General features: G+C 42.8%; 2 protein-coding genes across 4 annotated transcripts in view; both read right to left on the bottom strand.

Annotated features, from left to right (window-relative positions):
* Window positions 1-25610: 25610 nt before the first annotated feature.
* On the bottom strand, window positions 25611-48504 carry TXLNA (taxilin alpha). Of its 2 annotated transcripts, none has more exons than XM_073615383.1 (11): window positions 48373-48504; window positions 47801-47959; window positions 41289-41582; window positions 40400-40491; window positions 40132-40302; window positions 38788-38982; window positions 34980-35099; window positions 30621-30695; window positions 30332-30424; window positions 30139-30234; window positions 25611-28534 (listed from the first exon to the last, which is right to left on the bottom strand). In XM_073615383.1, the coding sequence occupies exons 2-11, from the start codon at window positions 47940-47942 to the stop codon at window positions 28253-28255; spliced, it is 1560 nt and encodes a 519-aa protein (XP_073471484.1). In that variant the 5' UTR covers window positions 47943-47959; window positions 48373-48504; the 3' UTR covers window positions 25611-28252. The 2 variants fall into 2 exon arrangements, with proteins under 2 accessions (XP_073471484.1, XP_073471483.1); XM_073615382.1 differs by having other exon boundaries at window positions 48264-48390.
* A 20955-nt stretch (window positions 48505-69459) lies between these two features.
* KPNA6 (karyopherin subunit alpha 6) overlaps window positions 69460-72089 on the bottom strand; it is a 91939-nt gene continuing 89309 nt past the window's right edge. Inside the window, exon 15 of one of the 2 annotated variants that reach the window (XR_012241662.1) lies at window positions 69460-71371. The gene's annotated coding sequence lies outside the window, so the exon portion shown is untranslated. The other variant, XM_073615381.1, reaches the window with a different exon arrangement.

The raw sequence follows: 72089 nt of genomic DNA, 5'->3' as shown, positions 1-72089 counted from the left end.
TTTCCCTTCCTTCGGTATAACCGAGATGTGTGCTAGTAGGGCTTCTGGGGAGTTAAAGTATTTGCACATAGGACTGGCGAGTATCTGGATGAATTTTTTATAATATGCTTTAGACCCCTTTCACACCAAGGCGCTTCAAAAACGCCCTAAAAATGCCATAGCGTTATTACCGCGTTTTTACAGCGTTAGCGGTAAAATTAACGCAAGGCTGCAGGCATTTTAACAGCGTTTTTCAAGCGTTATTGAAGCATCGGCGTCAAAGAACTCCACCTCCCTACATCACTTCCTGTGTACTTCCTGGTATCTCGTTGAGGTGAAAGAGGGTAAATAAAGAAAATGGAGTTCATGCAGCTGTTTTTGTTATTTGTGCTACTCTATTGGGAGCATATCCACCAACAGAGGCAGCACCGTCGCTATTGGGTTCATCCCATCCTCCAAGCGCACACCTCAACTGGACAATTTGCATTGCTATACGAGGACTTGAGAGTGCACCCAGACAAGTTAAAAAATGATACATTGCAACGTAAGTATCTATATCCTAATCCCACTCCCACATCCCTAACCCTAACCCCGCTCCCACTAGTCCCAAATCCCTAACCCTAACCCTGCTCCCATTAGTCCCAAATCCCTAACCCTAATCCCGCTCCCACTAGTCCCAAATCCCTAACCCTAATCCCGCTCCCACTAGTCCCAAATCCCTAACCCTAACCCCGCTCCCACTAGTCCCAAATCCCTAATCCTAATCCCGCTCCCACTAGTCCCAAATCCCTAACCCTAATCCCAACCCTAATCCCGCTCCCACTAGTCCCAAATCCCTAACCCTAATCCCACTCCCACTAGTCCCAAATCCCTAACCCTAATCCCAACCCTAATCCCGCTCCCACTAGTCCCAAATCCCTAACCCTAATCCCGCTCCCACTAGTCCCAAATCCCTAACCCTAAGCCCAACCCTAATCCCGCTCCCACTAGTCCCAAATCCCTAACCCTAATCCTGCTCCCACTAGTCCCAAATCCCTAACCCTAATCCCAACCCTAATCCCGCTCCCACTAGTCCCAAATCCCTAACCCTAATCCCAACCCTAATCCCGCTCCCACTAGTCCCAAATCCCTAACCCTAATCCTGATCCCACTAGTCCCATATCCCTAACCCTAACCCTAATCCCACTTCCACTAGTTCCAAAACCAGGACCCTAATGCCGCTCCCACTAGTCCCAAATCCCATTGATGGTCTGTTTAATCATTCTGACCTTCCCACAATTTCAGTCCTGTTGTTGTAGATGCTCTCATTTCTGCTTGCAATGTTTACCTTTTTGTGAGATCATGTGACTTTTCTACAGCTCAGGGCGGATTATAGGCATTTTTCGGGCGTTTTTACAGCGTTTTCAATTCATTTCAATGGAGAGGAGCGTTTTTGAAGCGCTTTTTTCAACGCCCAAAAGCTGCTCCAAAGATGCTGCTTGCAGGACTTTTCTCAACGCCCCGCCAGCGCAACGCCTAAGTGTGAAAGGGTCCATTGAGATGCATGGGGAGCATATTATGAGCGTTTTATGAGCGTTATTTTTAGCGTTAAACGCTGCAAAAACGCCTTGGTGTGAAAGGGGTCTTAGTGTACCCGTCTGGGCCTGGACTTTTTCCATTGGGCAGTGATTTAATGGTGGTTTTTTATCTCTTCTACTGTAATTAGAGTCTAAGTCAGTTTGTTGTTCTTCAGTCAGCGGCAGCAATCCATTTGTGGTCAGGTATTCGCAGATTCTAAGCAGTTTGTCTGTCTTGTCCTCTGGGGTCATAGTAGCATCAAGGTTGTAGAGGGCAGCATAGTAGTCACGGAATCCCGAGGCTATCTGGGAGGACTTAAACATCTGTTCCCCCGAGGAGGAATGAAATCTGTGCATTTGCGTCTGGGCCCTTTTTTTACGTAATGCTTTCACCAGCATACGGCCATACTTATTATCATGTTCGTAATACCTATGTGATAGGTATCTCAATTGGTTCTGCGCTTGTCTTTCTTGCAAGCGCAAGAACAATTCTCTAAGCTTGATCAACTCCTTGAAAATAAGTATTTTTAGTTCCAAGCAAATGTGTGAAATTGAGAGTTTATACTTAGGTACATTTCCGCAACAGCCAAATTATTACTTTTACATGCTATGCAGTATTACAGTGTCTTGAAAAAGTATTCATACCCCTTGAAATTTTCCACATTTTGTCATGTTACAGCCAAAATGTAAATGTATTTTATTTGGGATTTTATGTGATAGACCAACATAAAGTGGCACATAATTGTGAAGTGAAAGGAAATTGCTAAATGGATTTACATTTTTTTTACAATTAAATATGTGAAAGTGTGGCGTGCATTTGTATTCAGCCCCCCTTACTCTGATACCCCTAACTAAAATTTAGTGGAACCAATTGCCTTCAGAAGTCACCTAATTAGTAAATAGAGTCCACCTGTGTGTAATTTAATCTCAGTATAAATACAGCTGTTCTGTGAAGCCCTCAGAGGTTTGTTAGAGAACCTTAGTGTACAAACAGCATCATGAAGGCCAAGGAACACACCAGACAGGACAGGGATAAAGTTGTGGAGAAGTTTAAAGCAGGGTTAGGTTATAAAAAAATATCCCAAGCTTTCATCATCTCACGGAGCACTGTGCAATCCATCATCCGAAAATGGAAAGCGTATGGCACAACTGCAAGCCTACCAAGACATGGCCGTCCACCTAAACCAACAAGCCAGGCATGGAGGGCATTAATCACAGAAGCAGCCAAGAGCCCCATGGTAACTCTGAAGGAGCTGCAGAGATCTGCAGCTCAGGTGGGAGAAACTGTCCACAGCACAACTATTAGTCGTGCACTCCACAAATCTGGCCTTTATGGAAGAGTGGCAAGAAGAAAGCCATTGCTGAAAGAAAGCCATAAGATGTCCCAGTTGCAGTTTAGCCATGTGGGGGAAGTCCCAGTTGCAGAGAAGCCATGTGGGGAACACAGCAAACATGTGGAAGAAGGTGCTCTGGTCAGATGAGACCAAAAAGCCAAACGGCCTAAAAGCAAAACGCTATGTGTGGCGGAAAACTAACCCTGCACATCACCCTGAACACACCATCCCCACCGTGAAACATGGTGGTGGCAGCATCATGTTGTGGGGATGCTTTTCTTCAGCAGGGATAGGGAAGCTGGTCAGAGTTGATGGGAAGGTGGATGGAGCCAAATACAGGACAATCTTAGAAGAAAACCTATTAGAGTCTGCAAAATACTTGAGACTGGGATGGAGGTTCACCTTCCAGCAGGACAATGACCCTAAACATACAGCCAGAGCTACAATGAAATGGTTTAGGTCAAAGCATATTCATGTATTAGAATGACCCAGTCAATGTCCAGACCTAAATCCAATTGAGAATCTGTGGCAAGACTTGAAAATTGCTGTTCACAGATGCTCTCTATCCAATCTGACAGAGCTTGAGCTATTTTGCAAAGAAGTATGGGGAAAAATGTCACCCTAGATGTGCAAAGCTGGTAGAAACATCCCCAAAAGACTCTGTAATTGCAGTGAAAGGTGGTTCTACAAAGTATTGACTCAGGGGGGCTGAATACAAATGCACGCCACACTTTTCACATACTTATTTGTAAAGATTTTAAAAAACATTTATCATTATCCTTCCACTTTACAATGTGCCACTTTGTGTTGGTCAATCACATAAAATCCCAATAAAATACATTTACGTTTTTGGTTGTAACATATCAAAATGTGGAAAATTTCAAGGGGTATGAATACTTTTTCAAGGCAAGGCTAAGAGATTTTTGATAAATGCATAAACATTATAGTGATGCCTTTCTTGTCATCTTTAGGTAGGTTTGGTATCACAAAGCTTAGTATAAGTATTTATAAATCAGTCAAAGGGACATTTTAATTGCATCCATCATTCTGTTTCGTGGTCTGACAGGTTTGGAAACAATCCACAGTTTTTTTACGCAGAGAAGATGAAGAAAGACCTTACACAAATAAAAAAAAAACTGCTGAAGTAACAGTATGATAATCACATTATATATTGTGCACAATGATACCAGTGGAGGATAGTAATTAGTGGAATGTACCTGGGTTCATTTCAGGGAAGGTTTGGCAAACACTACTAAAGTTCAGATGCTGAATCCGAACCCCATTGAAGTCAATGGCATGCGGGGCTGTGCACTTCCCTGGGAAACATCAACCAAAAAAATTAAAGAACTTCCATTTGACAGGGAGCAGAGATTTCAGTAATACTTAAGGTGATTCTAAAGGCTGAAGATCTTTTACCTTCATGCATTCTATGTATGAAGGTAAAAAACCTTCTGTGTGCAGCAGCACCCCCCATATATACCTTAGCTCCCTCTCAATCCAGCGATGTGCACGAGAGCATCAGCTCTCCGGGGACTCTCCCTCTTCAATGGCTCCCGCTGCTGTCAATCACAGCCAGTAAGCCAATGTGGAGAGAGAGAGGGAGGGGCCGAACTGCAACTCCGTATCTGAATGGACACGCAGAGCAGTGGCTCGGATACACGCCTGCTTGGGTGGCTCCATTGTAAGCTTCTTGCTCTGGGGCAATCGGCAAGAGGGAGGCGCCAGAAGCACCGTCAGGGGACCCGAGAAGAGGAGGATCGGGGCTGCTCTGTGCAAAACCAATGCACAGGGCAGGTAAGTATGACAGGTTTGTTTTTTTTTTTTTTAAATATTTTTGTCTCTAATATCACTTGAAAGTGAAACATTATAAGTGTGAAATTTGGTTAAATAACATGTCTGAGGAATGCCCTGACCCTGCTTGTGAAGTAGCACATGTGTGTGATGTATACATCCTACTACAACTTAACCGACATTTATATAGAATAATAATAGTGTGTTTAAATTGCCCACAAAATGGCAGCTCATGGCCACATTCCTTCCTTATCCTAGATGAGGGCCTGAGACAGCTTAATTGGAGACTCCCATGCAAAAATAAAAAGACAGTGTAAGGTTTCCCACAAAATCGATACCTGACATTATTCCCTGCCAGGCTGCAAGCTGGGATAGGTCTGACATGGATTTTAACCGATTGCCGACCGCCCGCCATTGACGGCGGCACAATGGCACTCCTGTGTGAATCACCCTAGCTGTACGGCGGGCACTTTAAGAAGTATAGGGCGTGCGCGCCTGCGGCGTGACGTAGGAGCTTGTGCGCGTCACAGGTGGCCACCGGCTACTCACGATTGCTCCTGAGAAGGAGAGAACGGAGATCTGCCAATGTAAACAGACAGATCTCAATTCTGTCAGGGGTGAGGAGAATGATCTGTTGTTCCTAATGATTAGGAACAAGGATTGGTCTCCTTACCCAGGCAGTCCCATCCCCCCCACAGTTAGAATCACTCCTTAGGTAACACAATTAACCCCTTGATCACCCCATCGCCCCCTAGTGTTAACCCCTTCCCTGCCAATGACATTTATACAATAATCAGTGGGTATTTATAGCACTGATCACTGTATAAATGTCAGTGGTCCCAAAATAGTGTCAAAAGTGTCCAATCTGTCCTCCATAGTGTTGTAGTCCTGATAAAAATCACAGATTGCCGCCATTACTAGTAAAAAAAATAAATAAAAATGCCAGAAATCTATCCCCTATTTTGTAGACGCTATAACTTTTGCGCAAACCAATCAATATACGCTTATTTCGATTTTTTTTTTACCAAAAATATGTAGAAGAATACATATCGGCCTAAACTGAGGAAGAAATTTGTTTTTTTATATAATTTTTGGGGATATTTTTTTATAGCAAAAAAGTTAAAAATATTGCTTCTTTTTCAAAATAGTCCATCTCAAAAAATAAAAACCCAAGAGGTGATAAAATACCACCAAAAGAAAGCTCTATTTGTGGAAAAAAAAGGACGTCAACCGCTCACCCACTTGACCGCTCAATTACCAGTTAAAGTGATGCAGCACCATATCGCAAAAAATGGCCTGGTCATTAAGGCGGTAAATTCTTCCGGGGATGAAGTGGTTAATGGGGAACTCTAGTTAAAATGAAGAAAATGTGTGAGGTTCCCCTCAAAAATCCACACCAGACCATTAACCGAGCATGCAGCCAAGCAGGCCAGGAAATGCCTTCTCTAAACTGACAAACTGGTTCAAGACTGCATTGTACACTGTCAACTCTTTCCTGTAAAGATAGGAAGTTTAGGGAAGCAACACTGAGAGAACAGGAGCCAGCAGTTTTTTTCTATCCAACAAATATAAAGCTGGCCATACATGGATCGAATGTCAGTATCACCTGAAATTTAATTGTAGAAATTGACTTTTTTCTAAAGAGCCAGGTGGAAAATTCTTGGGCAAACAGCATCTACATCCGGTCAGATGCAGTCACTATTCAGGCATTATAACAGCCACAGTTGCTAATGCTTTAAAGTGGTATTGAACTCACATTTGGAAAAACTGCTGAGAGGCAGGGTTTCTATAACAGAAAAGAACCTAGCATGTGCGGGAGTGACGTCATCGGTTGACTTGGTCATTCAAACAGGCAAAGAGTCAGAATCTGGAAGGAAGATGGGGCGAAGATGGAAATGCCTGGGACCAGTGGGAGCGGTGACAGCAGTGTGCTGGAAGGCTTCATTTGAGAGGTAAGACTGTGGTGCATACTAGCACATTATGGCATAGAACTGCAGGGGGCCATTTTAATTTTTTTGGCAGAATTTAATATTGCTTTAAACAACTGATTCCAACTTAAACGACAGTAAAATCAGTCTGTATATGCAGTAAAGCATGCTTGTTATACTAACTGTGGATCCTAAGGGGTTAATCCTGTGCATTGCGTAAAAAGCCTGTTTGGTCCTGTCTTCACTGATCCTCCCTTTCTTCCACAGTCCCCAATCCATCTCCTGATAGTACAGAGCCTTGGGGGTACTCTGCACATGCTTAGTTTAGAGTGTATTGCTAGAGAGTTTTTTTTTTTCTTGGGAGGGCGCATGTGATTGGCACAGGTCCAATCAGCACTGTTCAGACAGAGAGTCAGGGGTCCTGAAGCCTCATAGGACAGTCGGAGGAGAATGAAAACAACTCCTACAAGCTTTAACCAGACACTGATAGAAGTCATGGCAACTTGTGGCCTCTGTGATCAAAGTCAGTAAATAACTGGGTTGAGTTGGGCCATAAAGTCTTGCATGACTGTGGTAGGGACTTCAGAAAATAAAGGCAGAAGAGGCAGACACACCCGATGGAGCTTAAGAAAAATTTGGGGATGGGACAGTATCCAAGAGCAGATGGCAACATGCAGGGCTTTTTTTTTCTCAGAAAATAGGTGCAGGAACTCAACCATGACCCCCCCCCTCACACACACACACACACACACACACACACACACAAACACCTCCTCCCCCCTGAAAACTGCATTACATAGTGGTAGTGCAGAGTGTAGGGGTGTGCTGCATGCAGAGTTCAGGGTGTTCTACACACAAAGTGCAGAGTTCAGGAGTGCTCTACACAGAGTGTAGAGTTTAAGGCTGTGCTGCATACAGAGTGCAGAGTTCAGGGATGGGGCTTCTTGAAGCTCTGACCTCTGCATGCAACCCCCCTCCACTGCCCCCATCTCCACCCCCCTCCTTAAAAGATCCACCATCCTCCACATGTCTTACTTTTGTTGCTGTATTAAGCTGAAGCTTCCAGCTGGCTCTAGTACCTCGCCACAAACTGTAGCTGGCTCCTCTTTCACTTGCAGGGAGATCCTTCAATGGGGGTGTCGGCAACCACACTCCACCCTGTGCACCTGTATCTTCCTTGTCTCCATCCTGAACTCAGTGGGAGACACTAAGGAGATTAGACCTGTGGGAACCATTGGGAGATAAGCTGTCACTTGTAAACACAGAAGCCAGACTTCTGTGTTTACAAGTGATAGTGGTAAGCGGGGACAGAGTGCCTGAGCCAGAGGTGGTGGAACTGAGTTCCACCAAGTTCCATTTGAAAAAAAAGCCTCGGCAACATGACTATAGGCTGCAAACATCAGCACCATCAATTGGTGTAATGCAATAAGCCCTGGAGTCATCAGTGGAAAGTGAGCAGCAGGAAAGGCCTCAGGTACTCACAAAACCCAGAGAACTGATAGCAGGTGAGGGTCAGATGGCTGAAGGTGACCAAAATCACTGTAGGTGGGCAGCAGCAATGGATTGAAGATCAGAGTTCTCTGTGGCTCTTTGCAAGCTGGAACATAAGAAATGTAGAGACTTTTGGGTTATACTACCACCTAAAGGAGGATTTTGAAAAAAAAAATAAAATAAATTGACCAGCGTGGTATATATTTCCTCTTACTCCCAGCATGCCTCAGTTTAGTAAAAAAACAAGAACATAATCATAGGCACAGAGGTTTGGGACCCGTGTCCCTCAATGAACTCAAAGAAACTGATTTTATGGTAAGTACAAACATTTATAATTCTTTCTTATCAGTAAGGGACACAGGAATTCGGAAACCATTGGGATGTCCAAAGGCAGTCCAAGGGGTGGGCAAAAGCAACAAAACACTAACAGACCCATAGAAAACATCAGACCTGGGGACTGCCTGCAGCTCAAAAAGCCACCTAAAGACCTTACATGTAAAGCTGGCATCACATGTAAAGCTGGCATCAGAAAAGGCATAAACATCCATCTGGTAAATTTTATAAAACATGTAAACAGAAGACCAGGTTTCAGCTTTGCGAAACAGTAGCCTGATGTAAAAACCCAGATCTAACAGAATGTGCCTTAACAGAAAAGGGTGGAACTCCATAAGATCATAAGCTTGGATAATGATCTGTCTAAGCCACCAAGAAATGTTTGAAGTATAAGCAGGCTGGAAACAGTGGGGTTGATTTATTATATTCAAATAGACTGTGCACTTTGCTATTGCAGTGGCTCCAGAGCTTAGTAAATGAGTGGGTGGTCTGCTGACTTCCATCATCCAATCATGTCCAAGCAAAAATGCTGTTTTCTTATTTTATCTCAAAGTCTGGGAACCTTGGATTTCCTATGAGTTTCCCTCACTCCAACTGGCTTGTTTGGGCCTCCTCTGAGTTCTTTTTCCTTCCTTTTTCTCCTTCCTTCTTTAGACTCTGTTCTTTCTTACTTCCCTATACCTTCTTTCTGGTCCTTCTTTTTCCTTGTTCTTACAGACTCTTACAGACTCCATCCTTTGGGGTTGGTCTCAGGAATGACACCACCCCTAGGAGGACTGTGAGTAGGTTGTGGTGTATGGCCTTTTCCCTTCCCATTTCACCTTAATTATCCTTCAATATCATCCCAAGAAGGTCTAAATATGGTTGTTATGTTCATATCCCTCTTGGATTCTTCTGTAATATCTGATCATTCCTTAGCCCCTGCGAGGGCGACATATATGCTTGCTTTTGATTTCTTACTTAGTGGCTTAAAACCAAAAAATACATTGAAACAGAAAGCAGAGCGCTAAGCCCACCCGGTTGTGTGACAATAACAAATTAATATTTGCTATTGTCTTCCAGGAGAAGAAATGGCCTGGCTCTTCCTTAAGGTCAGTCTCCCACCGCCACCGCGTTCATCTAATGCCTCAGTTCATCAATCCTTCTCAGTTGATGGATAAAAAGGTTGCAATGCTAGGAGTGAGACCTCTTTTTCACAATTTTAATCTTGAAGGATAGTCCTATTAAGAATTTTCAGTGCCACCACTCACCAGCTGTAATGACCTGAAGCAGTAATTGAGGTCAAAGTACGCAAGTAATGTATACATATGTTGTGCTCCATGATGTCCTGCAGAATAAAACGCGCTTGGCAGAGCTCTGTGGTACTGACGTCACATGTTGTCCGCTCTTTCTTATATTCACATCAAGCAAAGAAGGATTTCCAGGTACAATAGTACATTTTTCAGGAAGTGGCTTTTCTGGCTTTAACAATGTGGAAATTACAGAATCAGAGACACCCCTTTCCCTCAAGACCTGAGTTTCAACAGCCATGCTGTTAAAGCCAGTGATTGAGAAGCTGGATGGACAAGTGGCCCTGAGATAGACAGTTTAGCCTGTTTAGATAAGGCTAAGGATCGTCTCCTGAAAGCTTGAGTATGTTTGTGTACCAGGTTCTCCTGGGCCAGTTTGGTGCAATGAGACCACTTTCTCCTCTTGCTCTATTTTGCAGAGCAGTGGAGGTAGAATGTGCACTGGAAAAAAATGGGGTCCATGGAATTATCAGAGTATCTGATGCCAGTGTTCGAGGATCCTAGGTCCTGGCTACAAACAGAAGTGACTTGCTTTTGTACCTAGAGGCAGATGTCGGGATGAAGGGTCCAGGCAGCGATAGCCTAGGTAATTCGTTTCCCAGTTGTTCACATGTGAACAGCCAAGAGGGTAGGATAGTGTTTCTGTGCCCAGCCACTAAGTAATGAGCAAATTTACTTCCATTAAGGCTGTCTGACTCCTGGTACTCCCTTGGTGATTGATATATGCCACAGCCGTGGCATTGTCTGATTGTACCATAATCGGGTGACCCTGACAAAGGGGGGGTCCAGTGATTCAGATATTTTTCACTCTGAGTCTTCAGCATGTTGATAGGGAGTTTGGCCTCCTTGGGTGACCATATTCCCTGAATTGTGAGAGATTGGAGGACTCTCCTTCAGCCTATGAGGCTGGCATCTGTTATCACCCTTCATGGATGTGGTAGAAATAACTTCCCCATTGTCAAGGCTGGCTTTGAAATCCACCAAGCCAAGGAGTTCTTTGCTTGGCTGGAGAGGCGCAGAGGGAAGCCAAGAGATGGACTGTGCTTTTTCCAGACCTGCAAGATGTGTTGAAGAGAATGAGTGATTAGAAATGAGCGAAAGGTATGACCCCTAATGAGGTTACCATGAGGCCCAGAACCCTCATAGAGAATGTCACTGTGTGATGTCACTTTGATTTAAAAGGCTAATTTCACCTTATAAATCCTTATAAAAAAATAATAAATGCACATGATTTTTCAGGCAAAAAAATGTGCATTTTTTTTTACAGGAGCCTGAAAATAATTGCACCTGCAAGTGCAATGTTAGTCTTCTGCACAGTCTTCCTCTAGCTTTGTGCTCGTATCTTCATGCGGTTTACTGGTACAAAGTTGGAGGAAGAGTGAATAAACTACGAGAGTGCTGATCAGTCTATCTGCCGCAGTGGCAGATCTCTGTGAATGAAATATGCGGCTGTGTAGGTGGAGCCCCGCACAGCCGTGCTGTTTTTTAAATTGTCACCGTGGGTGCGAGTAAAAGGACCCGCACGCACTGTCACAGGGAGGGGGGATCAAGGGGCAGGAGCTGGAACGTGTTACATGTTCCAACCTTAACACGGATGGAACATGTAACATGTTCTAAAAGTGAACTTATTCTTTAAGATTCCAGCATGAGAGAGAGAATGTTAATTTCTGTAGAAAATACTTTAGCCTGAGTTATGTCTAGACCTAGGTATTCTAGGTGAAGAGAAGGTTGGAGGGTGAAGCACCTGAATAGCCCTTTGGACAGTATAGGCATATTTTGGCAGATAGTTAATGAGAAGATGAGAAAATGGTTGTCTGGGTACGCTGTTACCTGAATGCCATGAGTTCTAAAGAGTGCAAGTAGTTTGTGAATACTCTGGGTGCAGAGGGTAGGACAAATGGCTGTGTGACAAATTGGAAGTGTTTGTCTCCCACTCATAGGAATCGTTGATGAGGTGGGTAACAGTGTTAATTTTGGCTGCAAATTTCAATTTAGTTTTAGTCTTATGCCCCGCACACACGGTCGGATTTTCCGACGGAAAATGTGTGATAGGACCTTGTTGTCGGAAATTCCGACCGTGTGTAGGCTCCATCACACATTTTCCATCGGATTTTCCGACACACAAAGTTTGAGAGCAGGATATAAAATTTTCCGACAACAAAATCCGTTGTCGGAATTTCCGATCGTGTGTACACAAATCCGACGCACAAAGTGCCACGCATGCTCAGAATAAATACAGAGATGAAAGCTATTGGCTACTGCCCTGTTTATAGTCCCGACGTACGTGTTTTACGTCACCGCGGTCAGAATGATCGGATTTTCCGCCGACTTTGTGTGACCGTGTGTATGCAAGACAAGTTTGAGCCAACATCCGTCGGAAAAAATCCTAGGATTTTGTTGTCGGAATGTCCGATCAATGTCCGACCGTGTGTACTTAGGACTAAAGTCTTAGGACTAAAATGGCATTTTAGTCCCATTTTAGTCTTCTGCAATTGTTTTAGTTTTAGTCTTATTTAGTCGACTAAATCTCCAGTACATTTTAGTCGACTAAAAATGTCCTACGTTTTAGTCAACTAAAATCTCCAGTACATTTTAGTCGACTAAAACTCATTTTAGTCGTCTAAAATATAATGGGTGTAATTAAATTGTAATACATTAGTTAACATTTCTCATTATATACCGCTGGAGTGAAACATCTCATAAGTTATTATTTATGGTATTGAGGTATGAACATGCACTACAGACCATTGTTAATTTTGAAGTCAAATTTCAATTTAGTTTTAGTCTTAGTCTTTTGACTAAAATGCCATTTTAGTTTTAGTCGTATTTTAGACTTTTGACTAAAATGCCATTTTAGTTTTAGTTGTATTTTAGTCAACTAAAATAGTATTCATTTAATCGACTAAAATGTTTTAGTCGTTTTACTCTGGTGGGTAAATATGAATTTGTATATAAGCATTTTGGAAGTCTACTGATGCCAAGTATTCCTCTTGTATCAGAGAGACAATAACTGACCTTGTGGCTTTAATGTGAAACTTTGAAACATGAAGGTACTTTTTTGGAATTTGGGGTCTTGGATAAGACAAATACTTTCCTTGGGTTTTGGCACCATGAACAGGTTTGAATAAAATCCTATAAACCCATTCTCCAGAGGAAATGTATCCACCAATCTCTGGGACAAGAGATGATTCAGTGTGGTCTGCAAACCTGAATCTTGGGAAGTTTTTGGTTTGTGTGAAAGAAAAAAAAACAATAAGGGGGTAGAACTTTGAACTCGTTTTTTAACCCCTTTATTATAATGGCAGAAAGGCCTCCAAATAACTGACTAAAGGGTAAAGAGTTGGGGGTACCATCATCCAAATAGCAATAATCAGTGGTGCAAGGAAACTATTCCCCACGAAAAATCTCCAAAGCAAAAAAAAGGGGCAAAAAAGAATAATGGACTATCTCGGTACCCTGGACAAATTACACATCAGATGAAGTCCTTGAATGCTGAACAGTTTCTGCGTATGCGGATGAACTGTCCACATACGCAGAAACTGTTCAGCATGGTCTATATAGTCCTTGAACTGTTCAGCATTCAAGGACTATATAGAGCAGACTGATGTGCTTATCCAACGGTTTCTGGACAAAGGTTATGCCCATGATAAACTATTGGATGTGAGAGAATCAATAGGTCGAATAGATAGAGAGGCCCTCCTGGCAACAAAAGAAAAACAAGAAGCCACAGGAGACATCACTTTTATCACAGGTTTTAATAAACAGTATAAATACCTTGAGAAAATTTTTAAAAAGTATTGGCCTATTTTAAAAAAAGACCCCGATTTGAGAGAAATTTTACCAAATAGACCCAAGTTCATCTATTGCAGAACCCCTGGACTTAGAACTAAACTAGTTAAAAATATACCTGATCCCCCCAATCGACCCAAAACCACCATGTTTGATTATAAAGGTTTTTACAGGTGCGGGAGGTGCCTACCTTGTAGGAACACACTGACTGCACTCAGGAAACGCACACATTTCAAATCCAATCAGACCCACAAGGAATACCCCATAAAAAGTTTCATCACTTGTAATACCAGGCATGTTATCTACGTGCTGGAATGCAAGTGTGGGTTTCAATATGTGGGTCGTACCTCCCGGACTCTAGCTATACGCGTTGGAGAACATATTGCAAATATACGCAATGGTTTCCCGAAACATAGGGTATCGAACCATTTTCGGGAAACCATGGTCGGGACCCCTCATCCCTGTCTTTCTACGCTATTTATCACATGAACAGGCATTGGAGAGGTTCAAATATGATAAAACGCATTTCCCAGAATGAATCCAGGTGGATTTTTGAGCTCCAGACTCTTACCCTGCAGGGGTTAAACATTGAGCTGGACCTCAATTGTTTTATTACTAACTATTAGACCCTAGTGGCTAAATTGGAGGTTTGCCCCTTTTTTCCTCGGTATTTCTAGTCTTTGGAAGTAAATCATTTTTCATTTTTACATATTTTTTATATATTTTTTATCGTCATGATCCCTGACTAAAATATTTTGGTGAGTTACCATCCATGGCCAGTAGGGGGCCACTCAGTGGGCTGTAATATAGGAATGACTGTTTCACATCCTTGCCTTCTATTGGAATAATGTGCACAGATCATTGGTCTAGATCAGTGTTTCTCAACTCCAGTCCTCAAGGCGCACCAACAGGTCATGTTTTCAGGATTTCCCTCAGATGAAATGGCTGTGGTAATTACTAAGGCAAAGAAACTGATCAAATCACCTGTGCAAAATAGTGGAAATCCTGAAAACATGACCTGTTGGTGCGCCTTGAGGACTGGAGTTGAGAAACACTGGTCTAGATGTTCACCACTAGATGTGGCCACACTTATCCCATGGTTGAATATGTACTGTCTATATGGGGGTTTTTGCCATTACATTTAAACTTTTTAATTTTGAATTTTTAAACGTTTTTATGATTGCACATTATTAAAATCCATTTTAATTATACTAACAATGCTAAAAGGGCATTTTTAGTCAGATTGTGAGCAGTCCCAAGTTAATAGCAGGGAAAGTAACGCTATTGGCCATGTCAAATCACATGATTCATGCTGAGGGTATTTATGCTCTCAGTTTAAATGGTGGAATTGTAACTTCCTGAGGATGGCCAATCTGATAGGCCGAAATGCATAGAGGTTGAGTCACGTTATTGTGACACACTTCCGCCCACACATTCAACCCGGAAATCAAGCCTTCACCGAGCCAGCGGCTGTATGAACTAATCAGGCGGATTTCACGGATTTACTTATACCTGCTGTTCACTCCGGATGCCAGGACATTAGGCACTCATACATGTGAGTTGAATACCTTTATATTTTTTGGAATAAAAAGCTCTTTATCAATGGTACTGCGCAATGAGGCTTTTTCTATTATATCTGTTTATATGAGGAACATTCACCGCAGCTAATCATCGGACCAGAGGACATCCACAGGGGTCGCCCCACACGTGCATTTGACCTAACTAGCGATAGTTGGTCCACTCCCAGAGGTGAGTGCACATCCAACAGGTGGGGGCACCCTATTTCAGTGATGGGAGTAAGTCACACATGTGCAAGTCATAAGCAAGTCCCAAGTTACTGTGGCGAAAAGCAAGCAAGTCAAGTCGAGTCCCTGCTAGAAGTCAAGCAAGTCAAGTCAAGTCATTTATTTTGGTCAAGTCACAAATTAAGTCAAAATACTGATCTACCCCGAAGCCGGGACTCGGGGGGAGCTTTTTTTTGTGGGGGGGGGGGGCAGCTTTTGCCTAGGCCAAGACACAGAACGGGTGGTGCCAAGTCATTGCAAGTCATTGCAAGTCAAATAGCCCAAGTCAAAGTCAAGTCGCAAGTCATTAGTGACAAGTCAAAGTCAAGTCGAGTCATTTATTTAATTTTATCAAGCAAGTCGCAAGTCCTCAAACAGGTGACTCGAGTCTGACTCGAGTCAAGTCATATGACTCGAGTCCCCCACCTCTGCCCTATTTAAGCAGCACGGAATCATCCATCTATTATTCAAGTCACAGCACTGGGTACTGTTCCAGCAGCACAAGCACCTTTTTTTCACTGGGGACTGTTTTATTCATTTTATTAATTGTTACCAGTGTATCACTTATATCTATTACCTGTAATTTTTTAGCATTTAGCGCGGTATACTTTTTTTTAAAATTTATTAATTGTTCACACCAATTTCACACTGCAGCTGCTTTAATTATGTGGTAAAGCGATTCGTTTTTTTTATCCATATTAACACATACATGAGGTTTTTTCACTTACTTTCATCCTTTGGCGCTTTGGTTCATTTTCATATTTTTTCACATCATTTGAGCCCATGTTTGGGAGTCTCTGATCCAGAGAAAGGCTAACTATAACAGACATCCCCCTACTACTAGGAGTAAAAGTATCCCTTCATTGTGAGGAGGGTTTTGGAGTGGACTTTGTAGTGTTTATGTTCCATATCTTGTGCCGAAAGGAATAACTGAATTTTGGCTTTAAAGATGAAGCCTGAGAAGAGCAATGATGCACTCTTTTTGAGGCAGTAGAAACTCCCGAAAAAAGAAGGAGGTTTGAGAATCTTCTGTTGTAGAAGAAGTATGTTTTGTCCTGTGACATTCTTTATTCTTCACAGGGCATATGTGTGAGGCGACATTTGCAATCAGCTTCAGCTGTCCAGGCTTTTAGCTATATGATTGTGCTTATGCATAGAAATGAGAACCATTCTGGAGATCGGTGAGGATAACGTGTGACGATGCACACACTATGGCGTGTGTATGAAAGCATCTCTACGTCCAGCACAGGTACTGGCGCCTATTAAACCTGAGCTCTGCATGGGATTATTGCTGAATGGTATTTCAGTCTAAATTCTGTTTATTCCCAATCTTGAACCTTATGCTTGACCCTGTTATTGACCTGGCTTTTGTCTGACCTGCTTCTGGATTATCCTTGCCTGCCTATGTTTGCTACCCATGTCTGTTACCAACCTTGGCCTGAACCTCTGACCAAGATTTGCCTATTGACCTTGCTGTGTGCACATTCCCAACCTCTGCTTGTTCCGGACCTTGATCCTGCTTATGATTTAGTACCTTCCTGCTTGACTGTTACCTATCTCGACATCTGGGTGCCCTATCCACTATGCTTCTGCTTACTAATGCCGTGTACACACAGGCGGACTTTTTGGCATCAAAGGTCTGACGGTCTTTTGACGGACTTCCGACGGACTTTCGAACGAACGGACTTGCCTACACACGATCACACCAAAGTACAACGGATTCGTACGTGATGACATACGACCGGACTAAAATAAGGAAGTTCATAGCCAGTAGCCAATAGCTGCCCTAGCGTTGGTTTTCATCCGTCAGACTAGCATACAGACGAGCGGATTTTTCGACCAGACTCGAGTCCGTCGGAAAGATTTGAAACATGTTCCAAATCTAAAGTCCGTCTGATTTTCGACCGAAAAAGTCCGCTGCAGGTCCGATGAAGTCCACACAGGGTCGGATTGTCCGACGGATTCGTCCCGTCGGACCAGTCCGGTCAAAAAGTCCGCCCGTGTGTACACGGCATTAGTGTTAATAAACCCAGTAATATGAAATAGTTCATCTGCCCCCCCCCCCCACAGTGCCCACAGCTTATAAATCTTCTTTTTACATTAAAATACTGCCACTATATACCTTTTTGGCTGATCTGTATACCATGGCCACGTGATAAACTGCAGGGTCTGCCCGAGTGCTGAGTGTTCAGATTTGAGGAGATTTCCACTACAGCCTGCGTCCTTATGCTGTTATGGGAGACGGATCATCCATCAATTAAGATGCGACATCCCACCCACTGTGTTCTTTTTTAGTTATTAGGCATGGAGGAGAGGGGAGGGACTGGGCTGTCATTTAGGATCTGTATACACGCCCACATGTGTGATGTCAATATCATGTGACCTGGCTAGCTCTGATCAACAAGGAAATGATCTCTCCAGCAATAGAGACCAAACTGAGCATGTGCAGTAGTACTACCCTCACTGTGTCTTATCTGGCCTTGCCAAGAGAGACCCTGCAGGAGGGGGAGGATCTGTCCATACAGGATCAAACAGCCTTTTTACACAATACAGAGGATTAACATCTTAAGTTCCACAGTGAGTATAACAAGCATGCTTTTCTGCACATACAGATTTTACTGTTGTGGATTTAGTAATACTTTAATACAAACCCTCCCAAGTTACAGTCATCAAGCCCAGCTTCCTGCCACCTCCATTCACTCTTCCATTACCTTTTCAGACCCAGTTCAAACTTCCAGGGGTGCTCGGATGGGAATTGTGCGAGAGGTTTGTCACCTCGGACTCATCATACATGTGACAGCAGGACACTTATTAACCAAGGAATGGCAAGATGCAGGAGAATTGGGTATGATAATGCAGAGGCTTTTGCGCACAGCAGAAGTAAGCATATGTACGTTGGCAAGTATGCTGCATGAAGCCATAACATCAGCTATATGAGAGGCGGGGGGTGAGAAATCTTTCGTATGTCTGCATCGTCTAGAGCAGTGATTCTCAAACTGTGTGCCATGGCACACAGTTTGAAAGATTAGAAAAATATTTAAAATTGCTAGCATTTTGAAACCTTGAACATATCGAAAAATTAAATGGTAAATCAATGTTGCAAAAGTTAAAAAAGTAACATATATAAAAACACAATCTCTGTCAGTCTGTCATTCATTGGTTCTTTTCGTAACGCGAGACTTGTGCGAGATCTCGGAAGAACTCGATCACTCTAATTGTATTATAATAATAGAGACAGTTCCATTCCAACTTTGATGCTTTATAAATAAAGTTTGTTCATTGTCTAGCGATGGAGAAATACTTAAAGAGGGAGTCTCGCGGAAAATTTTTTTTTTTAAAAGTCAGCAGCTACAAATACTGCAGCTCCTGAACTTTTAAAACAACGACACTCACCTGTCCCCGTATCCAGCGGTGTCGGCACCCGAGGCCGAACCGTCCCTCTGTCCTCGGCAGCAGCCGCCGCCATTCTCTGTGAGGGAATCAGGAAGTGAAGCATTGTGGCTTCACTTCCCGATTCCCAACTGCGCATGCACGAGTCACCCTGCGCCTCCTAACTGGTCCCCGCTATCTCCTGGGACCCGTGTGTGTCCCAGCACACAGCGCGGAGAAACAGGAAGAGGCATAGACTCCCTTGGGAGTCTATGCCGGAAGTGGGTGCAAATACCTGTCTTAGACAGGTATCTGCACCCCCCTCCCCCCTGAAAGGTGCCAAATGTGACACTGGAGTGGGGGAGGGTTCCGAAAAGCAGAGGTTCAATTTTTGTGTAAACCTCCGCTCTAATCAAGTCTGGAACTCTGAAAGAGAAACTGTTAAATGAAAAGCAAGGACGCAAGCAAAAGTACAAAGATCGCGCTACAATCTAATTTGCTCTTGAAAGCAGGCACGTCCTTCACATTCAATTTAAAATTAAATATATATGTAAAAATAAATATGTTCTTCACCACAAAAATTGTTAAATCTTTTCAGGTGTGCCGTACAAATTTTTAGATCTTTTTGGTGCGCTGCAAGACAAGAACGTTTGAGAAACACTACTCTAGAGGAAGCCTTCTACTTTTTGACTCCGTTCACTTACCCAAGTCCTCTCTCAATCTAGCGTTTTGCAGGGCTACATCTCTTCTCTCTTCACTCCCTCCTCTCACAGGAGACTCATAGCAATGGGAGACATGGGCCCCTGCTGCTGTCCATCATCAAATCCTGTGAGGAGAGAGCGGAGCCAAGCTGTGTGTTGTTGTTGTTCTATGGATGGCTTGGGAACACGCCCACACGTGTGCCCCCACAGCACATGGCTTGCTATGGGGACACTAGCAGGAGAGGAGAAATAGAGCAAGGAACAGGGGACCCCAGATGGGGAGGTAGGGGACCGCTCTGTGCATTGCAGGTAAGTATAACATGTTTACTATTTACATTTTTTTAAAAATAGCATTTAGAACTACTTGAAAATAGGGTCCTGCTCCGATGCAAGGGATGGATGTGTCATCATTTTGAGCAGTTTATGTTTCGCAGGACTGCAGCAGACTGAATGTTCGCCTCAACTTTTGTCATGGTTCCTTTGTTCCTGATTTCGGCCATTGCTATTAGGTAAGGGTATTCAAAAAGTAGGGTGCGGAAATAGGGTAAGCATGTCTAGAAAGGAGTACACAGCAACCTGGGTTTAGATTGTCCTGTAGCAAAGGCCTTGTGGCAAAAGAATGATAGGAAGTACCTTATACAGAGCTCTAGGCAGAAGTGGTGGTAATAGGTGCTATATCATACCACAGTTCACACTGAGACTATGCTCCAACTGGTGGAATTTTACCACTAAGTTTAACGCTACAAAAGTGAATATATTTCTAACACAATTTCTGGTTTCCTTATAGTTCTAACATAGAACAAATACTATTTTAGAGACCTGTAATCAATGATGCAATAATATTGGTCCAGTACAGGGTAATCAGGGTCCAGGCTGCACCCGTCATGGTCATCATACTCCCAGAGGGCTCTTCAGCCCTGTATAGGACCTTCCAGCTAACTACACAGGTTGTACAAGATGAACATACAAGAAGGACCCAATAACTGAACCAACATTACAGGCTGTTCCCACAGTGTGGAGTCTACAGTTCCCAGGGTTATACCAAGGTTGTACCAATTTGGATGCACCGTTTCTATTGTTAAAGTAGAAGAAAGTGAGGAGTTGATTGAATAATCCAAAGTAACATAATAAACTAGTGAAGCAAATGATCTATTTGTAGGGCAGAGGGGTATGTGGGGGTGTAAAACCCTGGGCTTGTGAATATCCAGTCTGTGCCCTGTACTGTACAATTAAGATAACAAGTTTTAGAAAGGGCCTCCAACTGCTTGTCATGAGAGTCCTCAAAGACAGGTGTATCTTCCAGGGATTGTAAAGGCTTTGTCAAAACAGAAAACTGTTAAAAGCATGGGATGCCTATGCCGTGGATCTGGCAAAGTCCTCCTAAAACGGGTATAGGACTTAAAGATGCTTGGGTGGGGAGGAACACATTGTCACAATTCTTCCAGTCTCCATAAAAAAATGATGTGAGACAACAGGTGCATTAGAAAAGCTATGGCGACCTTGTTAACCTAGGATGGAACAGTACTAATAGAAGTACTGTTCCATCCTAGGTGCAAGCTCATCCTCTAGTTTTAAAGTAGTGCAAACCACACCAAAAGGAGCTGCTATAGTTTCTCTAAGCCCGAGAGGATTACCTGTTTTTCAGAGAAGACTCTGCAGGGGAAGGCATGGAAGCACACTTATGGCATTCTACACTCAGAGTCAAAGTTGCCATTTGGTTCATAAAAGCCTGCATAAATGGTAAATTCTTTCCTAGATAGAGCCAAGAAAAAGGGCTACATCTGACAGAACTAAAGAAGATCCCTAGGATAGCACAGATTCCAGTAGAAAGCAAAAAAATCCAGGATTCCAGTGTCATGCCCTTAAAATTGTGTACAGCAGGTGGCACGGGAAATGTTCGTTGCTCATGAGTCAGAGGCATTTGGTGCATTAGGACTGTTCCCCTTGTGTCTAAAATCCTACATGTTGCACTGTAAGTCAGGGGAGATGTAGCTCAGGGTACAAAGACCAAAGACCGAACTTTGATAACTTTGAATAATCATGAATAGGCTGCTGGTAGCAGGGGTTCAGGTGGACAAAAGTGGGGATTAGTGAAGAGCTGTGCTATGGCTCTGGACCTGAAACTGCATTCTGCATTTGATGCCTTATGTTAATCACATTTCAAGCTAGCCTGACAATCATCCAGCAGGGTCAAGGTACCCCTTCCATAGTTAGCCCTGAGGAGCTGTCAATCCAGGTAGCTGAATATATAGACCAGCTCAGCAAATGGAGGAGGAATCATATTTGAAGAAAAAAATAGCAAGCATTAAAACGTTAGACTTTTCTCTAGTGCAGAGAAACATGTGTCCATCATCCTCAGACATTAGCAAAATAACTGAGAAATGCTGCAACTAGGAGGTGTTATACCAGGCTAATCAATGTTTGTTTTTTTTTTTATTTGACATTGTCCAAATATTTCTGTAGGGGCAGTATAACCCAAAAGTCTCTGAATTTGAAAGAGAAGGAAGTACACAATGAAAGAGTTAGAAATTCAATTGCTAACTGAAATTTTTTTGGAAAGATTTTAGTATAGTAGGACACAAAAAGTGCCCACCTAGCTCACCTATTACCAGTTGTTACCAGAGCTATCAATGAAAACGCCAGCAAACTAGTTGATGAAACTTTGAAACCTTATGTGACTGCGTTACCATCATACGTTAAGGATACAATCCATGCTACAAATTATTGACAATCTTTACATCCCAGAACACTCCATTTTGGTCACAATAGATGTGGAAACAGTATATAGTTCGATTCCGCATGACAAAGGCATAGCGACCATTTTGCATACTTTACGTACCAAAGCTACGCAAATTACATTTTTGATTTTAGATCGCATTCACCGTAATCCAAGAGGGTGGCACTGGAACAAAGTCCTTCTCCAAATGGAATTACGGTGGATCCATAATCTAAAAGCCACATGTTCACCAGGCCTGAACGAAGCAATATGCTTTAAACCCTTCTTAGAGGGCTTTTCATCTGGAGGTAATGAGAAATAGAAATCTGATGTGTTGTTATCTGTTGCTTACCTTTCGGTGTATGTCCTCCTCCTTCAATGCTATTGCTCATTTGTTTGCTATCTTTTTTCTGTTACCTGTTAAAAATCATCATATGCTACTTATATGTATTTCAATTGATGCCTTATATTATTGATCTCTGTGTATTATTTGTTAATTTTCTTCATTTTCTGTTTCTGTTGCCCTAGGGGGCAACAAGCTGGTCCGCTCTGCTGGACATACAATACAGAATGGAGGTATTTGGGTTCATTATGTAACGTATCTTGGCGCCCCACATTATACCGGGTCGTCATTCATGTGGGGCCTACTTTCTCTTCCCCCTCTTTGGTTTTCCACTCAGGCGGGTTTACAGTCACCCGGCATGCAAAGCCGCCTGGGTTCTCCACCCATGGTGGGCATTTGGAGCTCAGAGACCTTCCGGTCGGCTGCCCTCCATCTTGCTACTCCGGCGGACATGCATAGTCCGCTGGTGAATCCCTGTGTGTCGGTGGGCAGCGTGCGCAGTTCCCCATTCCACCTCGCTGACACTGCGCATGTGCAGTTGGGGCGGGGCACGCGTGGCCCAGGAGGCCTTTAGGGAGGCAGATCTGTAATACAACACAGCTGACACCCATTATCAGTGTTCCCAGCATAGTTGTCCCCATTATCAGTGTCCCCATCATAGTTTTCCCCATCAAAGTTGTCCCCATTATTAGTGTCCTCATTATCAGTTTCCCCAGCATAGATGTGCCGATTATCAGCATCCCCATTTATCAGTGTCCCCAGCGTAGATGTGCCCATTATCAGTGTCCCCAGCATAGATGTATGTGTGCAGATTTATGCCCATTTGACGCTTGCCTGTAGGAGCCGACTTCAGCTCTCCTGCACCTCCCGACTCCTTCCCACTGCTACACACGCAGGCTGTAAGGTGGAAGGATTCCTAATGCAAACAACGAGCGGGAAGCTGGGAGGTGCCGCTCTGATGAAGTCACCTAACAGCCAATCCTCAGCTCAGCACAGCAGCCAATCCTCTGGCAGCACGGGAGGGTGTGCAGGGAGTAGCTTTTTGTCCTGGACCTGCCAGACATATACTGCCGATAACAGCAGCTGCTTTTAAAAGCCAGCAGATCGGCAGTGCTGTGTTGGCAGAGTCTGGGCAAGCTGGGGGCCGGACAAAACACACCCGCAGGCCGGGGTTTGGAGACCCCTGGGATATTAATGCCTTAAAAGTCCACTTAGGGGCACCCATGCTTTTGGTTTATTACCAGTTGTTGGGCTATTTATTAAATCAATTGTAACAGCTTAGTAACTTGTTTGAAACAGTTGTGCGTCTATTCTATTCCTACAAAGTTATTTTATTTTTTGTTTCAAACAAATCACCAAAAAGCATGAGGAAAAAAATTATGCAGCAATTCATCAGATGTGTCTTTTCATTTTGATTTTCTATAGCAAAATGAAAGCAGTACACCATTTTTTTCCCTCCAGTTTTCATGAGCTCCAGTAACTTCCACATAACAGGAACAGAAAGTCTATTTACCACAAATAATATAGTAGTCATGAATCTAGGAACAGTCAAGAAGACCACTTGCTGACCGACGTGTGAGCAAGCGGTTATTACAAGATCGTGTCCGCAGCTGCTTTTTCAGCATGAGATTGGCTGTTTGTAAAAGTGATCAGGGTGTCTGATCACTTTTACAGTGCTGTGAAATGTCACCCCCTCCCACTGCTAACAAGCAAAGAAAATATTTCCACCGCTCAGGCTGACACTGACCCAGGTGTAAGTAGAAGTTTCAGAGCAGAAGAGCTCCAGGTGCTGGCTGAATGCTAGGCAAAGCAGGCTTGAATGGAGGAGAAGATTCGGATGCCGCACACCGGATGTAGTCAAAAAATTTTCACTTTATTGAAAAAATGGGATCATCAAAATAACAAGACTGTCATGCAGAAAGTACAGATAAGCTGACGCGTTTCGCACTCAGGACTGAGTGCTTACTCATAGCTCCCTCCCTCCCTCCCACTGCTACCCACAGTGGTTGCCGAGCTCTCACATGCCTCTGGAAAGCCCGGGACCACAGTAAGCAGCTGAGACTATCTTCCCCGAATGGTTTTGTTGCTTCCATTTTTAAAGCTGTCATTCCCTGTCTGTTACAGGAAAGCAGCTAACCAAGCATGATCTGCACTTGGTTAGTTGCTTTGGAGGGTGTCTAATAGATCTCTGGTGTGTCCATATAAAGCTTTCCTGTGATAGTAATAAAGTTAAAGAAAAAAAAAAAAAAAGTGTAAAAAAAAATAAAATAAAAATAAAAAAGCAGCCTTTGTCTCTCTGTGCATGCACACAAATGTGTGCACAGGTCCAACACGCGCATGCAAACAGTGATTGCACCACACATGGAGGTATCGCTGTAAACAGAGTGAAAGGGCTTGAATTCACAATGAACTCTATAGCCGGAGCAAATTTCTTTCCTGTAACCGCAAACAGTGTTCACTGGGGAATCCCCACTGAGCTATTAGTGTTCTCCCAGCAGGGGGTGGGTGTTCTGGGAGCCATCCTCACTGGGAGAATACAGTGATTATTGCTAACAGCCACTAGCAATAATCACATGTAAAATCCAGCAGGCTGGTTGTACCAAAGTTGATCGATTGATCAACATGGGTACATTCAACTTGCCCATACATGGATTTGTATCTCAGCCGGTTCCTCCTAAACCCATCCGAGATTTGAGCCGCCTACAGCTGGCAATAAGCTGATAACCTTACACTTTTAAAGCGTCACCTATGAACAATTTTAGGTACTGTAGTGTGTCACCATTTCACAAGACTCCGCAGTTTAAAGTCTTGTCATGTTTGGTAGCTACAGCGGGTAAAATGTGTATTGAACATGTCACCATTTTTCCAGGTAAATATATTTCTAAAAGGTGCGATTGACTCCCTAAACTTTAGTCTGGTTCAAAGAAACCTGTGCGGAGAGAAAAATGCAAAGCCACCGGTGATTCCTTTACTGTCACAAAAGCGCCAGACTTTAATGCTTTAAGTAACTATCCAAGAACTCGTACTCATAAGCAGCTTGAGAGTTATGACTTTACTGGATACATATTTATACTGTATTAGTGAATCAGAATGTATTGCAGCCAAAAGATCAGCATGACAGCTAGACACTTTTTAGGAGAATGGCCATGTTTTTCTCTGAAAAGGATTCTAAGCATAAATGTATCCTCAGAAAAACAACAAATCAGATGAAATAGAAAGCCAGGATTTATTTTCAGTGATGCATACTACATTCTTCATAACGATACAATCAATCAGCAAACCTTCTTGCCTCAATAACACTGTAGGACAATCTCTTTGGTACCTTAAGTGCTGGGGTACATAAGTAACAATATATACTTCTAAGACCACAGTAAAAAAGGGAAAAAAAAGAAACTATAGAGGCCTAGAAGTTTTATTACAGCCCTCATTCTGCACCAAAAAAAAAAAATGAAATGTAGTAAATATTTATTTTAAAAGGTTTGCTTCAACATCTGTGGAAATCAACTCTCTTTACAAAATGGGGTTGATATACTAAAACTGGAGAGTGCAAAATCTAGTGCAGCTGTGCATAGAAATCAGCCAGCTTCCAGGTTTTATTTTTTTTTCCAAAGCTTAAATAAACAAGCTGAAGTTAGAAGCTGATTGGCCACCATGCACAGCCGTACCACATCTTGCACTCTCCCGTTTTAGTAAATCAACCACAATGTGTTCAAACTGTAGCTATGTCTAATCGTTTAAGCAGCATAATACTGAAATTGAATCCATTTCAAACCTGGCATCAAGACTTCCATGGAGTTTGCACAAAGCAAACAGCACCTCCTTAAAAGGCACAATGAAAACTATCCTGTGCAATGTGCAAGTGCATTATAACCAACATTTTCTTTAGCAAGTCACAGGAGGAATGTATAATGTGCTCTGCCACTGGTTACATTGCCCTGGTAAAGATACAATCAATTTTCCATGTTTCCACAGAAACCAGTATTGACAGTGCTTGATATAACTAATGCAGTGATGGAAAAAATCAATGTGCACAATTACCAGTATACATTGCGCATATTTCTGTTTGAGCATTCAAAGCAATGCTTACAGTAGCATACTGTAATAAGTACTTTCAGCAAATACATTGTTGCTTTTTTTTTTTAAGATAAATCTCGAGTCAAAAATATCAACACGGTCAAATGAGTAATAAAAAACATAACGGTTCTAACTTTTGCACAAATCAGCAAAATCACTTCAATTTAACATGTAACATTACAAAGTGAATGGGAAATTATTGCAGTTCAGAAAACTAGAGTAAGCACTTTTAGCCTACAAATGCGCAGCACAGTGCTAGGCAATGCATGTAAGAGACAAGTTAAGATAAGAGCTCTTAGGAGTCACCTTCAAATGAATTTACAGCCATAGAAGAAAACTGCATAAAAGTGCATCAGACTATCCAAGTTGAGGATACAAATTTTCTGCATCAGCAAGAAACACAGCTGTACTCAAACTTTATTTTACTTTAAGCGGTATTAAACCCAAAAGCAAACATTATATTGCAGTTTACCAATTCAGAGATGGCTACATTCATGGACTTTCTTTCCTCTATTTTTATCTGGTGATCCAGCCAGCAAGCCGGTTTTTGTGTACTAAAAATGATCGGCTTTTATTTATTCCCAAAACGAAAAAAAAAAAAACGGTCTGCCATAACCGATTATGGAGTGTGAGCTGGAGTTTGCCTTCAATTGGTTAGTGTTTTTAAATCTGCTAATACATTTAAAACACTACCCTCCACAGACTGACAATGCTGCTGTCCGCTATGCCTCCTGTGCACATTTGTCCAGAGTAGTGTTTCACTAATACATGAGGTGTGGAACTGGCCAGATCACCAGGTGGAAACAGAGGGGGAAAAAGCCAAAAAGAAAAGAAAACTGATGTAGCCACCACATCTAACGATTGATAAGATGCAATATGTTACATTTCATTTTTGGTTTAATATCACTTTCAGTTCACAAATGCCTAATTGCTTCTATGCATAGGGCGACAGGTACACTTTAGTTACGAATTCAGATTTGGATGCCTTTACAGAAACCCTCGACACTCAAATCCTCTGCTAAAAGATAGTTGCTTGTAATCAGAACAGAAAAACTCTAAACAGTACTGTATGAAAGGGGCACTGACTCTTGAGAACTGTAATAGAACTATTTATTAAGCAGCACAGAGTGTAGACACCGTCAACGTCAACTATTTTTATGAGAAATAAAGACTCAGAAAATAGGCCCATGAGGAGGTTATATTTACTGCAAAATTAATGGAGTGATCAGAGAAGTGTGGTGGGCGGCACAGCTGAATATAGAACTGTTGGGAAGATAATGTATAATGTGGTCCCAGAGTAAGCACCAGTAACAGCATGTTTTTTTCTACCAATTGTATGCATGAGGCAGACATATTCTGCAATAATCTTTTGTTCATTGTAGCAATGGCTAAATCTTCCTACATGAAACCATTCATGTCACCATTGCTCAGTGAATGTAAATCTTTTAACAGGAAAAAATGTATTTTAATTAACCAGTTTATTCAAAAAGCATGAAGCCAATTAGTGTCTACCAAAATCCACAACAACCTGTAAACTGCATGGATAACCTGCAGGTGGGACCTCTCTTGGACCCTTTGCTAAAAGTGTGGACTATAGTAAACTGCATTTGTGGATAGGTTCTGTTTTTTCCCAATAAATGTGTTTCAGATATTGTACTCAAAAAAGAAAAAAAAAAAAAGCAATGGGTAGATGTGTAATGGATATAAAAGTGGAAGCCATCATAAAAAAAAAAGGAATTAGGATATTAGATATGCAGCAGTGACAACTGTCTGCATTACTCAGGCATGGCAGGTGGAAGAGGTGGCAGTGGTGGTGCTGCTTGAAGTGCATTTTGCCCACACACGTCACTGCTGTTCAGTTCTACATTCTCACTGATAGCAGGTGTTGTACAGCTCGCACAATCCTCAGTGGTCTCCGCAGAAGGGACCTGTGGTCCACTTAAGCCTTGCACCTTCTTGTTTAGGTCATTACGTTCTGTCTGTAAAGCCCGGCAAAGTTTCTCTAATCTTTGGATTTTGGCCTGCAAAGCCTCTTGTTCTTTATCACGCAGAGTTTTCTGAAAGAAGCATTCAAGAATATATACTTATAAGGCATGTTGTAACAAGCAGTATCTCAGTATAACCAACCCCTTTAGAGATTTATACTTTTGGAAAGAAACAAAAAAAAAATCCATTGGATTTATGAACTGTGGACTGGTGCAGAACTGTGTACTTTTTCATGATGTGTAAAAAGTAGCCTTATTATCAGCAGCCTGTCTACAACAGGGAGTCCAAAGCTGTCTACTTTCCTGCCAAGCGTGTAACGCTCTCTAGAGCTTGACACTATGTGCAAACAATGATTTTCTTTGTGCCCTGTTTACACTAGAATGTAACGCCTGAATGTGCAGAGCAGTGGCAAAAATTGCATGCCGCACGCATTTTTCAACAACAGACCAGAGCACTGCCGATGTCCCTGTTTCTACGCACGGCAACTGAGCAGTGATAAATAGAAATACATGAACTGGCACTGACATTCTTTTACAGTTACTGTACTGTTTTTTTAGAGCCAGTAGTCGGCTCCCTTGTAAAAGCAATCCCCTAGCGTTATTCCCCCCCCCCGTCCCTGATGGGGAACTCTCGTCAAACTGAGAGTACCAATCGACCAGCCAGCACTTCCGCCAGCTGATCACAAAGCCCGTAAATGATCCAATTGGCTTTGCTGGGCACTACAATATAGTAAAGCAGAAGCGATGAGGTCACATCACTTCCGGGTTCCCGGGATGTAAACGGCATAATTTTAAAAAGAATCAAAAAAGAATCTGATCTCGCCGATCTTGGTGTGATCAAATGCTTATAAATGCAGAGGAGAGATTTAGGTTTTATAGAGCCCAGACCTCTCCATAAAGCATACCAGTCACATGCCTATTGCTGTCACAAAGATGTTTACAGTGGTAACATGTAAAAGGCTTTTAAAAGCGTCACCTATTTATAGTAAAATTTACGTGGTCTGTCGTGGTTGCATGGGCATGCGCAATTTTAAAATTTAACATGTTTGGCAGCTATTTAGTTGCCGTAATATCATCTTTTATATTTTACCAAAAAATTGGGTTACGTATTGTTTTTTTTGCATTAAAACTTAAAAAAAAAAAAAGTTGCTTTTTTAAAATTGTGTTTGAAAAACCCCTGTGCAAATACCGTGTGACATCAAAAAAATAGTAAAACCCACAAATTTATTGTCTAGGGCCATATATATATATATATATATATATATATATATATATATATATATATATATATATATATATATATATATATATATATAATGTTTGGGAGTTCTAAGATATTTTCTAGCAAAAATATGTTTAAGCTGTTTGTCTGGAGTTCAGCTTTGAAAGACAAAGCTTGCTAAACAGAAGAAATAGAGCTCCACAAGCCAATATAGAATTATAGAAAATATTATTTTTTCACAAATATTTGAAAGTATACAAGTAAGGCAGATGGACTAGAAGGGTATTCAAGGAGTATACAAAATGGGGGTGGATACATAAAATAACTGATAATAAAATTCTTGTTAAGAATGTACCCCATCCTTTTATGTTCTTGTATTTTTAGATAAAATATTATAGATTACATAAATTCCTAAGATAATTATTGAGGTCTAGCTTGCCCATGTTCCTCTCACCTCTTCAGCCATCACAAATAGAGCTTTATTGCTACTTTCCCATCTGGAGCGATACATAGTGGTCTCCTTTTCCAACTTTTTGATCTTCTTTGTCATCTGCAGAGAAAAAAATTGTTAATCACTTGCTAATATTAAAAAAAAAAAAATAGAAAAAAAATGTAATGCTCAGAAAAATAGAAACTAAATGGATCACCTTTTCCATTTCTTGTTTGAAGGTTGTGAAAACTTCATTGCTTTTAGAAAGTGTGCTCTGAAATTCTTCAAACTTCTCAGTGTAGAGAGCCAGCTGAATATAGAAATGTTGAAAGGTTACCAAAGGCATACAATAGCACATTTATGGAAGTGTGATTGTGCCAGACAGCCCTCACCTCCCATATATCCTAAAAATAATACATTCTATGTGTATCTAAAAACAAAGGTTGACATTTAGTGCTCACAAAAATTCTCATAGAAGTAATGTACATGGTAAAAGCATTGATTACTTGCTGTTTGAGGTGGGATTCTTGTTGCTTCATGAGCTCACACATTCTCTGGGATTCCACCGCTTCTTTTAGGAGCTGTAAATGCAGAAGGATTAGAAGATTAGACTGACTGAGATATAACACAGAATATATATTAATATCCATTTCATCAGGGCATCAATTAAATGACTAAAAAAGTCTGCACACAATACCAAGGTTTATGGCATGTTACCACTACCTCTAGGTTTTTTTTAAATATGTTCCATCTAGGCCAACTGTGCATTCATTAAAGTGCAACTCCACTTTGGGTGATCAATGTACATTGCAAGGATAACAACCTTTGTTGCTGAATCCTACCTTTTGTTATTATAAAGAAATCCATGTGTGTTTCTCTGTGCCTATATGGGAAAATTAATGTAATGGGAGTTTTTTCATTATTATCAGTCAGCTGTGGCACCTGCAGGATACTAATGAGGAATACTGCGGGGCCTGCATCCCTTTAGGTGTGATTTCCTATTGGGAGTATCTCACCAAAATTTTTTTTTTGTTGCAGAGGATGCCTGAAATCTGACTTGTATCTTAGTGAAGACTTCTGGGAAAATCAGTGAGCCAATCACACAAGCAGTAAATGATGTTTCTGTGGTGTGTCCAGTACACATTATGTGTACAGAACACCTCCAGGCAGCCATATTGCATTGCATTTTCAGATAATTACAGCGATAGAGATTGAAAAGGAAAGGTAATTTTTAATAACAATCAATTACAATATGACTTGTGTACCAATTGTATACGCTATATTAGTTTTTCTTTATTTACCATTTTTTTGTCCCCCCCTCGAAAGTGGAGTTACCCTTTGAATAGGTTATAAAAGTTACAAAATTATTAAATGTAATTTTATGAAATAACAGTACAAAAATAAAAAAACTCAAAAGTTGCATCAAGCAGTCCCGGGCTGTCTTTACAGCAGTAAATAACATTCTCCCTATCACTATTTTTCTTCTGATTTTTTTTATTTATGTGTTTTTTAACAATGTATGCATTACTTTGTGATCCTAGATAATGACAAAGTTATTACTGAATAAGCAGGTCCATAGCAAACATGTAAAAATTGCTCCGGTCCATAAGGGATATACCAAGTACAAGACCTGAAGTGACTAATAAATCTAGATGTGGATTTAGGGAAGAAAATCCTGACTCTTTAATGGTTCATTTACATTTATAAATGCCGGTAATAAAAAACAAAAGCAAACAAGACATATGCTTCAAATTATTTACAGAATTGAAAACTAGCAAAAGTACATGAATTTGTAGATCGAAGTGGAAGTGCTGACCCTACAACATAACTGGCCAACAAAGCAGGTATAACCTATATCTGTAGGTGTATTCTATTCCTTTACTACAGTATGCAACATCTTTTCCACTATATATACACACAGTATCTCACAAAAGTGAGTACACCCCTCACATTTTGTAAATATTTGATCTTTTTATGTAACACTGAAGAAATGACACTTTGCTACAATGTAAAGTAGTGAGTCTACAGCTTGTATAACAGTCTAAATTTTCTGTCCCCTCAAAATAACTCACATAGCCATTAATGTTTAAACCACTGGCAACAAAAGTGAGTACACCCCTACTTGAAAATGTCAATATTTTGTGTGGCCACCTCTTGGGCATGGAGTTCACCAGAGCTTCACAGGTTGCCACTGAAGTCGTCTTCCACTCCTCCATAAAGACATCACAGAGCTGGTGGATGTTAGAGACTTTGCGCTCCTCCACCTACCGTTTAAAGATGCCCCACAGATGCTCAATAGGGTTTAGGTCTGGAGACATGCTTGGCCAGTCCATCACCTTTACCCTCAGCTTCTTTAGCAAGGCAGTGGTCGTCTTGGAGGAGTGGTTGGGGTCGTTACGTTGGAATACTGCCCTGCAGCCCAGTCTCCGAAGGGAAGGGATCATGCTCTGCTTCAGTATGTCACAGTACATTATGGCATTCATGATTCCCTCAATGAACTGTAGCTCCCCAGTGTCGGCAGCACTCATGCAGCCCCAGACCATGACACTCCCACCACCATGCTTGGCTGTAGGCAAGACACACTTGTCTTTGTACTCCTCACCTGGTTGCGGCCACACACGTTTGACACCATTAGAACCAAATAAGTTTATATTGGTCTCAGATCACAGGACATGGTTCCAGTAATCCATGTCCTCAGTCTGCTCGTCTTCAGCAAACTGTTTGCGGGCTTTCTTGTGCATAATCTTTAGAAGAGGCTTCCTTCTGGGACGACAGCCATCCAGACCAATTTGATGCAGTGTGTGGCGTATGGTCTGAGCACAGACAGGCTGACCCCCCCCCCACCCCTTCAACCTCTACAGCAATGCTGGCAGCACTCATATGTCTATTTCCCAAAGACAACCTCTGGATATGATGCTGAGCATGTGCACTCAACTTCTTTGGCCGACCATAGCGAGGCCTGTTCTGAGTGGAACCTATCCTGCTAAACCTCTGTATGGTCTTGGCCACCGTGCTGCAACTCAGTGTCAGGGTCTTGGCAATCTTCTTATAGCCTAGGCCATCTTTATGTAGAGCAACAATTCTTTTGTCAGATCCTTAGAAAGTTCTTTGCCATGAGGTGCCATTTTAAACTTCCAGTGACCAGTATGGGTGAGTGAGAGCGATAAACGCCAAATTTAACACACCTGCTCCCCATTCACACCTGAGACCTTGTAACACTAACGAGTCACATGACACCGGGGAGGGAAAATGTCTAATTGGGCCCAATTGGGCCCAATTGGGACATTTTTACTTAGGGGTGTACTCACTTTTGTTGCCAGTGGTTTAGACATTAATGGCTGTGTTGAGTTATTTTGAGGGGACAGCAGATTTACACGGTTATACAAGCTGTAGATGTGACAACAATCTCCCGTATTCTTCATATGTCTGGGCTATGGGGTAGAGTGGCAAAACTGAAGCCTTTTCTTATGAAAAAAAAAAAAATCCATGCCCGGCTAAAAATTTAGCAAAAACACATGTGAAATCTCCCAAAAGCATGTGGGAAAATGTGTTATGGTCCGATGAAACCAAGGTTGAACTTTTTGGCCATAATTTCAAAAGATATGTTTGGCGGAAAAACACTGCACATTACCAAAAGAACACCATACCCACAGTGAAGCATGGTGGCAGCATTATGCTTTGGGGCTTTTGATAGACTCATACCCAAAAAGACTGAGTGCTGTAATAAAATCAAAAGTTGCTTCAACAAAATATTAGTTTAAGGGTTTGCACACTTATGCAACAATATTATTTTATTTTTTTATTTTTACTTCCCTCCACCTAAAAGATTTCACTTGGTTGTTCAACAGAGTTGTACAGTTTATAGGTCACATTAAAAAGGTGGAGAAAGTTCTGAAATGATTTATCTTTGTCTCATTTTTTTTTTCACACACACAGGGTGAGGGATGTTAAAATGGCATGCTAAAGCAAATATAATAATTTTGTTTTATGACTTTAGTGACGCTTTAAAAGGGTAGGAATACTGCACAGTCTTGGCCAGTAGATATTTCCCTCCTATGTTAAGCCATTTATTTGTTGAAAGGCTGCTTTGTCTCCCCAGTGTACACTACTTTACAAGCCCTGATGAAGGGAGCAAGGCAAAGCCCCAATATCCTGATGGCTTTATTTGATATTACTATGGAATAAACATTTATCTGCATTTTAAAGTGATTGTAAATCTAATTTTTTTAGATAACAAACCAGATTTATATTTCCGTGCAGAGAGAGCAGCCCCAAACTTCCTCTTCTCGGGTCCCACACAGGCGCTCCTCCTCTTCTTGGTGGATCCCCATAGCAAGCTGCTTGCTATGAGGGCACACCTGAGGCTCGCTCCTGAGCCACGCTGCCTGCACTCACAGGATCTGACTGACAGCAGCAGGAACCAATGGCTTCAGCTGCCTCAGCAAAGCCTGGGAGACCAGGAAGTGAGGGAAGAGCTGCTACAGACAGGCACAGCACTGGATTGAGTGAGGACGTATAAGTATAATGGGGGGTGAGGGGGCATACCGTTACCTAAACATTTTTTACCTTAATGCAAAGAATGCATTAAAAAGGTAAAAAATAATAAATTAGAATTTAGAACCACTTTAAATATGTTCTGGTGCTTGGATTATGGATTACATTTTTCTAAATAGTATGCAGATAGTGATGGGCTTTCCTAAAAGAAAACTCAGCATGTTTTAAAGGCTAAACATCAATCTACAGAATAATCAGTGTTCAATTTAAATAGCTAACATTTAATAAAACTCATACATCCATGTGGAGAAGTCTTTTTCTTTAATACTCATGTTACACAGATATACCAAAGAAGACAGTGATTCACTTACAAAGTCCTTTTCCCGCTGGTGTCGCTCCTCAACTTCCTTCAGCATCTCTTGAGCTTGCTGCAATTTAGCATCCACCAGCTGCTGTTGAAGGTCTTTGTGTTTAAATACTTTATCAATATGCTGCACAATAGAAAAGAAAGAGGACAATAAGTGGGACCAATAAACAATGTGTAGCAAGGCAGAAAGTATTCACTATTCTGACTGATCAAATCAACTGGACTTTTTAAACTAGTAATGTAGCGTTTCATGCAGCTATGAAGAGAGGGGCCACACTCCAATGAAGTCAGAAACATTGTCAGTTTATCCTTGGAAAGCACACACCGCTTCCTTCCACCCTCGGCCTGCCCCACAGGGGCTGAACAGGTTTGCCTTTGTTCATTTACATTACATTTGGATTAGTCAGATTATGTTTATTTATTTATTGTTTTTGCTTCTAATTTATGTCCATGCTTGTTCCTTCCACCCTTGGCCTGCCCCCCTAGATGGGCTGAAAAGGTTTGCCTTTGTTCATCTCCATTACATTTAGAGTAGTGGGTTTTTGTTTTGTTTTTTTCCTTTTTTTTAAAGGTTATTGTTTTTGCTTCTATGTTATGTCACATTTAGTGACAAGGACACCATTTCTTTACTTGCTAGAAATTACTTTACCCTGAAAAAACTATTGCACCCACTACACCTAGGAACGTAAGCTCTAATATGGTGCCTTGAAAAAGTATTCATACCCCTTGAAATTTTCCACATTTTGTTATGTTACAACTAAAAATGTAAATTTATTTTATTGGGATTTTTTGAGATAGACCAACACAAAGTGGCACATAATTGTGAAGTGGAAGGAAAATGATAAATGGTTTTCGAAATTTCTCACAAATAAATATCTGAAAAGTGTGGCATGCATTTGCATTCAGCCCCCTTTACCCTGATACCCCTAACTAAAATCTAGTGGAACCAATTACCTTCAGAAGTCATCTAATTAGTAAATAGAGCCCATCTGTGTGCAATTTAATCTCAGTATACATACAGCTGTTCTGTGAAGCCCTCAGAGGTTTGTTAGAGAACCTTAGTGAACAAACAGCATCATGAAGGCCAAGGAACACACCAAACAGGTCAGGGATAAAGTTGTGGAGAAGTTTAAACGAGGGTTAGGTTAGGCCCCTTTCACACTGCCACGACTTGAAAGTCGCGCAAATTTCAGGGAATGCCTGTGTAAACTTGAGGTCTATGGACCTCAACTTGCATCAAAGTCAGACCAAAGTAACACAGACATGAATGGTACTCTTTGGAAATCACGGGGTATGACTTGTCATGCGACTTTGCAGTCCCAAGTCACACAAGTGTGAAAGGGGCCTTATAACAAAAATATCCCTAGCCATACATCTCACAGAGCACTGTTCAATCCATCATTCAAAAATGGAAAGAGTATGGCACAACTGCAAACTTACCAAGACATGGCCGTTCACCTAAACTGACAGGCTGGGCAAGGAGAGCATTAATCAGAGTAGCAGCCAAGAAGCCCATGGTAACTTTGGAGGAGCTGCAGAGATGCACAGCTCAGGTGGGTGAATCTGTCCACAGTACAACTATTAGTCGTGCACTCCACAATGCGCTATGTGTGGCAGAAAACTAACATTTCACATCACCCTGAACACGCCATCCCCACCGTGAAACATGGTGGTGGCAGCATCATGTTGTGGATATGCTTTTCTTCAGCAGGGGCAGGGAAGTCGGTCAGAGTTGATGGGAAGACGGATAAAGCCAAATACAGGGCAATCTTAGAAGGAAACCTGTTTGAGTCTGCAAAAGACTTGAGACTGGGGCAGAGGTTCACCTTCCAGAAGGACAACGACCCTAAACATACAGCCAGGAGCTACAATTGAATGGTTTAGATCAGGGGACTCAAACTGGCGGCCTTCCAGCTGTTGTAAAACTATAAGTCCCATCATGCCTCTGCCTGTGGGAGTCATGCTTGTAACTGTCAGCCTTGCAATGCCTCATGGGACTTGTAGTTTTTCAACAGCTGGAGGGCTGCCAGTTTGAGACCCCTAGTTTAGATCAAAGCATATTCATGTGTTAGAATGGCCCAGTCAAAGTCCAGACCTAAATCCAATTGAGAATCTGTGGCAAGACTTGAAAATTGCTGTTCACAGATGCTCTCCATCCAATCTGACAGAACTTGAGCTAATTTGCAAAGAAGAATGGGCAAAACTGTCACTCTCTAGATGTGCAAAGCTGGTAGAGACATCCCAAAAAGACTTGCAGCTGTAATTGCAGCGAAAGGTGGTTCTACAAAGTATTGACTTGAAGAAGGAAAATTTGAAAACAATTTTTCAGTTTCCTGCCACGTCACAATTATGTGCCACTTTGTTTATCACAAAGAAATCCCAATAATATACATTTATGTTTTTGGTTGTAACATGACAAAATGTGGAAAGTTTCAAGGGGTATGAATACTTTTTCAAGAAATTGTATATTAAACATTTGTTCTTGGGTTTTAACAAAATACAATTTGCTGTTATGTGGTACTGCTATGTACATATAGTGGGTTATCAGCAATAAGTTCACACAGAATAACAGATCAGCAAATGTCTTCAGGTAACCCTCTCATTGCCAAGGTCTACAGTCATTCCCAGAAAGAGTAAAGCCAGTCATACATGGATCAAAATCGCAGATGGAGCTGAACTGTCTGAATTTCGATCCATGTACGGGCACCTTGGTTGTACACAAGTCGATCTATTACTCAACTTGTGCACAAACAGCCTTTCGGGTTTTTCTTGAACAGATCATTGTATTCTGATGGCAGGGAAGGCTCCCCGCCGGCATAATACAATAGCATAATTGGAGCATTTTTTTTTTGTGTTCACCCCACTGGTTGGACAGATAAAATAGGTATACCTGAAAAATAATGCACATTTAAGCTGGCATATTCAGATAAGTCCAGTCATTTCAGTTGTCACATTTCATATTAACTTTGTAACATCTTATAGGTGAAAAACACTTTCATTTTCATAAAGAAAAGAACACGGATTCCACAACACAGGGGGTTTCCCAACAAACTTCACTGTTAATTACTTGACAGCTGAGCTAGTGTCTATATATTTCTTAATCCTTTCTTAGGCTGGGTTCACACAGATGCGAAATCGATGCAGGTTTCCCCACATCCAATTCGCATGACAGATTCACATGACAGGAGAATGACCGACTCTCAATTGAGCAAGCCGCGATCCGAATTGCAGAAGGGTCCTGTGCATCTTTTGGTTCGTTTCAAGGGCAAATTCAGCCAAAAATTTGGCACCAATTCGCATCTGAAAGGATGTACAGGCATGCACCGGAACCCTTGCTGTGAGCCACGCCCGCAACTAGTGTGAACCCAGCCTTTAAGTGGTTGTAACGCCACTTTATGTTCATGCAATCCTCTGTGTTCAATAATGTTATGTGCCTCTTGTATGTGCTTTATATAAAAAAAAGCCGTTTTATACCTTATTTCATAGCACCTCTTCGCGTTCATGTGACTGCCTGCCCCTCTCCCTCCCCCCTGATCTGACAGTTACAGTGGGAGGGGCTGGGAATCCCCTACTGATGTCAGACAGGAGGAGAGAGGCGGGGGGTCATGTAAGCGCCGCTCTGAAATAAGGTATTAAAAAACTGCATTTTTTTTTTAATAAAGCACATATATGGCATATAGAGGTGCAACTAATCTGAAGTCAAAGCAAGACAAATGCATCCATTTCTTCTGAAATTTAGCAAATGCAGCGCCTGCTTGTAAAGAAAGCTCATTGACTGGAGCCCTTATGCAGCATTTTCTCTTTGCACTTACCTCCTCCCTAAGCTCATATTGTTCAATCAGTTTCTTAAGCCTGTCAGCCAGCTCCACATTTTCTTGACGTAACTTAGTGTTGCGCTCATTATGTTGCTCCATCTGCGATTGGATGTCATTGAGGGTCACCTGAAAGTGAGCGGTTACCTCCTTCCGTTTTTCTTCCTCCTCCCGGGCTCTTTGTACCCCTTCCTCCTGAGCAGATTAAACATAGACAGTTCATGGCTATGGGCACTGTAAAACTAAAGCTAAAAGTAATATTAGTTTCTAACCTGAAATAATATCAATAAATAAATAATCCACTTGAAGACCAAGCCTTTTCTGACACTTTTTGTTTTTTGTCTATGTAAAAATCTATTTTTTTCTTGAAAATATCTTAGAACCTCCAAAACATTATACATTTTTTTTAAAGCAGAGGCCCTAGAGAATAAATTGATGCATGTTGCAATTTTTTATGTCACACGGTATTTGCGCAAACGCAATTGTTTTTTTTTGGAAAAAATACACTTTTTTGAATTTCAATACACAAACACACATTATTATTATTCCCAATTGTTTGGTAAAATTTAAAAGATGATGTTAAACTGACTAGATACCAAACATGTCACACTTTAAAATTTACCCCAGATCCCTCCCTTGCCCTTGATTGTTGTGATCAGATACTTTCTGTATTTAAAAACGGTGCTGTTTACATTTGAGGAAACAGGGCATGATGAATGCTCATTGTTTCCGGTTTCCTAAACCAGTGTTTCTCAACTCCAGTCCTCAAGGCACCCCAACAGGTCTTGTTTTCAGGCTCTCCATTATTTTGCACAGGTGATTTGATCAGTTTCACTGCCTTAGTAATTACCACAGCTGTTTCATCTGAGGGAAATCCTGAAAACATGACCTGTTGGGGCGCCTTGAGGACTGGAGTTGAGAAACACTGTACTAAACCATAGAGGAGATCAGAGCCGTTTTGATCTCGGATTGTCTCGATGGTCAACCGGCAGACTTTCCCTCCTGCTACTTGTAAAAGCCACCAAGAGGCTAATTAGCCGCTTGGATAGGTTTTACAAGAAAGCCAACGTCGGCTCTAAAAAACGATACTGGGATGATGCCTGAAACTGTGGGCATCATCCAGGTATAATCACTTGAGATGTATGTCACTGGTCATCAAGGGGTTAATCTCTACACCTAGACCTTATATCCCTAATTGTTACATTTTTGCTCCCCAACACATAAAAAAGAAATACTATGATGCTTATAAATACCACTGATATATAGAGGAAATCTTGGTTTGCGTAATCCATGGTAATAAATAAATAATCTGCCTTTAGAACTAATGATCCACAAAACACTTGCCTTCAGTGTGCGGTTGTGTCTTTGCAATTCTCTGCACAAACTCTCCAATTTACTACGAGCTAAGATGGCCTTGCTATGTTCATTGCGTAGCTGGTCCTTCTCTTGAATAAGCTGACTCTGTTTTTTCTGAAGAATTCTCATTTGCTTCTGGGAAGTCCTGTGCTCCTCCAACTTTCGAGAAAAGACAAAATTTAATAAGTGAGAATACAATCAGATGCCCAATTTTGATACAGTGTTAACGCCATACAGTCTTGTTTACATGTCTTACCAATTCTGCATATTTCTTGCACAAAGCAGCCAGTTTTTCTTCTGGGGTACTCAGTGTGTTTAAAGTCTGCATAAGTAGTGTGATCTCCTTACCTGGGCACAAAGACATGGCTTAAATTAGACTATACATTAGGAAAAAAGCAGAAAAGATCTTGAGTATCCAAAACACAGGATACCTCACCAATGTGCATTTTTTAATGCATTTGGGTTTGTTTACGAAATTATCAAACAAGAAATGCCCAAAGCCACCTGTTTTTCTTTTTACTAGCTTTTTTGTTGCTATTACTCTATACCAGTGATGGCAAACCTTGGCACCCGAGATGTTTTGGAACTACATTTCCCATGATGCTCAACTACACTGCAGAGTGCATGAGCACCATGGGAAATGTTGTTCCAAAACATCTGGGGTGCCAAGGTTCGCCATCACTGCTCTATACTATTTCATATAAAAGAGACCTGTGCAGAGAGAAATAAGGAGGCTGCCACTGGTGTTCTCTTTCTGAAAATGGTAGTTGCCTTTCTGCCCTTTCTCAATCACGAATCCAGAACCAGCGAGTTCCTGATCTGCTTTTTTGAGCTGGGTCAGGGAGCATGGCCTGCAGCTCTATGTGAGCAGATAAGAGGAGAAGTGCTCCTCCCATTCACTGATCCTGAAATTGATCTTTCCGAGTCACAGATCTGTCCTTGCAAAGAATTTTCCCATGCCCCCCAGACCAGGTGTAAGCCACGAGGAGACCGGGCAAAGCATGGATGAAATACTGAGAGCGGGTAGGCTGTGCTCTTTGTAGGAACCTTTAGGTTTTGTTTTTAAATTTGACTGAAGTGAACATTTAAACATGTTCCATTTATGTTGCTCCACCAAAAAGCTGCCACATTAATGCATTACTCACCAAGCCCCTTTGACTTCTTTTTGTCTTGTACACGCTTTTGATCTTTGTCTGTTTCATTAATAGTTTTACGATCTTCTGCACCTCGCATTTCCTCCTTCTCTCCATTGACTTCTGGCACCACTGTTTCTGTTTCTCCATTCCTAGACTCTGGAGGACCTTTGTCAGTCTCTTCAGGATCTGCAACCCCTTCTTGACCAGCATCCACACAATATGTATTTAAAATATCTTCAAGCTGCCGACTTAGTTCCTCTGACACATCACACACACGTGGAGGATGACTGATGGCTCCCTCTCCTGCACAAGAACAAAAAACTACAGAGATTATTTCCTTGAGAGCTGCAAACATGACAGAAATTTAGGACACTAAATATTTACACTTCTTAAATACTTTTCATCTATTAATTAGTTGAGCAACATAAAGCCTCTTTCACATGTGCGGATCTGTATTCAGTCATCCGCTTGCTCAGCAGGAATTGCTCCGTTGATCCCCGCTGAGCTGGCGGATGACAAGTCCGTCTCTGCACACGGTGCAGGGACAGACCTGTCAGATCTCTGCTCTCCTCTACGGGGTGGGGGATGGGTGAATCGGATGATTACGGACTGCCTGTCCGCTTTCATCCGATCCACTAGACGGATGAAAAAAAGGGGTTTCCATCCGTCTGGATTTTGCAGAGCGGATCGGATGTCAGCAGACATGTCACCGCTTACATCTGTCGCTCCATAGAGATGTATGGAGCGACCGTTCAGATCTGCTGAAAAAACTGAAAGGCGGATATAAACGGTCCGCACGTGTGAAAGGGCCCTTAGGCTATATCTGTACTATTCAGCTGTTTGGTGCCCAAATAAAATATCAAGATCACATTTAATACTAAACAAAGTTGTACAAAAAAACTGCATTCACAGGCAGAAGAAATCTTCATACAAAGATTCTCCATCCCAATGGTTTAATGTTTGTGAAAACTGAATCCAGAGGAATGGTTTATACTATTTACATGGGTCGAATGTCATATTAGGTCTGAAAAAAGACTTTTTACTTTCTGCTATAATACATATCCAAAAAAAAAAAAAATGTATAATATATAAATATATATAATAATTTTTTTTTTATAGATGTTTCGGGGGGGGACAGGATATCTGTCCTCTTTGACAGGTATCCTTTCCTACTTCCGGGAGCCTCAGCCGTGGCTATTGACGTCACGGCTGGGGCTCCCTCCTCTTCCCTCCTCCTTCCCCTGTCGCCGGGACAGTAGGAGAGAGGAGCGGGCCTCGCGCATGCGCAGTAGGGTTCCCGGCATGAAGCCGAAAGGCTACACTGCCAGGTACCTTTACCCACAATGGCGGTGGCATCACCCAACAGCTGATGGATATATATGTTTTCATCACTTTAGGCCGATACATATTCTTCTACATATTTTTGGTAAAAAAAAAACAAACACAAAAAACCCGCAATAGGCGTATATTGATTGCGCAAAAATTATCACGTCCACAAACTTTGGGGACTTTTATTTTTTTAAATTGTTTTTACTGGTAATGGCGGCGATCTGCGATTTTTAGCGGGACTGCGACATTGCGGCAGACAAATCTGACCCCAAATGACACTTTTTGGGGACCAGTGACATTATTACAATGATCAGTGCTGTAAAATGCACTGATCAATGTAAAATGACACTGGCAGGGAAGGGGTTAACACTAGGGGTCAATCAAGGGGTTAACTGTAGGGGGGATGGGCTGCCTGGGACATGACAGAAATCACTGTTCCCGATGACTTGGAACAGTAGAGCTCTGTCACATCATCTGTCAGAATGGGGATCTGCCTTGTTTACAAAGGCAGATCCCCATTCTGCCTCTGTACTAGGCGATCACGGGTCGACGGACATCGAGTCTACCCGACCCGCCAGCATGCTCCCGCCACGAGCACAATGACGGCGATTCGCACAGGAGAGACAACCTGCCACAGTACAAATGCGGCGGCTGGTCCTTAAGTGGTTAAAGAGTAACACCATTTTTGGGCCCTTCTTGGTGATAAATGTGCATTGCAGGGATTTTAACAAGCTTTGTTACAGATTCCTACCTTTTGTTGCTCTGAAGGAAAAGCAGCTTATTCTTTGGATACTGGTTCTGAATGGCTAATTAAAGTGGTTGTAAAGCCTAAACATTTTTTACCCTAATGCATTACCTGAATCAAGGTAAAAAAGGTTTCAGTATATGTATCACCCCCTCATACTTACCCGAGACTGAGCACTGTGCCTGTCAATAGTGGCTCTCTCAGGCTTTGCTGAGAGCAGCGGGAGATGTTGGCTCCCACTGCTTTCAGTCAAATCCTGTGAACAGGGAACGTGCAGTGGGGCTGAGCCTCGCCGTCTGTGTCTATAGACACAGCCAGTGCAACTCGGGATTGAGCCCACAGGTGTGTCACAATAGGAAGTGGCTTCTTATGGTGGCACATTGAGAAGAGAAGGAGCCAAGAGTGCCAGTGGGGGACCCGAGGAGAGGAGGTTCTGGGCCACTCCGTGCAATACAATAGCACAGAGTAGGTTAGTATAACATGTTTGTTATTTTAATAGAAAAAAAAAATGACTTTACAAAACGCTTTAATTTTATTCAGCTGATGCATTTGGAGCACTCGGATGAGAAAAGCCAGACAGAGATGGATTGAAATTTGGCCAGTACAGCAGAGACTGGTCGAATTCCGATTAGTCTATAAGCAGGCTGATTGTACTGAAGTTGATCAATTAACTTCAATACAACAGGCCTGCCATCTTTTTAAATTTTTATGTACGATCATTACCATCACCTACACCTGGCAGTTGTGATCATTGCATTCTGGTTGCAGGTAAACCTGATGCTGTCAGAATACAATACCTCAATGGGAGGGATTCCCCCCATCAACACTGACTGTGGAAAGAAATGCTGCAGATTGAAACAGATACAGATGCTGCAGATTGACAGGAAAGGTAATTTTTAATGAGTTTTTTTACTTGTTATATTCTTCCCACAAAAGCAATGCTACCCTTAAATAGTTCTGTTCACAATTAAGCATTATAAAATCATGGATTAGACCTAACCTAGATATTCCCAATGTACTGCTAGTGCAGAAAATAAAGCACTCTCAGAAAGACTTTCATGACGCCTCATAGGAAACATGTATAAAAAAAAAAGGTTGCATGTTGGAAGGACACCTGTACTGAGAGAAATAAAAATTCTGCCATTGATGCCTTATTCTGAAAAATGCTGGCTGTCCTTGACTTTAATACTTTGATTTACCAATGCAAAGCAAGCATACAGATTAGAAAGTCAGAACATCCATCCTACTCTTTGTTACTGCAATATGCCTTTTAATGCATATCTACATTCAATTTTTTTTTTTTAAAGTTTTGGATAGAGTAGGGAAGAGTTACACTACTGACTAGTTTTGATACCAATCTTATATAAACAACTTGTATTGCTAGCGCTCCCATTCTCACTCTTACATTATTGTTAAGTGATGGCCTTATCCTGCACTCAGGTGAAGAACAGACTCAGTGTGTGAGTAACTGGCAGGACAGAATAATGCTCTTAACTGCTACTCATTTTCAAACTGCTTTAAGATGTCAAACAGACAGTCTCTGAACTAATGCTACAGAGGCCTCTGCAAATTTTCCTGATGACCGCTAGGCAACAGAGAAAGGAAGCACTCCCGTTCTTTGCTTACTTCTGGACAGGGGCACAGGTGGAAGTGCAAAGGCCATGACTACACAGATACTACTGCAGTACATGGAGTAATGAAGGTCAGTGTAGAGCCAAAGGAATGATGAAAGGCTAGAGTTCGGTGAGCGTTGAATGAAGAACCCTAAAGCCAACATGAAAGATAAGCAAGAGATCTGTATGTGGTGGAGATTCTGGAATATTGTGGTGGCATTGTTACAAAGAGAAAGGGAGACACAAGAAAAGTGACCTAAGTGCATATTACAAGTACTGAGGATGTTAATATTGAACAGACTGCTGGTTACAATATAGATAGTTTTGTCTGGTATGCAAGAAGTCACGTGACTTGGGATATTGAGCATACTTTTTATGCGTATGAAACGCTGTGTGGAACATTGAACATACTACTGATTAGTAATCATATGGAAAGGAACTAATGTGTGTTATTTTAAACATAAACTCACAGACTACTAATAGATGGTAAGTGCAAATGATAGTTTTTAAGATTGTTAACTTTAGCTATACCCACTGCTGAGAGTAGAAAAAATTAACAATCCTTTTGGAAAAGTGTTGCCCTATTGTACGTTTATTGTCAGATATCTGCAACCTACTGCGGGAGATTTCCCTTTGCTTCTGGTCTTGGGAACAGATAAAAATCTCTCCACAGTAAGGGAAGTCCTCTCAGACAGCTGTCACCACAATGTCTCCACTATTCCAAGGACAACTCAAAATTTTGGATTTGCAATCAATGGGAGGGGGGGAGGGGGGGGATGGTGAGGTGGTGGTGTTTATTAAGACCAGATCAGACAAAACCTGGTGCAGCTGTACATATAAACCAATCACATAGTTGTTAAGGTTGAATAAAAACACCAGTCCAACCTAGTTCAACCTGTGGTGTGTGTGTGTGAGTTTTTTCCAATATTAAATCCAATATCCCTATATGTTGCGATTTTTAAGACACCCATCTAAAAGTTTTTTTGAAACTAGCGAAACTCCCTGCTGATACCACTGCTTGTGGAAGGGAGTTCCAAATCCTCACAGCTCTGACAGTAAAGAACCCTCTACGCAGTATAAGGTTAAACCACTTCTCCTCCAGTTTCAATAAATGGCCGCGCGTCTTTTTCAAACTCCCTCCCACTGAAAAGTTTCTTCCCTATGCTATGGTCACCAGTAAGGATGAGCTCAGGCGTGTTCGCAAACAGCATGTGCAGAGCCCGGCAGCAAGTCAGCACTGCACAGCGATAATCACAAGCAGTGAGACATTTCCCGATCTGTGCAGCCGCGCAATGAGAGAATGTCTCACTGCTTGTGATTATCGTTGTGCAGTGCCGACTTCCTGGCGGGCTCTGCACGTGCTGTTTGCGAACACGCCTGAGCTCATTCTTAGTCACCAGTAAGGTTCTTGTAGATCACTATTAAGGATGAGCTCCGATGTATTCGCATGCTGAACGTGCCGAGCCCGCACAGCGCAGCACTAATCACAGGTAGGGAGACATTTCCCGATCTCTGCAGCCGCACATCGGCAAATGTCTCACTGATTGGGATGAGCGCTGCGCCGTGCAGACTTCCTGGCGGGCTCAGCACGTTCAGCATGCGAACACGCCGGAGCTCATCCTTAATCACTATCATATCCCCTCTCCAGCGTCTCTACTCTAGAGAGAATAAGTTTAGTGCTTGCAGTCTTTCTCCATAACTAAGATCCTCCAGTCCCTTTATTAGCTTTGTTCCCCGTTCTCTGCATTCTCCAGTTTCAGCACATCCCTCCCGAGTACTGGTGACCAGAACTGGACAGAATACTCAAGATGTGGCCGAACCAGAGTCTTGTAAAGTGGCAGAATTATAGTTTTATCTCCCGAGTAAATCACCTTTTTAATGCATGCTTATATTTTGCTGGCTTTGCTTGCCGCAGCTTGGCATTGCGGAGCCTGTCATCTACTAGGACCTCCAGATCTTTTTCCATCCTGGATTCCCCCTAGCGAGTAACTTGCATTCGTATTTTTAGCACCAAAATTCAATACATTTTTCAACATTAAACCTCATTTGCCATGTAGTTGCCTAACTCATTATTTTATTGAGGTCCTCCTGTAAGGTTTCCACATTCTGTTGTTAAGTTATCGCCCTGCTTAGATTTGTATCGTCACCAAATACTGAAATTGAACCATTTATCATATCCTCTAGATTGTTTATGAATAAATTAAACAGAATTGGTCCCAAGACAGACCCCGCTACTACTCTAAGGCTACATTTGCACAGGCATTTTGCCCCCTATGAGAAAAGCAGTGGCAGGAATCTACCTATCCCTGCTGCTGTGGTTGACAGGTGGGTGCTTGCTGCAGCCGCCAAACCCGTACACTTCAAAGACAGGTCATCGGCACCTGTAGCTATCTGTAGCTGTTCGTAGAGCCAATGATTACCTGCTGTGATGGCTGCTAGATGCACCATGGCAAAATGCCTGAGTGAATGGAGCCTCATCGAAAAAGCCATATTTAGAAGCCGATTGGTTGTACAACTGCTCCAGATTCTGTCTGCTGCAGTTTTAGTAAATTCCGGGCACTGTGTTGACTTGCAAAGTGAATTCCAATTTGCATGCAGTCAAAAATACTGGACAAGCAATACAATGGGAGTCCAATGCTATCAGCATGTATGCAGCCTCTGTCAGTGGTGGCTGGTGCTCAATATATTAGGGGGGGAAGGGACAGGTAGGCGGCGATCATCCTCCCGCGCGCGCAGAAGACAGACAAACAGAGGCTCATTATCTTAGGAGGCAGATTGCAGGGCCTTTCCAAGGAGGAAATAAGTTGCAGAAGTGATGCAGTTGGTAGCCTTACCTTCGGTGACAGAGGTAGTAGAATCACATGGATCAGATGCGTTTTGTGGCTGGCTCGGTATGGAGGCAGCGTTGAGTGATGGAGTGGAGGAGCTCTGTGGAAGCTCAGGGTTTGCACTCTTCTGTACTTCCTGGTCCTTCATTTTATTCTCTTAGAACACTACAAGTAATATGACAGAGGAGTTACACATAATACCAGAATAGGTTCAATTCACACAGCTCTACACAAGGACAAACATCTTTATTTACAGTCCTGGACTCGCCTAAAAAGAACTAGAACTGGCCCTGGAGTGTGAGCTTTGTGACTGAGCCTGAGGTGTCCCCAGCAGTCACTTGTGACATGGGTCATGTGTCAGTGGATGTACAGTGTAGTCACTATTCTGTTCACACAGCCGGACCCCCAACCTGTGTGTTTGCCCATCTATAGGGAAGTTATATGGCATCACAGCCCACCCCTGCCTCACCTTATTCCGCCGCCCGCTGGGGTTAACTCAGTTCCGGAAGCCAGCAGCAAAAATCCCAGGCCGCGAGCCGGACATCCCTTGTCCAATCACATAGCGCCTTAACACTTACCCAGCCAATCACGGTCAGGAGGTGGAGCTAACGGAAGAGCTCGCCCGATCTGGCCGTGTTGCGTTTCCCAGTCCAGGCAGCAGCGTTAGCCACAGAGAGGCAGGGCGGGATTCTCGGCGCCACCGCGGAGACTACAGTGCCCGGCATGCCTTGCGCGCCGCGGGTCGCAGAACTTGTGCGCAGCACGTTGTAAAATGCGGGGAGTTTGGGAGTGCTGGAGTCTGACTGACCTTGGAATGAGCAGAGAACTGATAGGTTATGTTAGGAGTGGTAAAGGAAACCACGGTGACGGTAGACTATACCAAATTAGTATGGTTTGAACTGGGTGGTTATGTAATGAGGAGCTCTTGGGGTAAGGTGACAAGTCCTGACTTCTTTGAGGAACTACGGCTTCCAACTCACTTCGGCATGGGGGGCAGGCAACGTCACCATTACTAAAAACTGCCTGTGCAGATAAGGGGTGGCTGTAGATAAAAAAAACTAACTGTGCAGTGCTGGCCAAAATGAACCACTTCACCTCTGGAAGATTTACCCCCCTTCATGACCAGGCCATTTATTGTGATATGCACTGCGTTACTTTAACCACATCCTGCACCGCCTATAGCAAATTGCTATATAATTGCGGTGGCTCTCCCATTCTGATTGGATGTCATATGATGTCCAGCTAAACAGTCTGCTTGGGCGTGCAGCGCGGTGATAGGTAGTGGGGTGTGTTGCTCGGGCGTGCGGCGTGGTGATAGTGGGGTGTGTCACTCCGGTGTGCAGCGTGGTATTAAGTATGAGGAGGTGAGTTGCCATCTAGATAAAGGAAGGCCTGTAGACGTGGTGTATCTGGATTTTGCAAAAGCATTTGACACAGTTCCCCATAAACGTTTACTGTACAAAATAAGGTCTGTTGGCATGGACCATAAGGTGAGTACATGGATTGAAAACTGGCTACAAGGGCGAGTTCAGAGGGTGGTGATAAATGGGGAGTACTCAGAATGGTCAGGGGTGGGTAGTGGGGTGCCCCAGGGTTCTGTGCTGGGACCAATCCTATTTAATTTGTTCATAAACGATTTGGAGGATGGGATAAACAGTTCAATCTCTGTATTTGCAGACAATACTAAGCTAAGCAGGGCAATAACTTCTCCGCAGGACGTGGAAACCTTGCAAAAAGACCTGAACAAATTAATGGGGTGGGCGACTACATGGCAAATGAGGTTCAATGTAGAAAAATGTAAAATAATGCATTTGGGTGGCAAAAATATGAATGCAATCTATACACTGGGGGGAGAACCTCTGGGGGAATCTAGGATGGAAAAGGACCTGGGGGTCCTAGTGGATGATAGGCTCAGCAATGGCAGGCAATGCCAAGCTGCTGCTAACAAAGCAAACAGAATATTGGCATGCATTAAAAGGGGGATCAACTCCAGAGATAAAACGATAATTCTCCCGCTCTACAAGACTCTGGTCCGGCCGCACCTAGAGTATGCGGTCCAGTTCTGGGCACCAGTCCTCAGGAAGGATGTACTGGAAATGGAGCGAGTACAAAGAAGGGCAACAAAGCTAATAAAGGGTCTGGAGGATCTTAGTTATGAGGAAAGGTTGCGAGCACTGAACTTATTCTCTCTGGAGAAGAGACGCTTGAGAGGGGATATGATTTCAATTTACAAATACCGGACTGGTGACCCCTCAATAGGGATAAAACTTTTTTGCAGAAGAGAGTTTACCAAGACTTGTGGCCACTCATTAAAATTAGAAGAAAAGAGGTTTAATCTTAAACTACGTAGAGGGTTCTTTACTGTAAGAGCGGCAAGGATGTGGAATTCCCTTCCACAGGCGGTGGTCTCAGCGGGGAGCATTGATAGCTTCAAGAAACTATTAGATAAGCACCTGAATGACCACAACATACAGGGATATACAATGCAATACTGACACATAATCACACACATAGGTTGGACTTGATGGACTTGTGTCTTTTTTCAACCTCACCTACTATGTAACTATGTAACTATGTAAGTAGTACGGTGTGTCGCTTCAGCATGCAGCGTGGTATTAGGTACATGGTGTGTCGCTTCGGCATGCAGCGTGGTATTAGGTACATGGTGTGTCTCTTCGGCATGTATCGTGGTATTAGTACGGTGTGTCTCTTCGGCATGCAGCGCGGTATTGGGTAGTACGGTGTGCCTCTTCGGCATGCAGCACATTATTAGGTAGTACGGTGTGTCGCTTCGGCATGCAGCGTGGTATTGGGTAGTATGGTGTGCCTCTTCGGCATGCAGCGCAATATTAGGTAGTACGGTGTGTCGCTTCAGCATGCAGCGTGGTATTAGGTACATGGTGTGTCGTTTCAGCATGCAGCACGGTATTAGGTACATGGTGTGTCGCTTCAGCATGCAGCACGGTATTAGGTACATGGTGTGTCGCTTCGGCATGCAGCGTGGTATTAGGTACATGGTGTGTCGCTTCGGCATGCAGCGTGGTATTAGGTACATGGTGTGTCGCTTCGGCATGCAGCGTGGTATTAGGTACATGGTGTGTCTCTTCGGCATGTATCGTGGTATTAGTACGGTGTGTCTCTTCGGCATGCAGCGCGATATTAGGTAGTGCGGTGTGCCACTTTGGCATGCAGCGCGGTATTGGGTAGTACGGTGTGCCTCTTCGGCATGCAGCACATTATTAGGTAGTACGGTGTGTCGCTTCGGCATGCAGCGTGGTATTGGGTAGTATGGTGTGCCTCTTCGGCATGCAGCGCAATATTAGGTAGTACGGTGTGTCGCTTCAGCATGCAGCGTGGTATTAGGTACATGGTGTGTCGCTTCAGCATGCAGCACGGTATTAGGTACATGGTGTGTCGCTTCAGCATGCAGCACGGTATTAGGTACGTGGTGTGTCGCTTCGGCATGCAGCGTGGTATTAGGTACACGGTGTGTCGCTTCGGCATGCAGCGTGGTATTAGGTACGTGGTGTGTCGCTTCGGCATGCAGCGTGGTATTAGGTACATGGTGTGTCGCTTCAGCATGCAGCGTGGTATTAGGTACATGGTGTGTCGCTTCAGCATGCAGCGTGGTATTAGGTACATGGTGTGTCGCTTCGGCATGCAGCGTGGTATTAGGTACATGGTGTGTCGCTTCGGCATGCAGCGTGGTATTAGGTACATGGTGTGTCTCTTCGGCATGCAGCGTGGTATTAGGTACATGGTGTGTCGCTTCGGCATGCAGCGTGGTATTAGGTACATGGTGTGTCTCTTCAGCATGTATCGTGGTATTAGTACGGTGTGTCTCTTCGGCATGCAGCGCGATATTAGGTAGTGCGGTGTGCCACTTTGGCATGCAGCGCGGTATTGGGTAGTACGGTGTGCCTCTTCGGCATGCAGCACATTATTAGGTAGTACGGTGTGTCGCTTCGGCATGCAGCGTGGTATTGGGTAGTATGGTGTGCCTCTTCGGCATGCAGCGCAATATTAGGTAGTACGGTGTGTCGCTTCAGCATGCAGCGTGGTATTAGGTACATGGTGTGTCGCTTCAGCATGCAGCACGGTATTAGGTACATGGTGTGTCGCTTCAGCATGCAGCACGGTATTAGGTACATGGTGTGTCGCTTCGGCATGCAGCGTGGTATTAGGTACATGGTGTGTCGCTTCAGCATGCAGCGTGGTATTAGGTACATGGTGTGTCGCTTCGGCATGCAGCGTGGTATTAGGTACATGGTGTGTCGCTTCGGCATGCAGCGTGGTATTAGGTACATGGTGTGTCGCTTCGGCATGCAGCGTGGTATTAGGTACATGGTGTGTCTCTTCGGCATGCAGCGTGGTATTAGGTACATGGTGTGTCGCTTCGGCATGCAGCGTGGTATTAGGTACATGGTGTGTCTCTTCGGCATGTATCGTGGTATTAGTACGGTGTGTCTCTTCGGCATGCAGCGCGATATTAGGTAGTGCGGTGTGCCACTTCGGCATGCAGCGCGGTATTGGGTAGTACGGTGTGCCACTTCGGCATGCAGCGTGGTATTGGGTAGTACGGTGTGCCACTTCGGCATGCAGCGCGGTATTGGGTAGTACGGTGTGCCTCTTCGGCATGCAGCGCATTATTAGGTAGTACGGTGTGTCGCTTCGGCATGCAGCGTGGTATTGGGTAGTATGGTGTGCCTCTTCGGCATGCAGCGCATTATTAGGTAGTACGGTGTGTCGCTTCGGCATGCAGCGCGGTATTAGGTAGTGCGTTCTGTCGCTGCGACACACCGCATCTCCCATCACAGTAAAGAGCCTGTGACGTAGGGTTTTTACCATGTGATCAGCTGTGTCTGATCACAGAGTTACCAGGAAGTGCCAGTTATTGGCATTCCTCTATTCGCTGCTGACAGGGTGTGAGTAGAGGAGAGCCAATAAGCGGCTCTCCTGACATGGGGGGGGAGTCTGCACTGATAATCATTGCAGTGATTTTCAATGCAGCCCCATCAGAGATGCCTACCTGTGATGTGTGATGTCAATCAGTGCCCATCAGTAATGCCCATCAGTGCCTCCTCATCAAGAAAGCTCTATTTGGGGGGGGGGGATGAAAAAAAAATTTCATTTGGGTACAGCGTTGCATGACTGGATAATTGTCATTTAAAGTGAAAGTGCGACAGCAGGAAGTGGTGAAAGTGTCCAGTATTAAAGTGGTTACTTAAGAATTACCTGGCTGTACAAGAATACAATTTATGTTTTTTTTTCCCCCACAAATAGAGCTTTCTCCTTTATCTTCCTGGACAGTTTACTTAGATGATTGGCTCCGCCCTCTACAGGCCACACAAATTAGAAAGAGTTTAAAAGGACCCTCCTTTCCCTTGTGCCTCAGTTTGTTTTGTGTTTCCAAAACCCTCCAGGAGTCCTGGTTCTGGTGGCTGTGGTTACCGGACCCCCATATAGATGCTCAGACCTGGTGTGCCTGGAATCTAAGCCCCATGCTAAGGTTTTTTTCCCCTAATGCAGTACTTGCCTTGGGTGGAATAGGCGACTTCTGCAGCCTGCCATTCTATAGAAGCCCTGGAATGTGTCACACATGGTGCAGCCGGAGAAGCATGTCCCGGGAGACCTGTCATGGCAGCACCATCACTTCTGGTACATGTGGTTCCTGTTTGGCCTTCCACCTGGAAGAGGGTGAGAATTCAGCCTCAGCATCTGATGGAGCCTCCTCCCCAGAGTCTGATGAGGTTGGTAGCTCAGCTCTTTACCTCTTTTCGGTTGAGGAGGTCAATGAACTTTTAAAGGCTATTTACACTGAACAGAGTGAGGAACCTGCTCAGGCCTCTTTTCAAGACAAGATGTACAGGAGCTTGCAAAGCCGTAAACAGAACTTTTCCTGTTCATCAGTCATTGCCAGACATGATACTTGATGAATGGAAAGATCCTGAAAATAAACTTTTTCTTTCTAGAGACGCTTTCCCTTCAACGCTAAAAAGAGGAGGTGTTCTTTAACCACTTGCCGACCGCTGCACACCGATATACGTTGGCACAATGGCAGCGGTTGGCAAATGGGCATACCTGTATGTCCCCTTTAATTGGCAGGGCTAGCGGGCGCGCACGCACTCCCCATTGTGTACAGCGTGACCGTGCCCGCAGGACCTGCAGACTCGATGTCTGCCGGTCTCCCGGCGATCGTGTCACTGAGCTGCGGAACGGGCGATGCCTATGTAAACAAGGCATTTCCCCGTTCTGCCTTGTGACATGACAGAGATCACTGATCCCTGTGATCGGGAGCAGTGATCGCTGTAATGTGAGTGGAAGCCCATCCCCCCCACGGTTAGAATCACTACCTAGGACACACTTAACCCCTATGATTGACCCCTAGTGTTTAACCCCTTCTCTGCCAGTGCCATTTACACAGTAATTAGTGCATTTTTATAGCACTGATCGCTGTATAAATGACAGTGGTCCCAAAATAGTGTCCGCCATAATGTCGCAGTCATGATAAAAATCACAGATCGCCGCCATTAATAATAAAAAAAAAAAAAAAAATTAATAATAAAAATGCCATAAAACTATCCCCTATTTTGTAGACGCTATAACTTTTGCGCAAACCAATCAATATATGCTTATTGCGTTTTTTTTTTTTTTTTATTTTACCAAAAATATGTAGAAGAATACATATTGGCCTAAACTGAGGAAAAATATATATATATTTTTAGGGGATATTTATTATGGCAAAAAGTAAAAAATATTGCAATTTTTTTCAAAATTGTCGCTCTTTTTTTGTATATAGCGCAAAAAATAAAAACCGCAGAGGTGATCAAATACCACCAAAAGAAAGCTCTGTGGGAAAAAAAAGGATGTCAATTTTGTTTGGGTGTAACGTCGCACGACCGTGCAATTGTCAGTTAAAGCGATGCAGTGCCCAATCGCAAAAAGTGCTCTGGTCAGGAAGGAGGTAAAATCTTCCGGGGCTGAAGCGGTAAATGCCCTAAGCTAGATGCTCCCCCTCCCAGAACTCCAAATTCAGACCTCTCTTTTGAAGATTCAGGGGTCATCAAAGATTAGATACTTTCCTTCCTACTTTCTTCCTTTTGTATGTTTTTTATTTTAAATTATATGATAGGTACGTAGAGTATACATAATTGTGTTGATGTAAATAGCTCTATTGAATATGTGTGTTTTTTGTGGTGACAAACTTGTATTCTTTATTATCATAGAGCTTGGCTGTTTTATTTTCTCTTCCAGGTGAAGCGGGCAGCATCCCGTGAAACGCGTCAGTCACAGCAAGCAACCCATCACCCAATCACTACAGGCTTGATAAGGAAACAACCAAACAGTATCATATATTGTGTCATTTATGTGTACGATTCATTTTGTATGAGAAATAAGTGGTTATTTGTTTTTTACCTTTTGTACAATACTTGATATTTTAACCTTTTAACCTACTTTTTTTGTAGTGGTACCGTTAAAGTCCCCAATTTAGCTGTTAGGGTTCATTTTTTGTGTAGTATCTTTTCATAAGATGTAGTACCTGACACATAGTGTCTTATACTAAGAAGGTCCCTCTGGGTACTCCTTCCTCCCATCTATTTCTTTCCTTACACTGCGAGAAATCGTTTACTCCAAAAGGCTTATATGATTTCCCTGGACCTCCGAGAGGCCTACTTACATGTACCTATTTTTCTAGATCATCAAAAGTTTCTGAGAATTGTCATCCTAACAAAAAATGGTCTACTTCATTTGCAATTCAGAAACTTGCCCTTTGGTCTCTCGGCAACCCGAGAATATTTACAAAAATTATGGCAGACGTTATGGCTTTTCTATGACTACAGGAGGTTTCGATCTCCTCCTGTTGGAACGACTGTTTTCAGTCGAGGATACAAGGAATATTATATCAAAAATTTATCGAGTATTGTTGAGGGTAGAAGAAGTGGCGATACCGCCATATATTACAAAATCGGAGAGGGAACTGGGGTCACAGCGGGATAAAAACACTGTAGGAAAAATATTGAAACTTGCTCAAAGCTCGGAAGTAGATATTAGAACTGCTTAAATGAATTACAAATGCTTGACCAGATGGTATGCAACACCAGATAAAGTAAGCAAATATCAGAAGAATAAATCGGTGCAATGTTGACGAGGTTGTAAGGAGGTAGGAACAATGGCCCATCTGTGGTGGGATTGCCCTAAAATTAAAAAATATTGGAAAAAGATTTTACATCTTATCAAGGAAATCACTAAAAAAGAAGTTGCGGAAGACCCGTGGGTCGTGTTGCTTCATGGTGTTGAGGGAGATGTAAAACAACATAAATTGTCATTGGTACCTCATTTAATAAATGCAGCAAAGAGACTTATCCCCAAGAACTGGCAAAATGAGGAATGCCCATCAATTTGGGAGTGAATCGATTCGGTTGAAGAAACATATAGTATGGAATGTTTGGGGCATAGTTTAGAAGAAGAAAATGAAAGGACCATAGATAAATGGGATTGCTGGAAAGAATTTAAAAAATCATGGAGTTATGTGAAGGAACTTTAGCGAGGAAGGGATAAACTGTAGGTCATAAGAGGGTTTGGGTTGGGTACGCAGAGGTAGGTGGTGGTGGAGGGTAAGGGGAGGGGAGGGAGGTTGGGCTAAGTACTTTGTAACAGCGAGATATTTATTTCGTTGTATAAGGCATGATAAAATAAATACTTATGTTTGACTGACACAAGCTACTATAATGTGACATGAAGGGACGAAAAAGATGAACTGCAAAGTTGATTTAAGTCTCTCAAACGTGTCTGCTGAAGTGGCAAAAAAAAAAAAAAAAAATGGGGTGTCCCAGAAGTAGATTTGTTTGCATCCAAACGGAGCACGAAGGTGGAGGCCTTCTTCTCCATAGAGGGGGAGAGGGAGTCTCTAGGAACAGATGCATTGACCTTCCCATGGACCTTCAGCCTAGTGTATGCCTTCCCTCTATTTGCTCTACTACCCCTGGTAAACCGAAAATCATTTGGGAACAGACAAATGTAATTTTGATAGTCCCTTGGTGGCTCAGAAGTTGGTTTTCAGCATTGAAGGCACGGTCGGTGGCCCCTCAGATAATTCCAGAGTGCAGGGATCTTCTTCAGGGTCCGGTTTATCATCCAGGCCCTTGGATTTACCATTTGACGGCCTGGATGCTGAATGGCGCATCTTACAGCTGAAGCGTTGTTCTGAAAAAGTTATCGACGCTATGCTGGGTAGTCGTAAGTTAGTCACTAGAAACATTTAAGGGCATATTTGGAAGACCTTTAGGTCCTGGCAGAGAATGAGGAGGAGTGACTCCTTTTCTCTTCCCTCCATCCTGGATTTTCTCCAGAGTGGCTTTGACAGAGGTTTGTCTGTTAGTACAAACCTCTGTTAGTACCCTAAGAGCCGGTTCACACAGGGGCGACTTGTCAGGCGACCTAGCTGCCTGACAAGTCGCCTCCCGTTCTGTACAATGGAACCGTTCTAATAGGAGCGACGCAAGTCGCTCCAACTTAGAAAAAGGTTCCTGTACTACTTCGGGGGTGACTTGGGGCGACTTGCATAGACTTCTATACAGAAGTCGTTTTGCAAGTCGCCGCGGAAGTCATTTGCAGGTCGCCTCGCTGAGGCGATCTGCAAGTCGTGCCGCCCCTGTGTGAAAGGGTGCAAGTTGCTGCCCTGTCAGTTTTCTCGGATAGGAAGCTTGCTGAGTACCCATTGATCAAGAGATTTCTCTTGGCAAGGTCTAGACCTACCCGAGGTTACCCAAACAGGTGGCCCCTTGCGATTTATTCCTAGTCCTTCACACACTTACCAAGGTACACTTTGAGCCCCTGGAAGAAGCTACCTTAAAGTGGCTTACACTAAAGATCACTTTTTTATTAGCTGTAACTTCAGGTAGAAGGATCTCTGATCTGGAATCCCTCTCTTGTAAAGATCTCTTTTTGAGAGTCCTGGAAGACAGGGTTATTATAAAGCCAGATCCTCTATACCTGCCCAAAGACTCTATTTCCTTTCCAAGGTCACAGGAAATTATTCTACACAGGTTTTGCAGTTCTCCTAAAAATAAAGGTTTAGCTTCCTAGAAGGTGCTTACATGATTATTTGGAAATCACTAGAGAATTCAGGATTTCCTCTCAGCTTTGGATTTTGTTTAGTGGCCCCAAGAAAAGTACTAAAGCATCCAGAAGTTTCATCGCTAGATGGATTCGAGACACTATACTCTGGGCTTACAAGTTTTCCAATTAGGCCCCTCCTACAAAAGTCAGAACCCACTCTACCAGATCCTTGGTATAAGGAAGAAATATCCAAAGCAACCGTTTGGTCTTCTTTACATGCCTTCATTTAACACTATATAGAGTTCAGATGTTCTCCAGCCAGGACCTGTCCTTCGGCAGAAAAGTTTTACAACCTGTGGTCCTTCCCTAAGGTTTGCAATCTTGCGTATCCTCTATAAGTAAGCTGTCCTGGAAGATGAAGGGGGAAGACTTACCGGTAACGGAATTTCCATGAATCTTCCAGGACAGTGTCCAGATTCCCACCCCTTTTTTATGTCCGTTTTCTTCGGCTTGGTTGGAGTTACATTCACGACCTAGGTGTTCTTTAAGTTTGGAGTGTTTCTCCCATATGCACATGGGTGGAGGTTCTCTTTATCTTTAATACAAACTGAGGTACAAGGTAAAGGAGGGGCCTTTTAAACTCTTTCTGATTTGTGTTTCCTGTAGAGGGCGGAGCCAATCATCTAAGTAAGCTGTTATGGAAGATTAATGGAAATACCCTTACCGGTAAGTCTAACAGGGGGTTTCTTTTGGTGGCATTTGATCACCACTGCGTTTATTGCAAAATAAACAAAAAAAGAGACAATTTTGAAATAATATATTTTTTTTTACTTTCTGCTATAAAACACATCCAATTAAAAAATCTAATTTCTTCCTCAATTTAGGCCAATATGTATTCTTCTATATGTTTTTTGTTAAAAAAAGAAAAAAACTGACACTTTGCCAGAACCAGGGACACAAAAAAAAGTGATCAGTGCTAAAAATATGCACTGTCACTGTACTAATGACTGTCTGGGAAGGGGTTAAACATCTAAGGCGATCAAAGGGTTAACTGTGTTCCTAGCCAGTGTTCCTCCCCCCCCCGTCAGAACGGAGATCTGCCTTGTTTACATAATCAGACCTCTGTTCTCTGTTTTACCGACGATCGGTGGGTGCCGGCGGACATACTGTGCCCGGCACCCGCAAAAAACGACGCATGCCCGCCCCCGTAGGCAGAGGTGCAGAATCACATATATATACGTGATCCTGCACAGGGCTGCCCTGTAGCAGTAAATCTGTTTTAGAGTGGTCCAGAACTGGTTAAATGATGTCCTTGCTATAGGCCATTTAAATACCTCCTGAAGCCTGATATGGAATCCCATCCTACCTTGTTGCCAAGAGCCTCAGAGAGCTTTCTCTGATTCAAGCCACCTCCCATGGCACTTTCTATCCTCTGATGCATGATGTATCTCAGAGCTCAGCAATTGAGAGCTCACTCCTGCGATGGTGGATGTGAACAGTAACAGCTAGGCCGTGTTAGCAATGTCCTGGGAATTTGCAGCTCAGGCTTCATGAGGTATGCAAATGACCCACACCTATAGCAAGGGCATTATTTAAATGTAGTCAAAGCTGCACAGTTGTTTTATCTACAGGTGTCCCTGTCCGTGATGCTTTGTGGCAAAAATTATCCCTCAATCACATTCGGTGGGCAGGACTGCCACTGAACATGACCCATTCAAGTGCATTATTCCTATTCAAAAACCCATGTGGCTGCCCAAAAAAAAAAACCCACATTAAAGTGGTTCTTAGTTCAACCCCCCCCCTAAAATTGTACCTGAGCCCGGTCTTGATCAGCTCTGTGCCTGAGATTAGCATTGCTCTGTTTCTCCTCACAGGGTAGGTTGATAGCATCAGAAGCCATTGGCTCATGCTGTTGAGGCAGCAGGGGGTGAGGCCAAGCTGCACTTTGTGTGTCAATAGACAGGAAGTGGGGCTCAGGATCAAGCCTGCATGAGTGCCCCTATAGCAGTGGTCATCAACCCTGCCCTCAGGGCCCACTAACAGGCCAGGTTTTATGTATTACCTTGGGGAGATGCAGACTAGAATACTGCAATCGCTGAGCGGCAAATGATATCACCTGTGATGTATTTCATTATCTTGCAAACCTGGCCTATTAGTGGGCCCTGAGGACAGGGTTGATGACCACTGCCCTATAGGATATGGCTTCCTATGGGGGCACTGCTGAAGAGGAGTATCAGGGCTGCCCTGTGCAAAACCGTTGCACAGAGCAGGTAGGTATTTATTATAAATAAAAAAAAAAAAAAAAAAAGTTTAGAATCACTTTAACCAACGGCTGACCTCTCAGAGTAAATTTGCTGCTAGTGGGCGCAGGTGCAGGCTCGGCGACGTTTGGGGCACCTGTGTCCCTGCTGATCTGTGCTGTGATTGGACACCTGCTGATCGGCTGTGTCCAATAACACACAGAGTTCTGTGTTTACAAACGCACAGAACTCTGTGTACACAGAACAGTAATCTGGCTGTTTCTTCTCTCCGAACAGCTGGGTGAAAAAAACAGCCAGATCTGTTAGTAAAGGCTAAACCCTTTGATGTTAAAGCGGAGATCCGCTGAAAAAAAAATATTAAAAGCCAGCAGCTACAAATACTGCAGCTGCTGACTTTTAATATATGGACACTTACCTGTCCAGGGAGCCCGCAATGGCGGCAGCCGAAGCTGATCCGTCCTTCGGCTCTCGGCTGCTGCCGCCGCCGCCATCCTCGGTAAGGGAATAAGGAAGTAAAGCTGTGCGGCTTCACTTCCTGGTTCCCTACTGCGCATGCGCGAGTTGCGCTGCATGTCCTCTCTGGTCCCCGCTGTTTTCCTTGTCTCACAGAATATAGCGGTGGAGGACAGTGTAGGCGCCGGAAGGGGCGTAGGTCACCGCAAGCGCCGCGGTGATCTATGCCAGGAAGTGGAAGCAAATACCTGTATTAGACAGATATCTGCTCCCTCCTCCCCCCCTGAAAGGTGCCAAATGTGACACCGGAGGGGGGGAGGAATCCAAAAAGTGGAAGTTCCATTTTTGGGTGGAACTCCACTTTAACTACTTCCCAGCCAGTGTCATTAGTACAGGTTACAGTGTACAGTATTATCACTGTATTAGTGTCACTAGTGACATTAGTGTCAACCAGTTTGTGTCCCTCCCAACCAGTGTCTGTTAGTGCCAGATTGCCCGCCACACTATCACAGTCACACTATAAGTCGCTGATGACCGCCATTCCAGTATATATACACCATAGTTTTTAAACGCTATAGCTGTCGCATAAACCAATTAATATATGCTTTTTGGGATTTGTTTTTTTACTAAAGACATGTAGCAAAATACCCTTTGGCCTAAATTGATGAAGAAATTCGATTTTTTTTTAAATTTTATTTGGGTATGTAAAACAGAACACCTTTTAGATGAATTAGAGCGGTGATTGCGAGGGGGGCCTTCTTGTCCATATCAGTGCCTAACCTCACAAATGCGCTTTTGGAAGAATGGTCAAACATTTCCATAGACACACTCCTAAACCTTGTGGACAGCCTTCCCAGAAGAGTTGAAGCTGTTATAGCTGCAAAGGGAGAGCCAACTCAATATTGAACCCTACGGAGTAAGACTGGGATGTCATTAAAATTCATGTGCGTGTAAAGGCAGGCGTCCCTATACTTTTTATAGTGTATGTGGTATCACTGCGATTGTCAGGAGCAGGAGAATTTAATTTTGGGTTGTTATTTTGATAGTAACAAGAAATATACAGCTAAATAAAAAAAATAAATAAATTAAAAAAATTCACTATTTTGGGACAGTTTTCCTTTCATAATAAAACCATTTACCAACAAATGAAAGCCCAATTTGTCCTGAAAAAACCCAAGGTATAATCTACCTGTAAACACAAAGTAGTTGTGATGATATGTATGGTTTTACTAACACATGGCAAAGTTACAAAATTGTGCTTAGGCATTACCATTAGGCACAAGGGGGTTAACATTGAAAAATTACCAAGCAAGAAATCAAGATGTACAATAAAAAGAGCGGTTAATTTTTTTTTTTTTAAACATGTGTGATTTATGTATATCGATATACAATATCTCACAAAAGTGAGTACCCCCCCTTTTTTTTTTACTGGCCGATTTCCCAATTAATCAGGTACTTTAGTGCTTACACCCGGACGGCCTGTGTTAGTTCACTGGCCGCTACCGGGATGTCAGCATCACATTTAGACACTCAGTTCAAGGTAAGCACTGTGTCCCTGACAAGCCGTGCATAGACACGGCTGTTTGTCCTGAAAGTTTGTTGCACCCCTTTTTTTCCCTTTTCTTTTATATCTTATACTCCAAGAGGCGTTTAGAACCTACAATACCCTTCTGGTATCATTTCTCTTTTATATCCTCTCTATACTTCAAGAGGCTTTTTTAACCTATAATACCCTGGCATAATTTCTCCCTACAGCGGCAATAATTTAATCACTGCAGGGAGGACTGGGCGTCCTTTGTGAATGCGCTTTTGTTGGACTAGCATATGGACACACAGATACTATCTTGCCATATGTGGACCTCTGCAGCCAGCATGTATTTTCCCACTTGTTTTTACCTTTCCCCAATGAGTCTGATTATGTAAGTACTATGGACCTGGTTACCTTATACAGTGGCATGATAGGCCATGTTCTGATGTTTCTGTTATCTTATTTTGTTACATGTATATATATTCTTTTACCTAAAATATCTTTACCCAACTGTGTAAATTTCCCTGAAGAAGGAATATTACATCTGACTACGGTCTCCCACTGAGACTCGGGTGATCACAGATCCGAGTAAGGGGCCGGTCCCGGCCCCTTACCACGTGATCAGCTGTCAGCCGATCACGATGTAAACAAAAGCTCGGTAATCTTTTTTTTTTTTTCTCCAGCGCTGACAGCGAGGAGAAAAAAAAGCCGATCACCGGCTTATCTGCAAGGGACATCGGTCCCGAAGAGATAATGCCTCATCTGTGCCCACAAGTGCCACCTATCAATGCCCACCAGTGGTGCCAATCAGTGTAACCGATCAGTGCCCATTATTGCCACCCATCAGTGTCACCTTATCAGCATACATCAATAAAGGAGAAAAATTACCTGTTTGCGAAATTTTATAACTATATATATATAAAAAAAAAAAAAATGTTTTTTTTAAAAAGTCGGTTTTTTAAATTTTAACAAAAAATAAAAACCGCAAATACCACCAAAAGAAAGCTCAATTTGTGGGAAAAAAAAATGATAAAAATTTCATTTGGGTACAGTGTAGCATGACCGCGCAATTGTCAAAGTGCGTCAGCGCTGAAAGCTGAAAATTGGTCTGGACAAGAGGGGGGTTTGAGTGCCCAGTAAGCAAGTGGTTAATGGCTGTGTGTTGAGTTGAGGGGACAGCAAATTTACTGTTATACAAGCTGTACACTCACTACTTTACATTGTAGCAAAGTGTCACTTCTTCAGTGTTGTCACATGAAAAGATATATTAAAATATTTACAAAAACGTGAAAGTGTACTCACTTTTGTGAGAGACTGTATGATAGATTTGTTTTGCTTAGATTTGTGCACTCAATGACGTGCCTCATGTAAAGTCCAATGGGCAAAATATTGTTTAGTGTACATGATGGGAATACGGTTTAGATCAGGGCTAGCTTAAAGCGGAGTTCCACACGAAAAATGGAACTTCCGCTTTTTGGAACCCTCCCCCCCTCCGGTGTCACATTTGGCACCTTTCAGGGGGGGAGGGGGGTGCAGATATCTGTCTAAGACAGGTATTTGCACCCACTTCCGGCATAGACTCCCATGGGAGTCTATGCCTCTTCCTGTCCCTCCGCGCTGTCTCCTGGGAAACGCACAGCGCCCAGGAGATAGCGGGGACCAGTTACGATGCGCAGCGCGACTCACGCATGCGCAGTAGGGAACCGGGAAGTGAAGCCGCAACGCTTCACTTCCTGATTACCTCACCTAGGATGGCGGCGGCAGCTGCCGAGAACTGAGCGGGTTCTCGGCGTCCCCTGCCGACATCGCTGGACCCTGGGACAGGTAAGTGGCCATTTATTAAAAGTCAGCAGCTGCAGTATTTGTAGCTGCTGGCTTTTAATATTTTTTTTTTTGGCGGTTTAGGTGGACCCCCGCTTTAAAGCAGCATTAAACCGAAAAGCATACATTTTGTTATATTGCACTTTAGCAATTCTTAGATGTAATGGCTGTATTAGTTTTCTTTTTTAAAGTGGTAGTAAACCCACTGACACTTTTTTTTTTTTTATACCTGTAAGGTAAAAGGCATAATGAGCTAGTATGCACCACATACTAGCTCATTATGAAATACTTACCTTAGAACGAGGCATCGGTATCTTACCTGGTCCATGCCGAGGTAGCCGACATGTTTTCCGGGTATCGCGGCTCCAGCGCTGTGAGTGGCTGGAGCTGCGATGTCGTCACTCCCGTGCATGCGCACGGGAGACTTCGTTCCAGCAAGGTCTGGCATTAGCCGGGCTTTCAGCTGAGAATCCCCTGTGCGCATGCGCCGCTGCAGTCAGCGGCTCAGCGCAAGAATATAGGTTTAGGAGATTTTTTTTTAGGCTTACCTGTAGGTAAAATTTAAAAATTTGACTATACAAGCGCTTTAAGGCGTTCTTTCTTCGATTTTCATCTGACAATCCAGCCAGCAAGTCTTGTTCACAGCACAAACTCTCCAGCAGAATGTATTAGTATGTATTGTTCCACCCAAAAAAACAAAAATACATAAAAAATCCTAAAAAAAACAAAAACATTTGGATATATATTTTTTTTTAACTTACCTGTAAATGCCTGTTGCTAGGGGGTCCCTCGTAGTCTGCCCCTTCCAGTGACTGAGCGGCCAATCGCGGCGCCGCTCGCGCATGCGCCAGTGGGTGCCAGGCTGTGAAGCCACAGCCCGGCGCCCACAGTTGCAATGCCGGCGCCACTGAACGGAGGGGGAGACGAGTGGGGCTTCGCATCGCTGGACCCTGGGACAGGTAAGTGTCCAATTAAAAGTCAGCAGCTGCAGTATTTGTAGCTGCTGACTTTTAATTTTTTTTTTTTTTCATGGGCCCCCTGGGTGGAACTCCTCTTTAACAGTGGCAGGGGGTGATTTAAAATGATCAGCTTTTATGCATTCATGCAAAACCTTTATTCCAAAAGGAAAAATACTCTTTGCTTCTCCATTCAGCAAAGAGCATGCTGTCAGGGAACAGACTTTCTACAAAGGCTACAGCTCCTTTCTAAAGACAATGATCTGTAAAACTGCACAACCCTAATTCCAAAAAAGTTGGGATGCTTTGTGAAATCTACATAAAAACAGAATGCAATCATTTGCAAATCTCAAACTCAATATTTGCAATAGAAAACCTATCAAATGTTTAAACTGACAAAATCTACCATTTGTAAAAAAAAAAAATAAGGTCATTTTAAAATTGATGGCAGCAACACATCTCAAAAAAGTTGGGACAGGGCAACAAAAAGCTGCCAAAGTAAATGGTACTAACACGGCAGAGCTGGATTTTGTAACTACTTAAGTTAATTTGCAACAGGTCAGTAACATGAAATTACAACCCAGCGACAGCGGATTTGATAAGCCAACAGACAGATGGGGAGCCGTTCCCCATCTGTCTAGCAGATTGGATGGCAGTCAGGTGTAAACGGACAGGCGGTCCATTTACATCCGATCGCCCATAAAAGGAGAGTGGGCAGGGTCTGTGTCCGTTCTTCATAAGTGGAAAAGACACAGACCTGTCCTCTTCCTGCTCAGTGGGGATCAGCAGACAGATTCCCCGCTGAGCAGGCAAACTCCTGGAGAAGTCTGCTCCATGTAAAAGGGGCCTATGGCCAGGCGGACCAGGTCAGACCCTCCATTATCTTGTGTCAGTTTACACCCGCCAACATCCAATCAGATCCAATCTGCTAAAAAGACAGTTGGGGATCCGTTCGCAATTTAGGGGTCACCAAACTTTCTGAACAAAAGGGCAGTTTACTGTCCTTCAGACTTTAGTGGGCAGTGGCCATTGGGAATAGAAATTGTCCTAGCATCAGTGGAAGCAAACCATGCATCTTGTGTTTTAGGTGGGGAGGAATAGTGCCCTCTTTGAGGGCAGTGGGGGAGGAATAGTGCCCTGTTGGGGGGGGGGGGGGGATAGTGCCCCATCGTTGGTGTTAATGGGAGAAATAGTGCCCCATTGTTGATGTCAGTGGCAGGAATTACAAGATTCAGAGAATCAAGGGAAATCTCTGTGCGCATGGGACAAGGCCGAAACGCAATATTGGATGCCCGTGATCTCCAGACTGCATTAAATACAGGCATGTGTCTGAAGATGAAGATCTCCGTATGGGCTCAGGAATACTTCCAAAAATCACTGATTGTGAACACAATTCGCTGTGCCATCCAAAAATGTAAGGTATAGCTCCATCATGAAAAGAAGCCATATCTGAACACGATGTAGAAATACTGCTGTCTTCTTTGAGCCAAAGCTCATTTAAAATGGTCTGTTGCAAAGTGGAAAATTGTTCTGGTCAGAAAAATATAAATTTGACATGCTTTTTGGCAACCGTGGACGCTGCGACCTCCAGCCAAAAGATAGGGACTTTCCGGCACTCCGTTCAAAAGTCTGCATCTCTGATGGTATAGGGGTACATTATTGCGTATGGAATGGGCAGATTGCACATCGGGGAAGACACACTTAATGCTGAAAGATATATCCAGGTTTTTGAGCAGCATATGCTCCCATCCAGATGACAACTTTTTCAGGGAAGGCCTTGCATATTTCATCAAGACAATACTAACTGCATCTATGACAACAGCATGACTTTGTAGTAGAAGAGTTTGTGTGCTTGACTGGCCTGCCTGCAGTCTAGACATTTCACCAATTGTCAATATTTGGCGCAACTTGAAACGAAAAATATGACAAAGGCGGCCAAGGACCGTTGAGCAGTTAGAATCCAATATCAGGCGAGAACATTCCTCTCCAGCAACTAGTCTCAGTTCCCAGATGTTTACAGAGTGTTGTTAACCACTTCAATACCGAGCCATAGTCCTATGACATCCGCAGAAGGAATCTCCCATCCTGGGCAGGCGTCATATGACATCCTTGGCTTCTCGCCGCTCCTGCGGGCCCCCAGCGATTGGGGATGAGGCATGTCCCTCGGACACAGCCCATCCCAGATCCGTGTAAAGAGCCAATTAAAAAATAGCTCTTTACCATGTGGCCGGCTTTGTCCAATCATAGCCGGTCACAGAATGTCAACAAACCGCGGTAACGAGATGTTACCGGTTTCTCCTCACACACCAATCGTGTGTGAGGAGATTGTGCTAACAGCTCGTTACCGCTTACAGTGCACACCAACACACACTGATTGCCCCCCCCCTAATAAAGAGGACCTGTCACCAGCCATCAAAGTACCCGAGTACCTGTCACAGCCCATCTGAGCAGTTGTGAGAGCCCATCAGAGTACCCGAGTACCTGTCACCAGCCCATCAGAGTACCCACCTGCAGCCCATCAGAGTACCCAAATACCTGTCACCAGCCCATCAGAGTACTCAAGTACCTATCACCAGCCCATCATTGTACCTATCTGCAGCTCATCAGGTTACCCGAGTACCTGTCTCCAGCCATCAGAGTACCCGTGTGCCTATCTGCAGTCCATGCCTCACAGAATATATGTTGGGGTGTTTGCTTTCCAAAATGGGGTTTCATTTTGTGAGTAATTCCACTGTCCTGGTGCTCCAGGACCTTCAAAAGTGTGATAGGAAGGAATGAAATGAGATGGGTACCACTTCAATGTTAGACCTCTGTATGTGGCCAGGCTGTGTAAAAGTCTCACACGTGGTATCGTCATACTCAGGACGACTTGCAGAATATATTTTGGGGTGAAATACATGCTATGAGTTAGAAATATCTTATAAATTGACATTTTGAGGGGAAAAAAAAAATACGTTTTCATTTTCTTTCCACGTTTTCCAAAGACTTGTGGAAAAAAATGAACCGTTCAAAAGACTCAGAATGCCTCGTAAAATATATAATTGGGTCATTTTGTGGGTAATTCCATTTTCCTGGTGCTCTAGGGCCTTCAAAAATGTAATAGGTCGCTAGGAAATTAGAAGTGTAATTTATGCTCCTAGAACCCCTGATAGTGCTCACTGCATGTTGGACCTCGGCGTGTGGCTAGGCTATGTAAAAGTCACACACATGGCACCATACTCAGGAGGAGTAGCAGAATGTATTTTGGGGTGTAATTGGAAGTATGCATATGCTGTGTGTGAGAAATAACTTATGACAATTTTGTGAAAAAAAATCTCTTAATTTTCCCAAAAATTGTGGGGAAAAAATTACAACTTCAAAAAACTCACCATGACTCTTACTAGATACCTTGGACTGTCTACTTTTCAAAAATGGGTCCTTGGGGGGGGGGGGGGGTGTATTTGTACTGTCCTGAAATTTCAGGGCCTTAAGAAATTAGGTCAGTACACTAGGTGCGATCAATTTTCAATGATTTTCACCAGAGCTTGTAGACTAACTTTCACACAGACCAAATAATACACGCTAATTTGGGTTATTTTTACCAAAGATATGTAGCAGTATAAATTTTGTCCCAAATGTATGAACAAAAATGACTTATTTGCAAAATTTTATCATAGAAACTTACTTTAAAAAAAAAAAAAAAAAAAGTGCTTTTTTCTCAATTTTCGCTCTTTTCTCACGAATGTCACAAAAAATAAAAACCCAGTGGTGATTAAATACTACCAAAAGAAAGCTCTATTTGTATGAAAACAAATTATAAACATTTTGTTTGGGTACAGTGTTGCATGACTGAGTAATTGGCATTCAAAGTGAGAGCACCGAAAGCTGAAAATTGGTCTGAGCAGGAAGGGTGTATAAGTGCCCTGTATTGAAATGGTTAAAAAAACCGTGGTAAACATGGCTCTGTCCCAACTTTTTTTTTTTTTTTCCCCCAGATATGTTGCTGCCATCTATTTCCAAAATTACCCAATTTTTTTTTACTTAAAATGGTACATTTTCTCAGTTTAAACATTTAATGTGTTCTATTGTGAATAAAATATGGGTTTATGAGATTTGCAAATCATTCTGTTTCTGTAGATTGTATCTCAACATTTTTGGAATTAGGGCTGCATGTCACAGATCCAAACGAAATGTTCAATTGAATATTAAAAATGAATGACATCCGTGCTTTAACTTCTAACAGGCCTCATGTATTCAAGTGTCAGTACCAGAAACTAGATTGTTACCCTAAAAAACATTTTAGTTCTGAACAGGTTTCAATTTAAAAAATGGTGGTTCTCAGAAGTCCAGTTCTTAGTATTGAGACAATGAAACGTCAGTCAGTCAGTCAATATGGCTGTAACAATGCTCTGAAATGTTTAAAAATACAGCATTTTAAAACATAAATTGAGCTTTTGCCATGACTTAAAATACTTCTGGTATCAGCAAGACCTTTCGGCCCTTCTTTTCCGAGACCGGATGATGCCATACAAATATTCAAAAACCTTGAAGTATATTAAACATGTAGTAGAATAACCAGAACATGTGAGAACGAGAGGAGAATAAAAAGCCAGCTAAATAGAACTTTAATTCAAGTAGATACATTTTTTTTCTGAATTCCACACCAGCACAGGCTATTGTCACAAGTGTTAAAATAAACTAAGTGTTAGTGACATTGCTGGGAAGGCGCAAACCGGATGCAGAAATCACAAATTATCATCAGTTACTGCACAACTGCCCCACTGTTCACAGAGATGGCATGGGGTGAGTTTATTATATAGCTTCAAAAGAACTCCTATTGCTTACACCTTGAACAAATTTTTCAAGAATCCATTAAAATAGTATGGCCAAAGCTCTTTTGGCCATACTTCTCCTGGGGGTCACAAGAATGCACTTAGGTTTGCACTCCCGTGACCCAGTTTCAGCCGACAGTGGGCTAGAGTGCCCGGTCGGCTGACATCACAGAGCCAGCCCAGCCTTTGCAGAGATCCAGACAGCAACATCGGGATCTGCCCAGATGCCTGGCCAGCAGCTGGCTCAGCCTCTCAGTGAGCGGCTGAGAACCTGAACCAGATGCTCCTGCCTCCTCCACAGACTGGTGCTCCAGTAAAACGCTGGAGGGACAGAGCAGAGACTGGCAGTCACCACTCTGTGCTCAGAGCGGACCCAACAACTTAACGATCAGTGGTCTTTGATCAATCAGTTCTCGGTATAGGGCCGGCAAGGGCCAGCTATATAGATACAGATGGAGACAGATTTTTAGGGTAGAAATCCAGTATGTGATAATCCATCCAATTCATGCATTCTCCCAAAGAAAAGAACCTCCACTGAACTCCAAAAGGTGTCCGCTCACCTTAATAGCTGACTTATCACAAAGGTCAACTGTGCATAACACTTTTAGGACTCAGGGGGCAACAAAATTTTTCCAGGCAGAAAAGGTCTTCCATCCAATTAAACTGCCATCCACTGCTGAGTCTCCAATAATGCTCTCTGGCAAAAGCATGATTAAATTGGATCCAAAATTATGCTCTCAAATAAAATTTAAAACAAACCATGTTCTCCATTTGGTATTTATTACTATAAAAATGCACTCATAGTGCAGATAAAATCACTTTGTGCAGAAAGGCAGCAGCACTGCAATGAAGTTAAAGTATAACTAAAAGACAAAAGTTTTTTTTAAAGTTTTGGATATAGTGGGAATGGAATCACACACCTGTCAAGTTTTTATTGCGGTCTGTGCCCCTGATAGGGAGGATTCACCCTCTCTGTATCCGGTTTACAGTTATCAAAAGTGAAAGTAAAATAAATTCCAAATTTTGGAAAATAGGAGACAACATTTTCCCAATGAGGGTGGCTAGTTCCCCAAGGAATTCCTGTAATTTCCAGAGATTTTCTCCAATTTCCTGTTTTGGCTATGGAATGGGAAGTGAAGGTAGATCTCCCCAATGGGATACAGATGGCCAAAAACATAATCTGACAGGGGTTACAACCCTTCCTTACTCTATCCAAAATTAAAAAAAAAAAAAAGTTCTGCCTTTGTTCTACTTTAGGCCACTCACAGCCAGGGGCAAAAGATCACTCCACTCAGTAAACAGCCAGCTCTTCCAGACTCCACCTAACATGTTTCATCAATCGTGCCGTGTCCCTATTTTAGAATCCATGGTAGCAAGGTCTTCAATTAGCCTATAATATAAGTTTATGCAACCATCTTCTCCCTGTTTTGCCTCTTGCTCCCCAAGGCGCAGTATATTTTCCAGATCATTTAGTGCAGCTTGCACCATTTTAGAATCCATGACAGTAAGGTCTTCAATTACAGTCTTCAATTGGCCCACAATATGGGTTTATGCCACCATCTCCTCACAATTTTGCCTCTTGCTCCCCAAGTTGCAGGATATTTTCCAGGGCAACTTGCACTATTTTAAAATCCATGAGAGTAAGGAGGTCACAGAGTGGCTTAATGCAGCCCAGCTTTACCAGGTACCTAGAGAAAAAGGTAAACAGAATTCAGAATTTTTAGTTAAATACATATTATTTTACCTAATCTGTTCTGCAGTGCCTCCAGGATGTGGCATTTGGGATGGCCCATATGGCTTTGTAAAATTTCAATGAATGCTCAAAATATATATATATATATATATATATATATATATATATATATATATATTCATAACAGCGCAAGAAAAACAAATAAAAATGAACATGTACTGCTAAGGACTGTACATAAAATTGAGCCGGTCATATAAAGTTTTAAATTTGCAATATGCACACATTACCTGCATTTGGGCTTGGTTTCCAGCTGTGATAGAAATGTTCCGCAGTTTAAGATAACCTTATGAGAACTAAAGAAGTCCTCTGTATTAAAAAGGAAACTAGGGAGCCCAACCTGTTTTGTCAATTGTGCCATGTCACTGAAGACATCACGATTGACAAAACATGTTCGGCGGAGCCTGGTAGCCTGAGGGAGAGCTGGCTGTTTACCGAGTGGCGTGATCTTTCCTCTTGGCTGTAAGCGACTTATCTTCATTGCAGGGCTGCTGGCTCTGTACAAAGCGATTCTATCTGCAACACTGTGAATGCATTTTTATTTCTTAATTATTAAATAGCAAACAGAGAACACTATGGTTTGTTTTAACTTTAAGACCATAATTATGGGATCCAATTAATCATGCTTGTTGTCAAAGAGCATTTGAAGACTCAGA

This window comes from Aquarana catesbeiana, linkage group LG02 (genome assembly GCF_042186555.1).
Source record: "Aquarana catesbeiana isolate 2022-GZ linkage group LG02, ASM4218655v1, whole genome shotgun sequence".
Taxonomy (NCBI): Eukaryota; Metazoa; Chordata; class Amphibia; order Anura; family Ranidae; genus Aquarana; species Aquarana catesbeiana.
The sequence above is the reverse complement of the archived record's forward strand: the minus strand, read 5'-3'. Positions and strand labels throughout refer to the sequence as shown.

What these genes read in the sequence shown, in the direction of transcription:
- TXLNA (XM_073615383.1), bottom strand. Translation starts at nt 47,942, where the DNA reads ATGAAGGACCAGGAAGTACAGAAGAGTGCAAACCCTGAGCTTCCACAG. An exon ending in GACACAACCGCACACTGAAG is followed by an intron (nt 38,983 to 40,131) that starts GCAAGTGTTTTG and finishes TAATCTGCTCAG; the next exon opens with GAGGAAGGGGTACAAAGAGC. An exon ending in ACCAGCGGGAAAAGGACTTT is followed by an intron (nt 30,696 to 34,979) that starts GTAAGTGAATCA and finishes CTGCATTTACAG; the next exon opens with CTCCTAAAAGAAGCGGTGGA.